This window comes from Rhinolophus ferrumequinum, chromosome 5 (genome assembly GCF_004115265.2).
Source record: "Rhinolophus ferrumequinum isolate MPI-CBG mRhiFer1 chromosome 5, mRhiFer1_v1.p, whole genome shotgun sequence".
NCBI classification, from domain to species: domain Eukaryota; kingdom Metazoa; phylum Chordata; class Mammalia; order Chiroptera; family Rhinolophidae; genus Rhinolophus; species Rhinolophus ferrumequinum.
In genome coordinates this window covers 54,897,911-54,969,999 of record NC_046288.1, presented here as the reverse complement: position 1 = coordinate 54,969,999, position 72,089 = coordinate 54,897,911, and positions in this window count along the sequence as shown.

Genomic DNA, 72,089 nt, shown 5'->3' with positions numbered 1-72,089 from the left:
CCATTTAAGAGGATGTCTCTGTTTCCCACATCCTTCCATCCTACCTGAATGGATAGAATCCCCACTGTTTTTCTCAGAAGAAGGGACTCCTCTTCCCAGCACCGGTACTCCAGGCTGTGAAGCCTGGTGTGGGCAATCTGGGGTCCTTCACTTCTCCACAGGGCATCCTCTGTGGCTAATAGTTCTCCTGATTCTCGATTGCCATAGAGAGGTTTGGTGCTCTTTCCATGTCTCTGTCCCTCTAGTTTCTACACATCTTCTTCCTTATATTTTCAGTTGTAAGACTTTTGTTTGGCTAGACTTCAGATGGTTTTTCAGGTTGATTGTTCTATAACTTAGTTGTAATTTTAATGTGTTCATGGATGGACGTAGGCACAGTGTTTGTCTGCTTCACCATCGTGGATGTCTCCTAGATTATTTTGTTTGCTAATATTGTTACTGTTACTTTCAATCTGAATTCTCTGCAGAAATCGTTTTAAGGTGGTGGTCCCTTTTATGAGGCTTGTTTCATTGGAACTGGTTTAATACGATCCACAAAGCTACTTAATTGACTCATCCTGACCATGACATACATCAATACTTTAAACAACAAATGCCCTCATGGAGACATGCCCATCAGCTCCTGAGTTGGGCAGATCTTTCTCTTTCCTTAGGACTTCAGGTACTGTAGATGGCTCCTGACCTTAGAATCCATGCAATGACTGATAGCACAGCTGTCAAACTATATATCGCATGTTGGTAAAGCTTAATTGTGTTTATATGTAAAATAATAGAAATAGGATGCCACTTCCAGAATTATAGCAGTCTGGATTATCCTAAAAGCCTTTCAATGCAAATGAATTTAGAATTTAAATGGACATACTTTTAAATGCATTGACGAATGCACAGGAAATTTAAAAAATCTTCAAGAATTCACCCTCTCAAGAATTTTAAATCTAGGAAAAATATTTATAGTATATGGACAGTAGAACTATATTTTCCAGTAATAAGAAAGAGACTTTATTATAAACTTACCCTCATTAAAATAATTAAAAGGAAAAATGATCGTAGATCTGAAGAGCAAGGTATTGCTCTTCATTGCAAAGATATTGTTAAGCATGTCAATAAATATAGACATACATATAGACATACATTGTATAAAAAATAATGATCATGTCTAATGTGTGAGGTTAAGATTAAATAGATTAAATAGAAAGTGAGAGAGAACTAAAATACTAGACAATAATATAAAGTAATTTTGGATAGAGATAGTCTGAGTTAAAGTATTAACGTTGAAATATTCTAAGATCTTTATATTGTTTAGCAGAAGGGATAACAAATAGACTTTTAAATATTAAGGATGTAAGGTGAATTTTCAGAGATAACCTCCAAAAACATATTACTACTATATGGAACCAAACGGTATAATGGAATGATAATAATAATAAAAAAAATCAATGCAAAAGAAAGAAGAAATGAGAAAAAGGTGGCGTAAAAAAGTCAGACAAATAAAAAACAGAGTAAGAACGTAGAGAAAAACAAATGTGTCAACAATTGCAACTAATGTAAGTGAACAAACTATTAAACTCACCAATTAAAATATTGATATTTCTAGGTGAAGAAAACGCCAACATTCAGTATAGCTTTGTGCTAAGGACATACCTAAAACATAAACAATATTTTAAAATAAAATGTGGGAAAAAGGCAAATGCTATCCTAAAAATGTAGATAAGAATAATAATTTTAGACTTTGGGGTCAAAAGCAATGTCAAAAAGGAAGGAAATCACTAGACAATGATAAAATCCCAATTCATTGGGAATGTATAACAATTCTAAACCTGGATATACCTGATGAAATAACCTCAAACACATAAGGTAAATCTTGAGAGAACTATAAGGAGAAATGAACAAATCCACTTGTAGAATGGGAGATTTAAACATTTCTCGTATTATGTGATATCATTTAATCCGAATAACACAATCAACAAATGGTTTTAGTGAACTTATAAAGAACTCTGCACTCAATAATTAATAGAATATTCATTCTTCTTCAAGTACCATGAAAAAAAATATAGATTCCAAAGCTAGAGTCTATGGACACAAGACAATGAAATTAAGTTAAAAGGTAAAAGGCCTCTCAAACATTTGGGGAAAAGAAACTCTACTTATATAAATAGTATAGGAGGAAAAAAAGGGGGAGGATCTTAATAGAAATTTGGAAACACTTAAATCTGGATAATACCAAAAAAAAAAAATACTGTGTCAGTTTGTCAGTTTGAGTCCTCTAAGAAGTAGACAATATAGAATTAGATATACAAGAGATACTTTGGGGAAATGCCTTTGAAGGATAGAGGGAGGGAGCAAGAGTAAGCCTTGGGAGCCTCAGACTGTTAGGCAAGGCTGACATCTATAAAAAGAGGCAAAAAAAAGGAAGGAGGATTGGGGAGGAAGAACTTCAGACAGTTGCACAGTTCTGAGAAAGCTTAGCCAATCCAATGGGAGCCCCCTTGTCAAGGCTGTCCATTGATGGACTCCCACATCCAGCAAACATGGCCCTGCTTTGGCACTCTTGCTGTGCTCAGTCACTGGCTATATGAGCATCTGGGAAAGTGTGTCCTTGCTGAATGCCACAGTGGATCAGAAGGTGCAGTAGCTGGAGCTGTCAGTCAACTGTGTCCCCAAAATTTATCCTTTTGAAGGAGATCTGAGGATCGCACCTCCTTGGCCAGCACAATACAAAACAGAGACTCCAACTCTTCTGGAATAGAGTAACAATATTTTGAGGGAAATATATGACAGTAAGTACTTACATTAAAATAGAAGCTTAAAGTGAATGAGCTCTGTGTTCAACATAAGTTAGAAAAAGTCTATAGAATAAACCTGAGGAAAACAGAAACCAGGAAATAATAAAGACAACAGCATAAATGAATGAGATATAAACCAAAAAACACAAAACACACCTATTAAAAATAACTTGTTAAAAAATTTAGCAGTATATAAGAACCATTGGCAAAATGGATTGAGATAAAAGAAGACATTATATTAAGCATAAAAAGGAACATAATTGTAGTTACAGTGAACAGTTAAAATGATAAAGGAATAGGATGAGCAATGAATCATAAGAAATATGAAAACTTAGATAAAATGGATAAAATAACTGCAAAAATGTAACATACTAAAAGTGACTCAAGAAGTGCAGTAATACCAAATAACCCTAAGTAGTCTAGAAATTTAAATCAGTACTTTAAAATCTTACCACTAAGAAAACACCAAGTCCAATAGTTTTAGAATAACATAGAGTAGCCACAGCCTTACACTTCTGGCATATTTTGGAAGTGTTGACTCATTTGGCCTTGGCAGTTAGAACTGACAGTTATGACAGATGCCTGATTCTGATACTGTTTTAAAAAGTTGGTCTCATTTTGGATCCTGTCATTTGCAACAATGTGGATGGAACTGGAGGACATCATGCCAAATGAAGTTAGCCAGACAGAAAGAAAAAGCTTCATGATCTCACTTATATGTGATATCTAAAAAAATAATAAAAATAATAAAAAAATCAAACACATAGAAACAGAGAGTAGAACAGTGGTTATCCAGGATGGGGAAGAGGAGAAAGAAGGAAGATAGTGGTCAAAGGGTACAAAGTTGCAGTATGTAAGATGAAGAAGTTCAGAGATCTCATTTATAGCATGATGGCTATAGTTAATGATACTGTATTAAAAACTGAAGTTTGCTAAGGGAGTAGATTTCAGGTTCTCTTACACACACAAAAATGGTAACTATGTGAAGAGAAGATATGCTCATTGGCTTGAATGTAGTGATCGTTTCACTATGTATAAATATGCCAAATCATCATGAGGCCTTAAATATATACATATATATTTAAAATATATAAAAATATACATATTTATTTAAATATATATTTAAATAAATATATATAATTACTTATAAAAATTAAAACAAAACAACAACAACAAAGAGGTTGGCCTCCTTTATATAAACTCTTACAGAAATCTGCAAGGCTTAAGATCTTTCTGGGTAGGTCTCTGTGTGGCCTTACATAAGACATATGGCTTACTGTGTACCCTGAAACTGACCTTCCTTTTGGGGTGCCTCACCTTGATGAGCTTCCTCCACCATGCCTGGCTCTTGGAGATACTTTGCTGTCTTATTTACATTTTAGCTCAACTGGTGATACTATTTTTTTCCAAAGGGTTAACAAAACAGAACCTTTAAATAATAAAGAAAGGGGGAAAAAATAAACTGTAGAAAATTTTTTTAAAAAGTAAGAAATATTGATGTTTCCAAAGTCTAAGTTTCTGGTTCTACAATACTTTAATTCTAAAACTCTGAAAGATTCCCTCCCTGCGTCTTCCAGGGCTTACATTATATTTAACTTTATTTCCTGCCACATGGAGAAGTTTCTAGAGAATTTGTACCATTTTGAAGCGAGTCTTAAGCGTTTGATGTAATTCTGCCATTCAGGACTTCCCTGTTCTGTCTGGGTTTCACTCTTACAGAGTCAATGTCAGGACTAGAGTGAAAGGAACTCAATTTTGGATCCTTCTATTGTTGTTACAAGTACCTTTATCCCTTTTAGACAAACTGAGTATATGTATTATATAACTTTATATATATTAACAATAGCAGCTAATATTTACTGAGCATGATTAAGTATCAGACACAACTCCAGGTACTAGCATGTAATCTTTATAACAACTCTTTATTTTACAGATGAGGACATTGAGGTAAATAAGTTTCTCAACATCATATAGATAGTACATGGTTGAATTTTATTTTTGATTTGAAAATTAAAGTATCTTCCTAACAAGATAACTGTAGATAACTAACCCTCTTCAAACCCAATATAACAGATACCAGAGTTGTATGAGATGATTGAGATTGCTGAACAGAGAAACTGTCAAGAAACCTTGAGGAGACATGATATGGTTTATCCAAGTATGGGATTAAACTCAGTCTAGAATGCAGGGTCAGGCATCATAGATTGTGACAGGCTGGGGGAGTACTTCCTAGATAGGTCTTTTATCATCTTCCCCATATTTTTGTGAAGAATTTTTTTCTTCCTGTCATTACTGCAAATCAAAATGTCTTGGCTAAGGTTATGATATCAGCAAGAGGGTGTGATCTTTTGGGTTTAATGTCATTTCTTGTTTTAAATTTATGCATTTATGAATTTTAAGTTAAGGAACTCTGCTTCCTATTCTTACCTCTCTGGTCTAGTTTAGCTTTCCCAGCAGGAAAAGGATCTGCAACAAGGGCTTGGCTGGGGGTAGTTTGTTTGGGGAAATGATTTCCTGGGGCGGTGACATTCTTGCACTTCCAAGCTGTGCTTGCATTAATACCTAGTAGGTCTCCTTAAACACTACATTATAAGCCTTCTGACCCACACAGCATGACTTGAGTTGATAATTGGCTAACCTGAGGTTGTCTTTTCTTTTCCAAGGTTCTTAAAAGAAAGGGTTGCTAATGGGACTTTATTTTCTCCCTTTCACTTCCAGGCTGCTCACTTGTGAGTTCCTGGCTGTTCCCAAGTCCTGTGCTGCTATGGAGTCACTGAAGCTTCAGAGCATGAAGCACCTATTATTTGGAGTAGGTGAGACAAGGAGCAATCAGGATTCATCCTGCGTTTCTGATTACTGCAGCAAAATACAAGATGGGCCGTGGGAGGGGAACAAGAGAAGTCCAGTATACCCTCCTTTCAAATCCTTCTTAAATAGAACCCTCCATTGGGGATGCTGCTGTAAGTGCTCCAATATCCATGTTCTGTCATAGAACATTAGAGCAGAAAAGAACTTTGGGGTTTCTCTTTTACCAATGTCTCAGGATCACCTGGAGTGTGGCGGTAATGCATCAGTGGTCTGTTTCTGACGGATACCAACATAATCCATTGGTGAATTGTGTCTACATTATTTTCTCCTCTGCCACTTGGGTTACTCCAGCATTGGTACAACAAAGGTAGGAGAAATGTGATCCCGGGCTACATGTTCATAGACTTTCCTTGTTCTTTCTAGAGCTGCTTGAGCACCATCCATCATGCAATGATCACTGCCTCATTTACCCTAACTTATGGTTCAATGTTTGGGATAATATTCAGCTCAAGATGGACAGTTTTTGGTGACATTTACTATGCTCCATGGTCAAGGGCGTCTTCCTCTACTAAGGACTAGTAGTAGTTTTCAAATAGAAAACAGTTCTCCGCACTAAGATTCCCCTGTGGGAACTTGCCAGATACAAATTCAGTATCAGAACCCACTAGAGACACCTGTAGAATTTTTGGATTTGCTGTGTCTTATGGCCCATAAGTCAGGGTAGCTTGCATTGGAGTTATGAACTGCTGCAATGCAATCTCTTGCTCTGAAATCCACTCGAAACTGGCAACTTTCTGTGTCATCAGATACGTTGATTTGAGAAGCATTCCCAAGTGCAGCGTACACTGTCTCCAAAATCCAAATGGCTTTACTACATGCTGTACCTCCACCTTAGTAGTGAGGGTGTAAGGTCCAGTAAGTTGTCTTTTATCTTACAGGATTAAGGTAAGGTTAGGGGATATGTTGCCTTGCTCCAGGCCTTTGGGTCGTAGAACTTTGTTGATGTGGCAGACTCATAGATATAAATTCTGTCGTCTCACACTGGAAAAAAAAAAAAATCATCCGATTAATCATCCTGTTATTTCTTTTTTTCTGAGGCTTATGACAGTGTTTACGGACTCTACCATCTTGACTGGATCATTTTGTTAGTTTATTTTGACCTCTATACCCTCCCAACTACCCTCTGGTGCTAACCACAATAATTGTGGTGGTATTGCAAGCCAGGGGTGACCTGGTACTACGATGACAAGGTCTTCATCTCAGTGTGTTTCGTGGATGATCCAGTTCCAAAATCTCATTCTGAGGGTCCGCTTTCCAAGGCCGCTTGTTTCTTATTCTGATCCAGCAACAAAACGTAGTTTGAGACAAATGCTTGTGTTGAGGTAGTTTATTTTGGGAAGTGATCTCAAGTAACAGGACTGGTGCATTAGAAAGTGTGAAACAGGGAAGAGGGAAAGCCAATAAAGGATGTTATCCTGAGCTGGGAAACACTGCGGGGAACTGGGGCTTTATCCTGCCAACCCCTCTGAGAAGTCCTGTAGAATTGCCTCAGGATTGTCTGTCTGAGGGAAAGGAGTGAGGGATTTTATCCATTGGATATTGTCCTGCACTGATGAAAGTTTTCCTCACTGGGTTTTAACTTCCTTGCAGTCGTAGGCTGCAGGTGTGTGAATGAATGCCTGATGGGTTTCCTGAGGAGTCCGCATTGTAGAGTGGCATTACAACCGAGGGAAACTGGTTGCTGAAGTAACGACTGTCATGATAGCTGGGCAGGGAGGGTATAAGTTGGACAATAGATGTAACCAATTATGCTCCCTTTTTTCCCCTATAAATTTCCTCAAATCCAGTTTTGCACTTTGGGTTCTGCTCCAGGTGTGTCATTAATCTTTTTCTGTCATTCAATCATGAAATATTAGAGCAGAAAGGAATTGCAGGGAACCTTATGAGGGCCCTATTTTACAGGTGGTGTTACTGAGGCGCAAAGAGGCTAAGAATTATAACAAGTTTCACAGCAAATCAGTGCTACAATTAGACTTGGAACCCAGGACTCTTGGTTACCTGCGTTTGGTACCTTAAAACTTTCAACCTCTTGGAGTCCAGGAGGTAATAATTGCTACTATGTGAATAATCTTTACATTCACTCATGTCCTTTGTTCTCTGAGCATAACTGAAGTAACGCTACTTATATTTATCTAGTACTTTATATTCTGCCAGGCAATTTCATATACATTAGTCCATTTAATCTTCATAGGAACACGATGAGAGCTGTTTTCTTGTGACTTCATAGATTAAGAAATAGAAGTTTAGAGATTCAGTCTGCCTATGGTCTCAGTTAGAAAATAGAATTCTATTTTCTGAAATAGTTGTAATTCTGTCTTCTGAATTCACAAGCCTTGGGAAAATGCTTTATAAATTCTAAAGGAGTACACACATATTAAATCTTGTCATTATTGAGCCATTTTTCACCTTTGTGAAGATGTTCAACATCCCAATATTCTCTCTCACTCTTTCTCTCTCTCTCTCTCTCTTACACACACACACACACACACACACACACCACACACACACAGAGAAAGAGAGAGAGAGAGAGAGAGAGAGAGAGAGAGAGAGAGAGAGAATACGTATTCATTTAAAATATATAAACTCTGATTCAGGTAGATAGGAATGGCGGCAGCAGGGCGCACTTTCTGAGTTCTCCTCCAGATCTTGTTGCAAACGGGAACTATAACCCATCGAGGAAATTTTCGCTCACCACACAATATTGTGGAGAGATTCGTGGATTGCTTGAAGCTAAGAAATTCTTGGGGGTAAGCTAACTGGACGGAGCAAGGAGAGGAGGAGGAGAAGCGGCGTGGGAGCGCCCGGCCGGCAGCGGCGGGAGAGCCCAGCCCCCAGCGGAGCCTCAGCTGGCGGGGGCGAAAACCGAAAACCACGGAGCCGGGCAGGCGCGGGATCCCAGGCGGAGTGGAGAGCGCAGAGACCGGGAGGCGGGCGCTTTCCCTGCGTCCCGCGGCTGATTTCTCCCGCCGGGAAGGCGGCGCGCCCTGCGGCGGACGGAGGGCGCAGTCTCCATACCTGGGCCCCTCCCCCCCGCCCTGCCCTCCCAATCTTACCCCGCCCTTCCAGAGACTTAAACCGGCCCCTGAACTGAGAAGTGGTATCTAACGCTCACGCTTTGGGAAGCCTGACGGGCAGCCCTGACCCAGGCAGACTGGGCAGTGTGCGTGATTTTGGCTGCGCTAGGAGAGAAGAGACGCCTCCACCCCCAGCCACCACCTTTTCTGGCCTGCGGGAAGAGGGCGACGCACGGCTGGGCTGGGAGAGTGAAGACCCCTCCATCTCCAGCCCCCACCCTTCCTGGCTTGCCTAGGGTGGGGTGGGTGCAGCGGCCGAGACACACCCGGAGATCAGCAGTGAGGCAGGCGCAGCTCTGGGCTTTCAGCAGATCAGAAATCTTCTGCCCGCACTCACACACACACACTGAAGAGGTGCCTTAAGACTCAAGAGTTTTGGTCACATATCTGGTGGTGCCACTCTCAGTGTGCATTTGTGCAGGCAAGGGCAGAAACTGCACTGATATTGTAAAAACTATCATCCAGACCCCTCAGGCCCACGCTTTTAAGTCTGCAGTCCCAAAGTCTCTCTGGGCACCAGGTGACCGGCTCTGCCTGCGCAATAAGCAGGGGGCTCCTTGGTACAGCAGAGAACAACCTGGACATTGCTTGGTGGGCTTAGGCCGAGACTGTCGCTGCTTTTTGTATTGCTTTGTTTTGTCTTGTTTTGCTTTGTCTTTATATCTTTGATATCTTTGCCTCTGTCGAGTGGGGTTATCAGGTGGTTTTTGCATGTGAACGTATTTGATATTTTTCTTTGTTGTTGTTGTTGTTGTTGTGCTTGGTGATTTGCTTTGTTCTGAAACTGCCCTGCCAGGGCCCAGCTTGTGAGGCACGGTCAGCAGATCAGAAATCTCCCGCCCACACCCATACACACACACTGAAGGAGTGCCCTAGGACTCACGAGCTCTGGACAAAGGACTGGTGGTGCTCCTCTCGGTGTGCATACGTGCGGACAAGGGCAGAAGCTGCACTGACTTTGTGGAGACTATCATCCAGACCCCTCAGGCCCACGCTTTTAAGTCTGCAGTCCCAAAGTCTCTCTGAGCACCAGGTGACCGGCTCTGCCTGCGCAATAAGCAGGGGGCTCTTTGGTACAGCAGAGGACAACCTGGTCATTGCTTGATGGGCTCAGGCCGAGACGGTCGCTGCTGTTTGTTTTGCTTTGTTTTGCTTTGCTTGGTTTTGTTTGCTTTATCTTGTATCTTTGATATCTTTGCCTGTGTTGAGCGGGGGTTATCGGCTGTTTTTTTTTTTTTTTTTTTTTTTTTCTTTTCTTTTCTTCTTCTTTGCTGTTGTCGTTGCTGCTGTGCTTGGTGATTTGCCTTGTTCTGGGACTTCCCTGCCGGGGCCCAGCTTGGGTGGCACGGGACTCGGCATATCTGGGGGCCAACTCCAGACCAAATCGGAGTGCAGCCGGGGTTGACCTACAGGTCACATACCTAGAGGGGGTTCTCGGCAGGCTCTGGAGCCCATAGAGGCCAAATCACATTGGGGTGGTCAACCCTCACGCAGCAGAGTGCCCTGCGGGGGGCAGAGCCAAGTCTCACGGCAGGTCAGCCCAGGAGTTGACCCCACCTGCTCATTAGCGGGAAGCAATTAAAGATCTTCTTGAACGGGACAGTGTACACAACACAAGACTCACCTTTGGAGCACACGCAGAGGAGGACGACGTGGTGCGAGTCAAATATAAAGGACACATACTACACAAGATAACCTAGCAAGAACTAAGAACTCTAGGGGATCTACCTAATATATCAAAATAAACACAGTCAGCCAGAATGGGGAAACAAAGATACACGTCCCAAATAAAAGAACAGAAGAAGCTTCCACAACTGGAACCAAATGAAGCAGACGTAACCAACCTCTCAGAGACTGAGTTCAGAACACTGGTGATAAGAATGTTTAAGGAGCTTAGAGAAGACATAAAGAAGGATGTAGAAATCATAACAAACGAGCTTAGAGAAAACATAAAGAAGGATGTAGAAATCATAACGAAAAACCAGTTGGAACTAAAGAACACAATTACCGAAATTAAGAACTCACTTGAAGGAATTACCAGCAGGCTAGATGAAGCAGAGGATCGAATCAGCGACTTAGAAGACAAGGTAGCAGAGATCACCCAAACGGAACAACAAAAAGAAAAAAGAATAAAAAACAATGAAGATGGCCTAAGAGACCTCTGGGATAACATCAAGCGCAACAACATGCGCATCATAGGAATACCAGAAGGTGAAGAGAGCAAGCAAGGGATTGAGAACATATTTGAAGTAATAATGTCTGAAAACTTCCCCAACCTGATGAAGGAAACCAACATACAAGTCCAGGAAGTGCAGAGAGTTCCAACCAGGATTAACCCAAACAGGTCCACACCAAGACACATTATAGTTAAAATGGCAAAGCTTAAAGACAAAGAGAGAATCCTAAAAGCAGCAAGAGAAAGACGGAGGGTAACATACAAGGGAACTCCCATAAGACTATCAAATGATTTTTCTACAGAAACATTGAAGGCCAGGAGGGAGTGGCAGGAGATACTTAAAGTGATGGAAAACAAAGGCCTACAACCTAGATTGCTTTATCCAGCAAGGCTATCATTTAAAGTTGATGGAGAGATAAAGAGCTTTCCAGAAAAAAATAAGCTAAAGGAATTTATTACCACCAAGCCAGCATTGCAAGAAATACTAAAAGGTCTTCTGTAAATAGGAGAAAGATCAAAACAACCTAACTACAAATTTAAAAATGGCAATATCTATGTACCTATCAATAATCACTTTAAATGTAAATGGATTAAATGCTCCAATCAAAAGACATAGGGTGGCTGACTGGATAAGACAGCAAGACCCTTGTATATGCTGTATACAAGAGACTCACCTCAGAACAAAAGACACACACAGGCTGAAAGTGAAGGGTTGGAGTAAGATATTTCATGCAAATGGAAACGAGAAAAAAGCTGGAGTTGCAATACTTATTTCTGACAAAATAGACTTTAAAATGAAGAACATACTAAAAGACAAAGATGGGCACTATATAATAATAAAGGGATCGATCCGACAAGAGGACATAACCCTAGTAAACATCTATGCACCCAACATAGGAGCACCTAAATATATAAAACAGGTACTGACTGACATAAAGGCAGAGATCAACAGTAACACTATTATAGTCGGGGACTTCAATACACCTCTGACCACAAGGGACAGGTCTTCCAGACAGAAAATCAATATGGAAACAACAGCCTTAAATGATACATTGGACCACTTGGATTTAATCGATATTTTCAGAACATTTCACCCCAATGCTGCAAAATACACCTTCTTCTCAAGCGCACATGGAACATTTTCCAAGATAGATCATATGTTAGGCCACAAAACAAGTCTTGATAAATTTAAGAAAATTGAAATCATACCAATTGTCTTCTCTGATCACAATGCTATGAAATTAGAAATGAACTACAGGAAAAAAACGGGAAGACACACCAATTCATGGAGGCTGAATAACTTATTACTAAATAATGAATGGGTCAAGCAGGAGATCAAGGAAGAAATCAAAAGATATTTCGAGATAAATGAAAATGAAAACACGACGACCCAAAATCTTTGGGATGCCGCGAAAGCAGTCCTAAGAGGGAAATTCATAGCTTTGCAGGCCTACCTAAAGAAACAAGAAACATCACTAATCAACAGTTTATCTTCACATTTAAGGGATCTGGAAAAAGAACAGCAAAATAAGCCCAAAGGGAACACAAGGAAGGAGATAATAAAGATCAGAGCAGAATTAAATGAAATAGAAACCAGAAAAACAATACAAAAGATCAATGAATCCAAGAGTTGGTTCTTAGAGAAGATAAACAAAATCGACAAACCATTAGCCAGACTCATTAAAAAAAAGAGAGAGAGGACCCAAATTAATAAAATCAGAAACGAAAGAGGAGAAGTGACAACGGACACTGCAGAAATACAAAGAGTTTTAAGAAGTTACTATGAGCAACTATATGCCAACAAATTTGACAATTTGGAAGAAATGGACAATTTTCTAGAGGCGTACAACCTTCCAAGGCTAACTCAAGAAGAAACAGAAAACCTGAATAGACTGATTACCACCACGGAAATTGAATCAGTAATCAACAGTCTCCCAACAAACAAAAGCCCTGGACCAGATGGCTTTACAGGTGAATTTTACAAAGCGTTCAAAAAAGAATTATCACCAATTCTCCTCAAGCTCTTCCAAAAAATCCAGAAGGAGGGAAGACTCCCAAACACTTTTTACGAAGCCACTATCACCCTGATCCCAAAATTAGACAAAGACACCACAAAAAAAGAAAACTACAGGCCGATATCTTTAATGAACATAGATGCAAAAATCCTCAACAAAATATTAGCAAACAGAATTCAGCAATACATTAAAAAGATCATTCACCACGATCAAGTGGGATTCATTCCTGGTATGCAGGGGTGGTTCAACATCCGCAAATCTATTAATGTGATACACCACATTAACAAATGAAAAATAAAAATCACATGATCATATCAATAGATGCAGAAAAAGCATTTGATAAAATTCAACAGCCATTTATGATAAAAACCCTTAAGAAAGTGGGAATAGAGGGATCTTATCTCAACATAATAAAGGCCATATATGACAAACCCACAGCTAACATCATACTCAATGGGGAAAAGCTAAAACCATTCCCCCTAAGATCAGGAACAAGGCAAGGATGCCCATTATCTCCGCTTCTATTCAACATAGTTCTGGAAGTTCTTGCCACAGCAATCAGACAAGAAAAAGAAATAAAAGGCATCCAGATTGGTAAGGAGGAAGTAAAGTTATCATTGTATGCAGATGATATGATACTATATATAGAGAACCCTAAAGACTCCACCAAGAAGCTATTAGAGCTGATAGATGAATTTAGTAAAGTGGCAAGATACAAAATTAATATTCAGAAATCAGTTGCATTTGTATATACCAATAATAAAACATCAGAAGGAGAAATTAAAAAAACAATCCCATTTACAATCGCTCCAAAGACTATAAAATACCTGGGAATAAATTTAACCAAAGAAGTAAAAGATCTATACTCAGAAAATTATAAGACACTGATGAAAGGAATGAAGGAAGATATAAATAGATGGAAACACATATCATGTTCATGGATAGGAAGAATTAATATAATTAAAATGTCCATACTGCCTAAGGCAATATACATATTCAATGCAATTCCTATCAAACTGCCAACGTCGTTTTTCACAGAAATAGAACATATAATCCTGAAATTTATATGGGACCATAAAAGACCCCGAATAGCAAAGGCAATCTTGAGAAATAAGAACAAAGTGGGAGGTATAACAATACCTGACTTCAAATTATACTACAAGGCTACAGTGATCAAAACAGCATGGTACTGGCATAAAAACAGACACATAGATCAATGGAACAGAATAGAGAGTCCAGAAATAAATCCACGCCTATATGGCCATTTAATCTACGACAATGGAAGCAAGAATGTACGATGGAGTAATGACAGTCTATTCAATAAATGGTGCTGGGAAACCTGGACAGACACATGCAAAAAAATGAAGTTGGACCACCTCCTTACACCATATACAAAAATAAATTCAAAATGGCTTAAAGACTTAAATGTAAGGTCTGAAACCATAAAATACCTAGAAGAAAATATAGGAAGAAACTTCTCAGACATTACCCGGAGTAAGATTTTTACTGATATACACCCTCGCGCGAGGGAACTAAGAGAAAGAATAAACATGTGGGATTATATCAAACTAAAAAGTTTTTTCACAGCAAAGGAAACCATCAATAAAACAAGAAGGGATCCTACTGAATGGGAAAAGATATTTGCCAGTGATATATCTGATAAGGGATTAATATCACAAATCTATGGAAAACTTACTCAACCCAACTCCAAAAAAACAAACGATCCAATTAAAAAATGGGCAGAGGACTTGAAGAGACATTTTTCTGAAAAGGACATTCAGATGGCAAACAGACATATGAAGAAATGCTCAACCTCACTAACCATCAGAGAAATGCAAATAAAAACCACAATGAGATACCACCTCACCCCAGTCAGAATGGCTATCATCAATAAATCAACAAACAACAAGTGCTGGCGCGGATGTGGAGAAAAGGGAACGCTTGTGCACTGTTGGTGGGATTGCAGACTGGTGCAGCCGCTATGGAAAACAGTATGGAGGTATCTCAAAATTCTGAAAATGGAACTACCTTATGATCCAGTAATTCCACTCCTAGGTATCTATCCGGAGAAATCCAGAACTTCAATTCAAAAATCTCTATGCACTCCTATGTTTATTGCAGCACTATACACAATAGCTAAGACATGGAAACAACCAAAATGCCCATCGGTAGATGACTGGATTAAGAAACTGTGGTACATTTATACAATGGAGTATTATGCAGCCATAAGGAAGAAAGAAATCTTACCATTTGCAACAACATGGATGGATCTAGAGAACATTATGTTAAGTGAAATAAGTCAGACAGAGAAAGATAAGTTCCATATGATCTCACTTATTTGCGGATTCTAAAGAAAAGAATAAGTGAATGAACTAATCAGAAACTGGGAGACAATGAGGAAAAACTGAGGGTTGCTAGATGGGCGGGGGGAGTGGGGGGTGGGGGGGAGGGTGAGGGGATTGGAGGGCAGTCGGTGACCACAGGATGGCCACGGGGTTTGAAAATTAATCTGGGGAACGTAATTTGGTGGTTACCAGAGCGTAAGGGGGTTGGGGGGTGGGGGATGAGGGTGGGGGGGATCAAATGTACGGTGATGGAAGGGGAGCTGTCTCTGGGTGGTGAACACACAGTGTGATTTATGGATGATGTGATTCAGAATTGCACAACTGAAATCTATGTAATTCTACTAACAATTGTCACCCCAATAAATTAAAAAAATAAAAAAATATTAAAAAAAAAAAAAAATATATAAACTCTTAGTGTCATGCACAAAATAATTATTTATAATATTCATTCATTTATTCATTGTTTAAAAATTGTTGAGCACTTACGGTATGCCAGGCATTGTTACAGCACTGCAGTTTGTAGTCAGAACAGATAAAGCCTAAGTTTCATGCAGTATATTATTTATATTAAAATCCACATAATTTATTATTTGTGCCCATGGCTAGAACTCAAACTGACCTCCTGTGTACTGTGATATTTTTATTGAAACAAATTATGAAAGAAGAAGTCATTTAGTACCTAGAACATTTAGATGAGCTAGAATACATATTCTTTACATTGTAGATTATTTTCAAAATTGCTCCTCTGTGAGCAGGGAGACCAACAAGAGGAAAAAAGGTGAAATAGAGAACTGCTTCCAACTAACAGTTTCCGTTCTCACTGATGCCATTTTCACTTAAATAACATTGTCATATACTCATCTTCATTCCTCTTAGACCAAGTTCCCACTTCTGCTCAGCCACCAATAAAAGCATTGTCCTCATTTCTAACTTTCAACACTTGCCTACTACTTTTGCCAGCTTGTGGTTACCTATGGAAGGCATTTTATGGACTGAAAATGCCTGGCTTAAGAAACGTTACCCCCCACCCCCAAATATGCATAGCAAAACTGATGGTAACATATGGCCCTATATTTTTTCCCTTCTTGCCAGTTCACTAAAATAAATTTACTTTAAATTTACATATTCTTGTCTACATTTCAGAGCGTTAAAATATATTTGTGAGATCTGTCCTGTCTATCTTTTTCTGAGATTATGCAACAGCTTTGCATGCTGTTTAGGAAATAACAGGAACTTTTATGATTTTTAGAATCTTTCATTTCCTAAGAAATTGAGAAAAATTTATGAGATCAGAAAAAGAAACAACAGAATATCCTTAGAAATGTAAAATTTTACGAAAGGTATACTAGTTATTTCTATAGGTAGATAGTAATATGCCTTTCAAATTTAATAACCCTTTCATAAAGTTCTATTGGGTAGGTTTTTCTAACCTTACACAGTTCTGTTTGGACCCTTCAAACAAAGGCCATGTATTAAGAATAGTAGAAATATGAAGAAGCTCGTGGTGTAAATTTTTAAATGAAGGGGAAACTTATCATGGACCTTTGAATTTGCTAAAATGGAAATAATGTTATTTTCATCCAGAGACGAGACTACTTGGTTGTTCTGTGAGAAAAACTGGCAGGCTCTCAGAGAATGTCTCAAAACACAGGTTTCCCCCTTCGGGGTTCCAACCTCACCCATTCTTGAGTTTTTGTCAACGAAGTGTTAATTTAAAAGGAATGATCTTGGAGACGAAGAGTACCACGAGAGCATGTACTCAGACTATGTTCCAAACGTCTGATGTGGAGACACTTGGCCTGCTTTGCTTGCTTACCGTCTACATTCTTTTGTGGAGAACAGAGCTGTGACTGGGTCTTTATTAACGTAAAACAGGGCTGGGTCCTCAACACCCTTTTCTGGTCATGTGGCTATCTACACACCACTTAACCATTACTAATGGGTCATGGGTCATGCTTGGGATGTGTTTAAACTAAGGACCCTGGAAAATACATAGGAAATGATATTAGAGGTGCTTGTGAAGTCAAAAGTAAAGTAAGACATTTTCAGATTTTTAGGACAGTGGTTCTCAAATGGCAGGGGACATTTGGCTGTGTCTGGAGACTTTTTTGCTTGTCAACACTGAGTGAAAGGCTACTGGCATCTCGTGGATAGAGGCTGTGGGTGTCACTAACCATCTTACTCTGTACGGGACAACCATCCACAAACAAAGAAACTTGGTTAGGGATTTGATTTGCTTTGATGCAGTCATTTTAATGTCCCATACAGCCATATTGAAATATAAATACAGCTTATTGTTAGCAAATAATATAGGGATAGTGCAAAGACACTCCTTACTGTATACCACCCTAGAATTTTCCCTATTCCTCTTTTCATTGCTGAGGCTCACATCATTCCTCAGAAGATCCCCAATCTCTCTCCATTCTAGACACCCATCATATTTCATTTCTAACCCTACGCCCAAGCATCATCTCATACCTGAATTTCAACTGATGGACTGAATTCAAATATGTTGTAGTTTCAAAAACAAAGGACAAATGCTTTAGTTCTTTAGGCTATAAACCAACCTGTGCCTAGGCAGGAGGATGCCTCTGCACGTTTTACCCACAATACCCACGTGTCTTCTGATTCCTTTTCATTCATGGCATCCTCTGACAGAAGAAATGCATATTGCTGCCCCCAAATTTGCTGCAAGCATACATATCTATGTAGTCCATGGAAAGGAGATCCAAAAATAATTAGTAATGAAAATTATGAGTGATCATTTTATTTAGAAAGCTAAAGAATATCGTAAAGCGTCACACAAACATTTTTTGTTTTTCATAATAGACTAGGTAACTTATAATGTTGTCAAAGAGGAGCAGGATTCAGCCTCCAAATTATCCAAAAGGCAGATATTTTTGAAATTGGTAAGAACTATTAGGGAGGCAGGGTCAAGAAAGGTAGAATTAGTACAAAGTGGAAGAAAAATTTTATGGCTGAATGGTGATTTAAAATTTTTTAAAGTTTCAATTATAGAGACTTAGAAAGACAAGATGAAAGACACAGTGAGGGAGCAGGATTGCTGCATGTGTGCTCAATCACGAAGGCGTAAAAACAGTATAATTAAGCCTGAGATCTCACAGACTGTAGTATGTCTGATTGTGGGGAAGAGTCTTGTTGTGAAAGATGGAACAAGTAAATGTTCATGCTTGTGAGATGCTGCGACAGAGATGTCTGATTTTAAGAGATCAATACATCCTGATTGTGGAGCTTGACATTCCTAATCTGATAAAGAAAAAAATCTCATATAGTACAACCTTCTCTTCTCCTCTTAGAAAATAAACTGCACTTAGAATGTTATTTCTCTTTTAGGTAAGGAGACAATAAATAACGATCATATGAAACCATTCCTTTCTAGGCATTTTCACGAGAAGATTATCATAAAAATTCAGCAAGAAAGACAAGAATAATGAGGGCTAAAGGTCCATGGTGCTCTGCAAATTCTTTTGGAAGGATGGTCCCAACATCTGATCTAAACGGCAAATCACACTTTATTTTTCCATTCCAAATTAGAATTTATCACCTGTGTTAGCCTCTTTTCATTACTCCTATCTTCACCCCACTTTCCCTCAAAAGGGTCAGACAATACATACGTAGTAGCCAGTGGAGTCTTTCTATTTTTAATTATACTTTAAAATTTCTCTAAGCCATTTTTTTGTAATAGCTTACTTCAAACAAATGAGCCCAGCCAATTTGCTTTGGGGGACAAGAAATGCTTCGTGTCCTGCGGACTTTCTGTCTTCCTTAGCAAATGGAAATTTGGCGTTACACGGCCCCATCCTAGCCAAGAAATTAAAGGATTTTCTATTCCAATAGTTAGCTGCCTTCAGAGATGTTAGCCTAATAGGCATGTGTGTGTACAGTCAATAGCACGTAAGACCGATAGGAAATGAGACATGTCAGAGAATGCTCTCAAACACTGCTGCAGCTGCTGGGTTTCTGCTGGAAAGTAAATAACAAATATATTGACATGCATTTTCCTTAGAAGAGCAGCTGCACTGATCAATGCTGTTAGAGGGGCTGCCTGGCCAAGTCCGGAGTTGTGTAAGAAAGTCTGAGTTGATGCCATGTACATGGAGACGTCCTTGTTAGTCTAATTTGCCAAAGGAGAGCCCCATTCTCCCAAGTCAATTTCTCTAGATACTCTTCTAATTTGACACTAAAATTATATGCCATTTGGGGAGTGATAATGAATGCCTCCTCTCTATTTTCTTATCACTGACATTCCTGAGTTGAACCATGAGAAAGGCACATGACTCCTGTGCCCTCTCTCTCTCTCTCTGTTTCTCCAAACAGGCAATGAAAACATTTTGCATAAACAAATTCCCAATCATACCTAATCATATGAAAGCTGACAAAAGTATGTTATCTTACACTATGAAAATACTAATCAAAGCAGCTTGTCAATTGTTAAAGTTAATGATTTAGATTTGCAACACTCTGACTAAATTTTAGTAGGTAATTACATAATTACACACAGGTTAACACAATCAAAACTAGCAATTGCCTCCTCAGTCTTTAGACTATGTCTGGGTACCACGATCCCATTCTGGAAATGACTGCTTACCTCCCAGTGTTTCAGAACGTGGTGATAGCACAACTATTTCTCTTAAGGATGATTTCCATGCATCTGGATTCAACTCCATAGATGTTCAAGATCAGGAGATTTGTCTGTTCGTGCTCAGACAACTTTGTTGTTAAAAACACTACATTTACAAGTTTCTGTTCTGTAAATTGAGCAGGCATATTATTAGTTACGCAATGATGCATTCTAATTCCTAGTGCCGTTTTTCCCATTTCAAACTTTAGGATTTAAATACAAATAACTGTTGGTTTATAGATCTAAAGTGTTCCAGGAAAATGTCCCTAAAAACAAATGTCTGAAAAGCAAACCTTTTCTTTATTGCTTTTATTGTATTTTTGAAATCATGTTTCAATCAGAAAAAACGTCCCAAAAGATTGACTTAAAATATTTTGTGGTATAGAGCATTAAAGTACTAGGATGCTTTTTAGGACTTTCAAAAATTTGTAGCCTCATTTTTTAACTTTGGACTTTTTTCTTCAAACCCAAAATCTGAGGAGAAAGGAAGAATGGAAGGAGACCCCTATCTTTTTTTTTCCTTCTCTTCTTTGTCCCTGTTCACCTCTTTTCTCTTTCCTTTTGTTCCTTTTTACTGAGTCCTTATCATGTCTGGGGAGTCATAAGACATATTGGGGATATAAAAATAAAAGCAACACAATCTGAAAAGTTAGGGAATTCTCAATATATTTAAAAAAGAAAAGTAGACAGATAGGTGCTTTCTATGAGCTAGGTGTTGGAGTAGAAGTATAATTAGGAGATTACGAAAGTGAAGACAAGAACATTTTATTTTACCTTGAGAAAGAGGGACAATTAGGGAAGCTCACAAAAAAAGAAAGTCCTTTATCTGAATCGTGAATATTCAAAGTGAAAAGTGTGTGTGTGTGTGTGTGTGTGTGTGTGTGTGTGTGAGAGAGAGAGAGAGAGAGAGAGAGAGAGAGAGAGAGAGAGAGAGAGAGAGAGAGAGGGCATTCAGGAAACATGCCTTTGCAAAGACATAGAAGTCTGAGAGCTTTATAGTGTTGTTTGGAGAACTTTGATATAGCCAGAATTTATGTGTAGGAGTATTAAAGGAGATCTCTGGGAAAATCTCTTCTGGGGCCTAATACTTCTGGGACCACAATATAATGACTTTCTCCCCTCTCCCATCTCACATGAACATATGGGATTAATAGGCAATGACTATCTTCTTAAATCAAGATATATCAAAGTCTTCTTGTCCTTTCCTAAAGAAAAACTCAGTATAGCATCTCTACCATCTGTAAATCTCCCACTGAAAACCTTATGTCTGTGCTTCTTTCTTTTTTATGTTTCTATAAAAGAGCAGGGATGTACTTGCTATGTAGTGTCCTAAATGGATTAAAGACTTTTGATTGGATATTATCATGGGGCAAAAATTTCTGTTCACGATAGTGTTCAATCAAAATAGTGAAGTTTATCAGGCTTCCTCTCTTAGCCTTAGAAAACAGAATGAATCTGAGGCAAAATTTATATGCCAATGTTTTATTGTAGAGTACAATTTAGGGGCAGCAAGAATGAAGGAAAAAGAGAAATGAGGAAGGGACAAAGGGAAAGCAAATGTAACGTAGTGTGTTATTGAAGAGGCCACAGCTTCCAAAGGAAACAGAATTTACTTAGTCTTTTGGGGTGTCTCTGGAGAAATATATAGAACCATGGCTTCTTGTAAAGTCTGCAAAAGGGAAGGAGGAAGATAAATTTCTTTTCTGGATCCTTCTGTTTACTGTTCAGATTGTGTCCATAGAACATTAACTCCTGCACCCTTCTAGGTTTTGTTGCCAACACATGCATTATACGACCATGCTATAGCCTGTGGTACCAGAAGGAGAGGAATATGGAACATAGTAAAGTCCAATGCATATGGGAAGAGAGTTTTCTGAGAGAGAAGGGGTAGCCTGTGGAGTTGTAGAAATGATCTTTTTAGCCAGAAGTAGTATGTTGAATGCTATCATGGACAGGAAGGACGGCTCAGCTTGAATGATGTGCTTAACTTACTAACCATATGTGTTGCAAAAGTTTCTGTGTCAAATTTAGTCCTTGGGGAGCAGTTGTAGATTAAGACAGGCTGGAGGGAATGCAATCCCTTTGAACAGAGCTAGTCATCATAGGATACTGGGAAGATCTGAAGTATGTTTCGCTGCCTCTGACTGCATGTTGTATGGCTGGAGGTCACGTCCAATTTGATAAGTAACGTTAAAAACATTTATCAGAATGACTTTTCCCCATTTTAACAGAGGCTTTCCCCACCACCTCATCCTAAAACGGCCTCTTTTTAAATCCCTATGTACAAACGTTAAAACTTACCAAATCTACTTCTAAGTTAAAAAAAATATGACAGTTGTTTTATAAATACCATTACAAAATTAGGGTGTTTTCAAGGCAGGCTGACCAATTTCTTCTAGACACAATTTCTGCAATGTAGGTAGCTGATTCTAAGTAGACAGGATTGGGTATCGATTGTGGAACTCAGATTCAATGAGTTATTCTTTTCCTAGTATGATTACTTGAAATAAATTTTAAAAAAATCACACTTCCGTACTAGAATATTTCTTAAAAATATATATATATTTATATATATAAGTATATATATATACACACACACACATAGACACACAGATGTATATAAAACATATATGTGAAATATGTTTTAATATAATTTTTCAGTAATATTTTAATTTTGATTTAGATGACAAGAATATAATTTCTACTTTGAAAATTGCATATAAAGTGTATGCATTCATTGTTTTGTTCTTGTAGATTTGGGAAGCAAGACTGAAATACCAATACCTATACAGAAGTGTGTTTTTAATCTATTTTTAATTTCTGTTTCAGTCAAACCTAAAATGTTGATCTATTGTCCTTTACGTTGCATTGAACCTATTTGCTGCTCTGCTCACAAATGCTAATATTTCTGTGACTGGAGAGCCTGGCTCCTGCAGCTTTTGCTTCAGACATCACCTCATTATTCTTGTCAGCTCCTTATTAAAGAAAGCCACTGACCTCTTACCTGAGTCTCCCTATCCAGTTAGTACTTGTGAAAGGGCAACTCATCTCAAGGCTTCTGTATGCCTGCTGTGTTCCTGAATCACCTTATACTCTTATCTTTCCCATTTCTATCTCAGAATACAATTATATAGACAAAGTACCATCTTTCTGCTTTTTCTTCCCTACTTATCAAAGATAACTTACCTCCATTTAAAAGATGGCTACCTTCACAATGTTTTTGCTGATCAAGAGAAAATTTCCTAGTATTTTTTAATCACTTCTTTTCTCCCTCTTGTTAATAACTACTCATTAGTATTACTTAGAAAATATAACTCTGATATTGTATTTCCTATCTGCTTTTAGGGAAGCCTGGTTTTATTCATCCCACTCCCAGTTTTAAATCTGAGGTCTTTGCACGGCCAAACTTTTTTCTTCTTACAGTTAGACATATTTTGAACATAACATATTAGAACTGTTTTTAAATGAAGTGTTTGGTCACAGCAACAAATACTGAAGTCTTTCTATTAATGGAAATCTTTCCCAGGGTTCATACCTTTAGGCACTTGAAGGCTGATGGAAGCAAAACATCATTCTAGAACCTGAACTTAAGGTATTTCCATACAAATTCAAACCAAACAGACAATTTTCACGGATTGACACCAAATTTCACAGTTTTTCTCTCTCTCTCTCTCTTTCTTTCTCTCTCTTTCTCTCTCTCTTTTTATTTCTGTAAGACTGATTTATATAAGACTTTTACTTTGATCAATAACCCCGAATAAAGATCCTTCTACGACTTGACATCCATGCTTTTCACCAGATTTAAAGATAGGTCAAAGGGCTGTGTACCATGTGAAATGAAAACATCCGTGTACACAAGGGATAGTTCCACAGTGTGTGCTCTATCCGAAGACAAACTGCACATTATAGAGGAATAACACTAAGAGATGAGATAGAACCAGTTTCAGGAAAACAGCAACAATGAAAGTCTTTGAAAAATAACAGGGTAAAATAATATTATAAGTGACTACAAGCAAATTATTTTGGGATACTATAATATTTATCAAATCAACATAATCTGCACATTTGTCACTGAATAACAGTGTAAAGGCAAGCATTACAAGTGGACCTGGTAGAACCTACTGTTTACATGGGAGCAATGGTATTGCGTGCATCACGGACTTCTCATGGGTCATTTTTTTGGAATACACATCCTTTTGTCCATAGGTTTCTTCCTGATTCTTCAGCATGCTGATATTGATGGAGAGGAAGCAAAGTTCACAAAGTCTCTGCATAAGTGAAAATTTAAAAGATATATATTTAAATTAAAAAGCCTTTAAATTTTATTAAATTAATATCCATTTTTATATAAAAGGGTCAGAATAATGAAAAAAACATTGATTAAACATTTGGAGAGAAAACTCGTTTTATTAATGGCACTGATATAACCCTTGTGTTTGTGTTTATAGCAGTGTTAGTCACACAGTGATGTCTTCAGCAAATGATGTTATAGAAAAGGACTGAAAAGAGTCATGTCTTTGATAAGCATGAATAAAACCAGAAATGGAAAAATCCAAAATATGCATAGAAGAAATAAACTTGAATTGCTAATCTAGACTCCAAAGGCTGGCATACAAATATTTAACGGAGGTTTCCAGGCATTATCTAATGAAAACCTGAGGGACACTTACTTTCCAAGTGTAGGAGGTACCATAATTACATCTTACCCACTAAGTCATGACCAGTTCGGGAAAAGGCAGAAAAGTGGAGAAACCATCTCAGATCTCTTCTCCTTTATCACCTAAAAAATCCAAACCACTCATCACCCATCCCGTATAATGCAATAAAATTGGCCTCTGTCATGTTACTGGCCTTATAAAAACCCTTCAATGGACACCATTATCTATCAGATAAAGTATAATTTCTTGACTAGTTTATAATTTCTTTTATTATTCAACTCTTGAAGAAATAAATGTTTGGTTCTGTCAAGCTACTTTCCCAGTTACACAATGCTCTGCAACTGTCTGTGTGTGTTATGTATAACTCCCTGACATGACTTTGCATACATTATTTCCTTAGCTTGGGTGCCTTAACCATTCTACTTTTTGTATCTCAGGTTCCTTCCTAGTTTTGGGAAATCAGCTCAATATCTGTCAACTTCAGAAAAAGCTCTGTGTATGTAACACTGTGTACGTAGTTTTTATTCTCAGTATATGCATTCATTGTTTGGCTCTTGTCGTTTTACTTGTCTGTCTCTAACACTACAAGCACTTTGAAGGTGAACTCTAGCCTTATTCGTCTTGTACACCAGTGTATAGCTTGATGTTTGGTACCAAGAGTGACACGATGGAAATTTTGTAGGAGAGTGAATGGATGAAGCTAGGAAATATCATTAAGTCGAATAATCTCTGGACACTATTTAAGTTCATTAGATTTAATTTGGAAAACAAATCCTACTCCAGATGCCTGTTTTGAATTTAGGGATATCTCTAAAGCAGAATTGGAAGTCAGTTCTCACAGTAAACAGTAGCTTTTACACAAACCTAGAACTGCCTTAGTTGTCACTGATGGAGACAATAAAGTTGGTATTGCTGAGTGAAGTAAAAGTCTTTTGTCCCAAACCATTGGTGTAGCCTGTTGTGTTTCTTGGAAGAAACCACTGAGTAAATATTTTAATAGATTACTGAATTTTGAATTGGTTAAGTGTTTTGAAGATTCATTCAGTACAAAAGATTGACACTTCAAGGTAGCACTTCTGCAAAGCCCTGAATCAACTTGCAAATCAATGACCTAAATAGGATAGTAAGTATAAATAAGGAAGGTGGGATAAGAATGGCTATAAAATGAAGACAAAGTTTATATTGAGAAGAAAAGAGGAGTGTTAGGAGATGATTTATTCATCTTGAATTTTCAGCCCCTAGAACAGGGCTTGATACTTGGTAAATGCTCAGTATAGTTTTGTTGAATAATTGAATGACTGAGTGAATGAATAAGCCAGGCAGACAGAAGGAGGGGGATATGAAGAGCTGCTATATTTGGGTGAGTTTCAGTAGGAGATCACAGAATGAAAAATGTTCTACTCTGATCATGAATAAAAAGCAGAGAAACATATATGAAGTATTAGCAGAGGGAGGGTAGAAAAAGCCTAGATTTTTAAAAGCTCTATGTATATGTAATTTACCATAAAATCTACTGATTTCATGTGTACATTTTGACAGAGTTTTATTAAATTTAGAATTGTCCCATCAGCAACACAATCTAGTTTTACAATATTTTCATGACCCCTCAAAGTTCCCTAATGCCCATTTCAACCAATTCTCGCTCCTGTCACCAGCCCCATGCAAACATCCATCTGCTCTCTGTCTCTATAGTTATGCTGTTTCTAGAGATCCCACATAAATGTAATCATACCATACATGGTCCTCTGTATAGTGTCTTTCACTTAGTGTAATGATTCTGAGGTTTCCTGCTGCTGCTGGTACCTGTCATTCATTCCATTTCCATTGTTGAGTAATAGTCCATCACGTGGATATACCACAGTTTGGTTTGCCATTCATCGTCATGATAGACATTTGAATGGTCTCTGTTTTTGAATTTTGGGTAATGCTGCTATGAACATTTACATTAAGTCTTTGTGTGACCATGAACTTTTATTTCTGCGGACGGGGTGGGGGGAGAAGGGGATACCTTGGAGTAGATTTCCTGCCTCGTGTAGTTAACATACGTTTAACTTAAGGAAACTGCAATTCTACTTTCCAAAGGACAAAACTACATCTAACATAACATTATTATTAAAGTTGTTTCTTGTTAATATGTATTGGTTAAGTAATGAAATTTAACAGCTAGAGTTAATTGAGTTACTTTTTCCAAACTTGTAGCTAGAAATGTGAGAGTCACTGTTTCTTTTTCCAAACAAAACAAAGCAAAACAAAACCCAAGAGCAAGAATATAAAAAAGCTTATATAGCTATAACTATGTAAATTTTAAAACCAGAGTCTATTTTAACTTAATAAATCTGATAACTGTTATATGAAAATATTCCTTATTTGTATCTTCCATATTCTTTCTTTAAATTGCATTTCAAATATTTTTTGTATTATGCACATTGTGCATTATTCTATTGATTTGTAATAATTATAGAGGAAGGGGATACATGATTAAATAATCTAATTTACATTAAATTTTAATTATCTGGGATGGTAAAATAAAATCATTACTACTAGTCCATATAACTAAGTGCTAAATGATAGCAGTTTCCTAAATTACAGGTATATTTACAGGAGATGCTCAAAAATCTAACAGCACTTTATAGGTAGAATAGTTTCAATTTGTAAAATCAGACAATTTTATCATTGCCACTTAAAAAATCTTTCTTTTCAGTTTAAATAATTATAGAATAAAGTCACTTTTGAACATTCAAGGTACAAATTTGACCAAGCTTTGCAAGAAGTAAAGAAGAAAATGATTAATTCTAAACTGCAAAGGAATACTTTTTGGTTAGTTGCACAAAATAACACATGACTAATTATGAACACTGTCTATATGGGTGTACATGAGCATACATATGAGCAAGAACCATTAATGTTTTCTTGCCTCTTTGAAACCTCTTAATTATATGAAAGTAAAAGCACTGTCAGAGAAAAGTATTTTAAAAGCTTCCTGAATAAAATGGCTGCTTTTGGTTGGAGAATCTATTCTTTTAAGTCATTCTAGTTCTAGAGGGTTTGCATTTCATGTCTTACGGTCATAGTACACATGGTACGAAACAGAAGGGACTGAAGATAAAAACCTGGCACGAGAAACTAAGAAAGAAAGGAAGGAAGTGACTTCTTTGATTTAGTTCCTGGACCTCTCTCTTTTAAACGCACTCTGCAATGGGAAAAGGAGAGGTGGGTGAGAGTGGAGTGTGAGCCTCTCAATCATACCTGGGGGTGAACAATGAGGCCGAGGTTAGCACCCCCCACCTCAGGGCCAGCTTCCAACCTAATGTGTACGAAACAGCAGCATCTCTGTAGGAAGTCAGCTGAAGTCCTGGCTCTGGTGTCCCTCAGATTGTCTGTATTTGTCTTTTGTTCTGCTTGCCTTCCTTGTTTCCTTTCTGAGTAGGAGTACTACAGATGATCCAAATGACATGGTTTTTGAAATCTGTGCTTCCATTAGGCACTCATGTTTCTCTTTACAACCCAAGAACAAACTTCTCCATTCAAAATGCTTTAAGGTGAGTCAGCCAGTTAAAGGAATGAAGTCACCACTGTCTAAAGTGGAACTCACTTACTTAAAAAATATATTAATGGACTAGACTATGCATTATGTAAAGCAAGGCCTTAGCTATTTTTAAATTTAGTGGTCTCGAGTTAAGACCAAAACAAACATGATTCAGTGACTTTGGCAAGTAACTTTACAAAAGAAAAAAGAGAGGCTTAGAGAGGTTAACAGAGGTGACAGTCTGCTGATAACTATAAACAGGTCTGAGACTTCTTTGGCATCCCGATATTAGTTGTCCTTTCTAAGTGTTGTCACTATACCATTGTTTACACCTATATCTTATTTACAACATGGCTATCGTTTTGAATAATCCTAACTGCACTGGAGTTATACAAAGAAGATATAGTTTCATTATTTCTCAAGTGACCACCTTCAGGTGGTTTACCCACCCAGGAACATCTCAGGAGACTCCTATGGCTGTCTGATCACTTTCAGGTATTATGAAAAGGATCATTCTAGTCAAATTTTAAATTACAACCTTTTATCTAATGTAACACATCCTTCTCTCCAGCTCTGGTTTGACTAATCATTTAACTCTGTGGTAGAGACTACTACTTAACTCCTCTTCTCACCGTTGGGTTTTGTGTTGAAACAGGCAGGAGGGATGTGACACAGGGTGTTAGTTCTGTTTCTTTATTGGATCCTGCCACAGACCACTGTCAGTCATTGCTCTCCTTCTGGCAGTCTTCATCTGGTCATAGACACCATCGTGTGGCAAAACCATCGAATAATTGCACTTCTTTGGGGTTGACATGTAGACTCTTCAGGAGCCTCCTCATCACAGGTTTCTGGGGATCCACTCTAGCTTGACTTCTTCTGACACCTCTTCAACTCCTTCTTGAGGAACCCTCCACCCACAGTCTCTAGGTGCCTGAGTATCTCTTCCCAGTTGCTAGCCTTCTTAGGTGTGGTACCAGCATGCTGATTTCAGCCCAGTTACTTCTTAGACCATAGGAAAGGCACCAATCCCTGGTAATCCACTCCTGAGGCAACTTGTAGAGCACCATGCATGATTTTAATCACATGTGGTATCTCAGGTACCTGGTGACTGACTTCTATCTCACTACTCTGAAATGATCTTGAGGATGGGGTGTCGGGGAGGGAAGGAGTGATCATATCTGAGTTTTCAGAACCTAACTTATTGTCTGGCACAAAGTAGGGGTTTGCTAAATAGCTGTCAAATTAGTGAGTAGAAGAATTACCAAATGTGTTTCTATAATGAAGAAAAATCCCAAGATATTGATGATGTTATAAAGAAGAAATATAAATTACAATATTTAATTAAAGTATATTAACCAGCACTTTTCTTACTCTTTAATATATATTTTTAAATTCCATATATGAAATCCTATGACACTTCAGATGAATTAAGCACTACTTGTGCCATATTTACACTCCATTTCCAATACTTATCAAATTTTGGGAAAAGTTGTGAGTTGCAGAGTCTGTGTAACAGACAGACTTAGGGACACCTCAGCCAAGCAATCGCTTTATTTAAATGTCTCAAGTCAGATATAAGTAGTCCTGTAGCTTTTGGGAAACACAAATTGTCTCTGTCAATGGGATAAGTTGCATTTCTATAGCTACTCCACTGTCCACACTCCATTCCACCACCTTAATCTTGAGCGTAGAGTTTCTACATGTGGGCATCTGGGCCTTCAGAATAACCTGTGGGTTTTTTCATATTGTTGTTTGTTGTTTGTTTGTGTGTTTATTTACTTGTTTTGCCTAGCAAGGACATGTAGAAAACATACAGTAGTAGCAATTTCACTTTTGATTAGTCACAAACATTCCTTGTTATGATAATTCCTAGCCCTATTGGTTTATTCTGATTTGTTTAAATAAAAGTAAAAAACAAATAGTAACACTTCATTTGGTAAATTAGTATTTTTGCTGTACCTTTATGTAAGCTTTCCTTAACCATCCCTAAATTCCACTGTCCACCCCAAAATTATCTTTGTTAATAATAATTAAAAAATTACAGACAGCTATCTTTGTTAACAAAGATTTTTAGAAGCCACTCTTAGATATTAATGGAAAAGACAAGGGCCTCATGGGACCGTAAAACATGGTGACTGAGACCACTTGGATTCAAGTCCCTGCTTCATCACTTTCTAACTAGAGTTCTTTGAACAGTAACTAAATCTCTTCACAGCTCAGTTTCCGTATCAATAAAATGATGAGAAAAATAATATAACTCACCACCACATGGGTTCATTACACAGAGCGAAGGACCAAACTAATTTATTAACAGTTGAGATTTTCTGGATTATTGATATTTTACCAAAGGTATATATCTGTTTTAGGCACTCAGTGTTCAAAACTTATAACATGAGACATGTCAGTTTCAATTTCATTACCCAGGTTATTTCTAGATTAGAAATCGGAGGCATAAGGAGTGGTTTGCCGACAGATATATATATATGTCCCCCTCTGCTCAGTGCAAACATCATGAATGTGGAAAGTACTTGAGGGACTCACTCCCCTTGGCTATGGCTCCTGGACATCCTCTGCTCACTGAATTTCTTTCTGAGAACAGTTTTTACAGTGCACGACCCTTTTCAGTTGAAAACATGCTATGAGCTTGACTGAAACTCCAAAAACTTGTCAGACCAGGGATTCTGTCCCCATTTTCCAGATAAGGAAAATGAAGCTCAAAGAAGTTAACGGAGGTGCACAAAGTCACGTGATATTTAATAGCAAAGTTAGGATTAGAATCCTGTTCCTCTGATTTTCAGTACCACGTTCTAGTTCTATCTGCTGTGTTAGCAGAGAGCCTGAAAGGTTATCATCACAACAGAAAGAAAGTTAATTCAGCTGCAGATTGATTAACCTAAAGGGGAAACCAATCAATGCTGGTAGAGGGCCAGGAGAAGCATTTTTCTGTCTACACGGATGTTTTAACCAGGACAGCGCAATCTCTCCCATTTGGATCAGAATCAGAACTCCAAATATTAGAGCAAGCTAAATTACTCTTTCCCCTCTTTAGTTGCATCTGTCTATTTTGGGGGTAGATATATATGTTGCAAGAATTTCTAGCTGGTAGCTTGGAGTAACTTTTTATTATACTGATTTTTGTGGCCATCCCCAGTATCTTTCTGGATCTGTAATTGTGGATCATGAATCTAATAAAAGGGTAAATAGTCACATTATTTAAAATGAAAGTGTGCAGGCAGCTTAGAATTTCTGCTTGGTCAATTACCATTCAGGAGGATACGTCTGCAACAAACTTCCTCCTTTGAGTGGAATACAGGCTCAACATTCAGGAAATGGCATTTTAAGTGTGGCCTCTACTGACTTGAACTCGGAGAGCTTGTTTTGCTTAACATCCCCAGGGAATCAAGATCTAGGCAAAACCAGGAGGGTGAGATTTTATGATTACTATAGAAATATGAAATATGTGTGTTCCCTTATTTTCATCATGAATAGTCATCATTGAAAGCCGTCTATCGGTTGCATTTTTGCTTTGTGTTGCCACGATACCCTTTTGTTATTTCTTTCATGTTCAATTTTCCTTTGTGAAAAGGCTGAGTATTCATTTTGCATTAATTGGGATACATGTGGTACTTTTAGCAGAAATATCTATATTTTTCATTTATTATAATAATCAATTTTTTCTCATTATATCTGAAGACCATCCCACTTAACTATTCTATATTTCTAAAGCACTTTACAGTCTGCACTTGCACACTCATGATCTCATTGAGTTCTCACAACATCCTATGAAGTAGAACTTTATAAAAGACATTGTTTGTCATCAAAAACCCGTATATGAGAACGTGATTTTTTGTTTTGGGGGAAATCTTATTTTGACTTGAGTATTGCATAGTTTGTGAATGTGAAAAAAACTGGGATAGTCCTTTGATTCATAACTTCCTAAGTTCAGTTGGTTTTCCAAAAATGTTTACGCTTTCAAAGTTTAGATAAATTCTATTTTTAAAGAGCAATTAGAAAATGAGTAATGATGATAATTTCATGTAAGGAAAAAAAATGGGTAACCTTATATTTTTGTCAGTTTCCTAGACTATTACTCATGTTTAATTTGAAGAGAGTATCCCTAATATTTTCTGGTTATGAAAAGTAGGTTCAAGTTCTAGTTTCATTTGAAAATGATCTATTTAACAACTGTTGCCTTCTTTTTCATAGTGATTTTACGTAAATATCAACAGAAAAAATGAAATAATTCTGCACTCTTACCTGTCTCTTTAAGATGTGCAACAAGGGCTAGGAGCAAAGAATCTGCAATATTCTTTATAATTTCATGGGGTCTTCTGAGGAAATGTGCCAATTTTATGGGGACTCGTAGGGAAAAATTTTGATTTCATGTGGATTCGAGTGAAAAGGTAAATTTCATGGGATTTCTAAAAATGGCTGGATTTCTCAGGATCCATGAAATCTATGACAGCCATGGAGAAAATGCACCGCTTTTGTCATGGAGTAAATTTTAGTGCAGTTTGGCAAAACTTTATTTCTTATACACCTGCCATGGTGTACATTACACATTTTGAGCCTTTTTTTTGTCATTTACCTTTTTAGAGATATGCGTGAATACTGAAGGTGGTACTTTGTGTATGTTACAACAATGTGGTTACTTTCTCAGTTGCTTAGAGCATGTATTGTGTGGTCACTCACACACATGACTCAGGTGGTCACTTATGTTGGAGTCAAGGTCAGGATGGTGGTGTATAGAGTTTTGGTAGTCCTTGTCAAGGAACGGAGAGATGGCTCTCACTCCCACTGCCATAGTTCACATAGGGTCATAGAATGTTAGATTGAGAGGAGACTTTAGATACCTTCCAGTGTAATGGTTTTTCAAGGGTATTCCAAGGTCTAAGCATCAGAGCAGAGTCCCCTGGGGGAACTTGTTAAATATTTGAACTCCTTGGACTTAACCCACACTAGCTGACCCAGATTCTCAGAGAGTATGACTTGAGAATCTGCCTCTAAAATTCAACTCCTTGGGCAATTCTCATCCTGATGCACTCATCAGTTTGAGAGCCACTCTTTCAATGCAATTCTTTTCCCAGCACAGAACTGACTACTACATTGTCTCTTGTGACTTATAGATCTTCTCTGAAACGCCTCTTTACAACAGACTAGGGCCTAGGGAGATGCCATTAGCTGAACTTGTGGTTGGAACTGGAGCTGGGCCATAGGAAAGACTGCTGGGGAGGAAAAGATGTCAAGGCCCAAGTCTGGGAACTTGCACTTGTGGAAGCACAGTGAATACAACAGTTATAATAGCTCAGTGATTCAGGTGTGCTCTATGGGTCATAAGAAGTGTGTCTTTGATGCAAGTTTTTGGTTTTGTTTTTCTTTCTCAAATGGGGAACAACTCTTAACAAAATCCCAAAGAAAGCAAAATAAAATTTTACCTCAATTTATATGGTACCTGCACTCATGCAAAATTCAGTATATAGGAAAACAATGAAAAGCACTTCGTTGTAGTATGCAAAATAGTGTTAGATTCTATTTCAGATAATTAGGAAAAGTTTTTTCACATATTGGAATGTCCAGAGGGACATTAGCAAGTAGTGTTGGGTACAGGAACAATCTTTCTTATTCAGAACTGCAGGCATTGCAAGATATCCAACATCCCTACACCTTTGTCTTCTAAATATTTATAATGCCTCCTAATTGTTGTGACAACAAAAACTTCCCAAAGCTTGCACATGCTTTCTGAGTGGTAATATGCTTTTGAGAGCTATTTTCACTGGTTTTCTTCATTTTCAGCCATACCATATACAAATCTTTCTAAAATGGAAATCTACTCACGCAATTCTCTTGCTGAAGGTCTTTCAGCATTTTCCTTCTTTTAGGAGTAAAAATTCAGCAACTTAGTTTAGCATGAAGCAACCAAAATGGGCTGGTCACTGGTATTCCTCTAGTTTCATCGCCAATGACTCAGGCACACTGGACTGTTTAAACAACATTCTACTTTACGCTTCTACATCTTCACTGTGCGTTTTGCTTTTCCTAGAATATAATTTCTTTTCACTTTGCTTATTCAAAGCCCAAGGATAACATTTTTGGTAAAGGCTCTTGGAAAGTCAACTTTGATTATATTGCCTCTTTGAGTTCTCGTATGCATATATTATAATGTAATTATGACATTACATTATAAAGTAATAAACTTTGATGTAAATAACTTAAAGTAAGAATTTCGATGTTTCTCTATAAAATATTTATATTTCTTAGCCTGACCTACAGTCTTCAAGCTGTGCTCCTACTTATCCATCTAGCCTCATCGTTCATGATCTTACACCATGTAGGATTTCACCCATATCTAAAACTTGCCTCACATAATTCCTAGAACTTACCTTACTCCACAGCCTCTATTCTTGGACATGCTTGAAATGCTATTTCTGTCATCATCACCTGTGTAACTCTTGCTTATCCAGTAAAACTCACTGAGATTTTCATCAATAGATTAGTTGAGAATCTATTAGGGATCATGTATAGCGCTTGGTACTGAAGTTGTAGAAGTGTCTTTGTTTACATGGAGCTAGTAGTCCAGTTATAAATCTTCTCTCTCCTGAAGCAGGATTAATTGCCTTTCCTCTGTCCAGTCTCTAGCACAGCACTTATCCCATAACATTACATTTGGGGCTATAAGCTACTTGAGAAAAGACAATGAGTCATCTTTATTTTTATGTAGTTAGCTTCTGGCAGAGTGCTTGACTCATAGTAGTCACTCAAAGAGTGGATGAAAACCTGGGATGTCCACTCATCATCAAGACAGTCAATGCAATATTTATTAAAAGTCCTTGGGTGGCAGTATTGAGGATTCCCTCCTCCATATTTTGAGTCCTAATCATTATCAAGTACAGTATTTTGAAATAGACCCTTGCATGGTTTTTAGCAATTTTTCCTTTTCTTCCTTGTTTCTCAATAGTTTTCCTTCTTCATAACAGCTCTGGAGCTCTGACTTGCTACCTCGACCTCCCTAATCTCCTATAAAGGTGAGGTCAGAGAGGGAAGGTTAACATTTATACAAATCATCTTGTGTGGATCCTGGGTGCAAGTGATGAAGGTCAGCTGTATGTTCCCCCAAAATAAAAAAAAGTAAAGAACCAAAAGGGAATGTTATTGTTAAGACCCCTCGGCTTCCTAGTAACCAAATTTAAAAGGAAAACAGAATGACAGGCCTGGATCCTGCAGACTGCATATTTTCTTAATCCTTCATGGAATGCTTGGTTTTCCAGCTAAATAACATCTGATTTTGTTTTTCTGTATATGAGCAGGCTCTGCTGAATATGAAATAAATTAATAAATTCTGAAAAAATTGTCTGCATGATTATAATTTTGATTTCCAAAGCACAAGACTACAAGGCATGATGATGGCCTCTTCCCAAATAATAAAAACTGAAACATGGAATTTCTTGTATTTTTTATTATACTGTTTATTTGGAATGAAATAAAAAAATTAAGGTTCTTTCTAGCATAATAAATGACATTGGGAAAAGTTATAGAAATTTTCATCCTAGACTCAGAGATAACTTTCAAAACACAAAAACTTACCACCTTCTGTGCAGAAATATACTGAATGTAAGTTTAAAAAGTATTGCCTAAAATACTTGTTTTAAATATAAAAGTCTAATAAAAGTAAATATTACAATTTATAAAATGTTTACATAATGATTTTAAAACAATCATCAAATTTCCAGTAAGCATGTTTACTCTTCTCCTTGAAAAATCATAAATTTGAAAAGTATGTTACTTTTACAGTAGAAAGCAAGAAAGAAAAATGCTCAGATAAGAGATTCAGGGGCCTGGGACAAAATAGCTTCAAAAAAAACAAAAACAAAAAACGGACAATTTAGGTTGAGTACTAGGCCCATATTTTACTCACCTTGTTTCAGTCATCAATCCAAATGGAGACTGCAGGTAGGAAATCAAGAGAAGGCTGAGACTTAGAAGGACAGCAATGAAAGAATTAGGAAAGATCACCAAAAGCAAAGATACGTCAGTAGAGACCAAGGGTGAGATCATCCACACCGTCGTATTCCCAATTACTCTGTATGGATGTGGAAGTTGGACAATGAACAAGGCTGATAGGAAAAAAAAATGATTCATTGCAAATATGGTGTTGAAAGAGAGCTTTACAGACACCCTGGACCACCAAGAAGATGGACAGGTGGGTCCTAGAGCAAATTAAGCTTGAAACATCTCTGGAGTCAAAAATGGCAAACCTGAAGCTGTCCTACTTTGGGTACATCATGAAAAGGCAGGGTTCTTTGGAAAAGGCAGGATTCTGGGGAGAAAAAATAGAAGGCAGCAAGAAAAGAGGAAGACCAAATATAATAGGGATTGACTCCATAAAAGAAGCCACAGGCCTGAGTCTCTAGGAGCTGAGCAGGCTGTTGAGGACAGGACATTGTGAGCATCACTCATTCATAAAGTGGCCAGGAGTCAGAGCTGACTCGCAGCATAACCACATCCTAATTGCCCACTGGTCTAGCCCACTACCCTCAGAGTTAAGAGGATTTCTGGTCCTGGCTTTACTTCCTTCCAGCCATTCTTTGCTTGGCAAAGAGAACCTTCAATTCTCTGAGTCCCAATTCTCTCATCTGTATAAAAGAGAATTTTATTTCACAGGGTTGTTGTTATATGTAAACAACAAAATGTACTGTGTGTTCACACAAAATATTGAAAAAAATTTCCAAATGACCTATGAGATATTACATAATAGTAAAATATAATTATTGCAAATATGTCATTCTTTGCTAACGTAACCTCTAATTCTAATTTTGTGCTTTATAAAGATAGAAATTGCCCAGAGAAACCCGATATGCAGAAACACACTAAGCTTGAAAGAAAAAAATCTTTCAGGACACATTAGCATTCATTCTGCTGGATATATTCTTAAGATACCTCCATAAGATCATCAGTGCTTTGGGTGCTTGTAAAGTGATTTTCACAAAGTGAGTTCTTAAATTGAAAGAGGTAAGCAATGCAAATAAATAAATATTTAAAAAAGAAGATTTTAAATTCATTTTGTGAAAATCGGAGCCCAATATTATTTTGGTGGCTTCAAAGATATTTTAAATAAAATAAATATAACAAAAAGCTAAATATGTTACCAATACATAGCTCTATTTCCTTTCCAAAAGGGCCAGGGCATGATTTTGAAGAAAATATTTATTTCATACAACTTCATATTTTGTTGTTGTTCTTATTCCTGGTATAATTACATTCATTTTATTTTTTCCTCTTAGAATCAGAGTTTCTATGGTTGCTAGTTCCTAGTATAGATTTTACTACTGAATTCTGGGAATATCAATCTGGGCAATCAAAGGAGCTCATTCAAGGGCTCCTACCCCCTTGAGACATGAGCTGGACACAGGGCTAAATTGGGGGTTCCAATTCCTACCCCCAAATGACAGTGGACTGAAGGTACACTTAGCCTGCATACAAGATTCATGACAATCCAGGGACTGGCTGGACTCTGACACTGTATTAGATATGTGAAGATCCAAGCGTCTCTCTACATAACTCAGGGCAGAATAGGGACTGCTTTGTAGGTACCCTGGCTGTTTTAAAGTTTTCTTTTAACACAGTGACTTTGAAATTTCTCAGTATTTGTGTGTGTGTGTGTGTGAGGGAAAAGAGAGTCAGACAGAAGAGAGCTGATATTCCCGAGAGACAAATCGTGTTTTCGGCTCCTCTTTATACCAAAGTTCCTCTTGTATTTTATCTTGTATCTCCTCCTACAAGCTAAAGATTTGAACAGTTCTTTTTCTCTTACCAAATTTAAGGGATGGATGCTGCAAGGACATGCACTGTCCATTTGAATCTTAAATACTTTACTTGACGTATAGAAGGTAAATGCAGGAGTTTTCATTAACCCTTAATTTTATTATTTGACATTAGGCCTTTTTGTTAGACTCTCTGGATCCCTAAATCCCTAAACATTTCTGGAGAAACATTTGAAATCTTCATTTCAAAAAGTAAATGATAAAATTATATTTTCATCATTGAAATCTTTATCAAGAATTAGCTGTATTATTTTTATCTATTAAGACAAAGAAAGGAAGGTAATGGACTTTTATGACCCAAAGTCACATGGGTGCATTACTACATAATTTAACTGAACTTTCACAAAAGTCCTAGTGAGTAATATTACAAATACAATTTCAGATAAGTAGGAACAGGCTCAGGAAGGTTAGGTGACATTGAAATCGCCCAGCTAATGTGTAATAGATCCAAAGTTTAAAACCAGTTTTGTCGTATTCTGAAGCCCATGCTTTTCCCACTGATTCTAATGGCTCATAGAAAGGAAAGAAATTGAGATACCTGACTCAGTGAGGGAAGGGTGCCGATTTATGCTCTAGTACACTGGTTTCTGAGCAATTCTTCCATGAAACGCTGATAATACCAACATTTTTGCTTCAGGGTGTCAAGGATAATGGACACTAGTAAATTTTTAACTAGAACCAGTACAAAACTTTGCAACTTTACCTCTTACCTATTCACAGTCCTTTTGAAGCTTCTATAAACAATTTCTCTCAAGAGATTTCCCCTCCCCTCCACACAAACTGAGCTCTGTGTTAACATTTCCTTATTGAGACACCTACTTTCTTACCTCACCTGTGGCACTATGAAACAGCGAGGTAGATAAATGGTTTTAGAGGAAAAGACAGGGAATAAGTATAGGTCAGTTAGAGCCTACTTCCTCCTGGATTAAAAATGATGAATGAGATAATTTGGTAATATGACTGTATTGTAACTTCTAATTAAACAAAAACTTGTCATAAAATGGATCAGAGATGAGACGAATCATTTTGCACATGCCTCAACTCTATGTCCTGGTCCACAATTGGCCTGAGTCAGGTGAGCTTTAATCCTTTATTTGCCACTGACAATAAAGTAAGTCATTACCTGGCTGGAAGCAAAAGATACCATGTTTCCCCAAAAATAAGACCTAGCCAGACCATCAGCTCTAACGCGTCTTTTGGAGCAAAAATTAGTGTAAGTATATTATACTTATACTATATACTTATACTATATTAGTATAGTATAATATAATGTAAATTATAATATAATATAATACCGGGTCTTATATTAATTTTTGCTCCAAAACATGCATTGGAGCTGATGGTCTGGCTAGGTCTTATTTTTGGGGAAAAATGGTAGGCACTTCTGTAGGAGAGAACTATATTTATATATTTATTTGGTCTTATTTACTCAACCTTATTTTATAATAGAGGACTATGTTTGGGACTCCAGAAAGCTTCTAAAGAAATGAAGTAAAAAATATGCCATCCAAGATTTCCCTGTCACTATCAGTTATTTCTAAGGAATATGTAATAAGGTTCCTTTACATTTTTTACCAGATTTTAAACTCTGTGAGGGCACAGAATCATTTATTCACACAAGTTGTCAGTTTTGAGGCTTTTGCTACATGTCAGGTGTTGGTCTAGGTACTGCAGGGTAACAACAGAAAAAAAACCAAGAACTTTTGGTAAGTAACTAGTATTCGTGTGTGCACGCATGTGAGTGTGTGTTGAGACAGAGAGAGAGAGTGTTTATGTGTACTTACATATACACAGAAGGAGGGAAACAGGTAATAAAAAATGTATAAAAATATGCCATAAATTGACGCCAATGGTGAGGGGTGCTTAATGCAAAATTAAACTAGGGTAAGGAGTTAGAGAGTGGCTGAGGGAGATGAGGTAGTTCCTATCTTATACTGAATAGTTAAAGGTACCTTTAATAGGTTGTTTTTTTGAGCAGATACCTGAATGAAGTGAAGGAATGAACCCTATGGTTATCTGAGTAGGGACATACCAAGCAGAGGGAACAGTAGAGACAGTGGCTCCGAAGCAGAAGAAAGTTTGACTTGTTCAGCAACAGCAAGGAGGCTAGTGTGGCTGGAAGAGAGGAATGAGGGGAATGATAGGACATACAGCAAGGGGATAGACTATAGAGGGCCTTCGAGGGCGTGGCAAAGATTTTGGATCCGACTTGGAATGAAATGGGAAGCATTAGTGAGTTTTGAGCTCTGGCTGCTGTATTCAGAGTAGACTGGAGGAGAAAGCGTGAAACTTCATTATCTTTATCTGCAGTCTCTGGATAAATTTACAGGTTATTGAGGGAATTGAGTAAGATAATACACATGAAGAGCAATTCAGTGAGTTAATATACCTCAAGATTCTAGAACATGAAAGTACTCAGTGTGTTAGCTTAGGAGCCGGCATAACTAGTTTAGAGATGAGCTTGGGCATTTCACTATCTGGGTTCAATCCTAGCTCTATTTCTTGTTTGTATAATTTTAGAAAAGTTACTTAACTCCTGCATGCCTTGAATTTCTCATCTGTAAAGTGTGAATAATAATAGTATCTACTTCATAACATTATGGTGAGGATTAAAATGAGCCAATCCGTAAAATATTTAGAGAACCATCTTCTGAACATTAATCACTTAATAAAGGTTTTCAGTGTCACTCTATAGCATTTATACTTTACAAAGTGGTTTCAAGTGCTCCATCTCATATGAATCATGTGTCAATCATTATTCCCATTTTGTAGATAAGGGGATTGAGATTCAGAGAAGTGCAATGACTTGCCTAAGATCACCTAGCCAGAAAGCAGTGGGACTGCGGTTGAGCTCAGATCTTCCAATTCCAAGTTCTCTTTTCATTATGCTCTGCTGCATTTGAATACATACATATATCTAAGAGGAGCTCAAGGTCAGGCTTCCTAACTCTAAATAGATTAATCTTTCTATTCTATCATAGCTCTGAATGAAATCTTTGTATAATGAATGAATATATTGTTAATAGAAGAATGACATGAGAAAGAAGGACAGTTCAGAAAGAAGAAAACAAATTTAGGTTGCTAGAACATGGAGCGTGGATTTAGGAGGCTAGATACCCATCAGCTGGTGACACATTGTATAGTTCTGAGAAAATTGCCTAACATCTTGAGTCCTTGGTTTCTTCATATGCTAAATGAAATCTCAGTATATTCTCATATCTGTTGGCTAGATTTGTGAAAATATATGCCAAGATAAAGATGGAAACATTTAGGAAAAAATGCTACATATACCACATGTGTTGCTACTATTAAACTTTTCTAAGAAAATTCAGATCTAGACACCTCTGAAATATCTTCTGGAATTGGTTAGTAAGCATTTGCTCAAAAACTTGAATTTTTTGCACTTTTATGGGGGGAGGGTGAGTATAGATTAAAACTTTTTTCTAGTGGCTTAAATTCTTGGGAACTTTTCAAGCTAACATAGAGAAAGGTGTTCAGCCCCACCTTCTTCTTGACTTTTCATAGTAGAGGAAATCACCTGGTATTCTTTCTCAACTATCAGTGTCATGTGAACTGGAACATCCCACCTCATGGGAAACATTTAACAAAACTTTTTATTGATTTCAATAAACATTTATTATCTATTATATGCCAGTCACTCCACAAAGGGAGGCCAAAAAAGATAAGACATCATCCTTTGCCTCCTGGAGCTCAGAATCTAATGGGCAATAGTGCTGTAAACCATGTGGAGACCACAGGTGATATAAACTGTAATAAAGACTTTTACTAAATGCTTTGGGAGTGTAGTTCAAAGTATGCCTAATTCTGACTGGTGTTGGGGGAGGGGGTGGGAAGAAAGATGGGTCGCAAATGTTGCTTACAAGAAAGTTTGAAGCATAAGAAAAGGTTTTCTAGGTAAACGATTGGAGTGAGAGAAAACGTATTCTAGGCAAGCAGGACCTTTGTAGTGTCATCAAGGCACAAGAAAGTATTGTCCTCAAGAAAACTAAAAGGCTTGGGAAAGGTTGGATGGAGCACAGTGATGGCTGGGGATGAGGTTGAATATAGAAGTAGAGATTAGGAAATTGTTTCTGGTGGTTGATGTAGTAAATGCCCTGGTAGAAGCAGGAGAGTAATGTGATCAAATTTGATTTATACAAACTCTTGCTAATGGAGGGATTGGAAGAGAGCAGGACTAGAGTCAATACCAGTGAGGATGCTGTTTCAATAGATCGAGTGAAATATAATTGGAGTAGGACCTGGCTCTAAGGTTATGAAAGAGATAGAAACTGAAACTAAAAAAAATCTTGAAGGAGAATGTGTAGAACTGTTGAACAATTGGATGTGGATGTTAAAGAAAAACAGGAAAAATCTAAGTTTATCTCTCCATTTGTGAGTTTCACTAACAGAGCTAAAATAGAAAGAGGGAGAAGAGGAGGCTGGAGGATGGGCAAAGGAATTGAAGGTCAAGAAGTTACAGTTCGGCATGTAATAATCTTGGGGTATGTGAGGGACAGTCAGAAAATGTATTATAGCCAGTTTCATTTAAGGTTTAGGACTCCAGCAAAGGGTTGGAATGGGAATACACCTCCTTAGGGATGGTTGGAAAATGGGAGATTAATCATATTTAGAGATCATACAAGGAAGCTGAGGGGAAATAGCAGAGCGAAAAGAAACAAAAAGTAAAGAGATAGTCTCAGAAACACCAACTTGAAGGAGTACATGGGGCTAGAGGATTCCATGGAAAAAAACAAGAAGGGACAAACAGCGAGGTAGAAGGACAATTAGGAGGCAGTCATATCTGTGAAGCCAAAGAAGCAGGAATTTGAAGTACCATTTAAGTTGCAAGAATGCCCCACAATGAAAATGTTCGTTGGGTTTGGCTACTAGGAGGTCATTCGCGACCCTTGCCAAAGCAGTGTTAGTGTATGGGTGAGGCCAGAAGCTGAGCTGCAGAGACTGGGAAGTGAATCGATGCTGGGGACAGTGAAGAAGCAGAGCCCATGAGTTTGTGCTTTTGTTCTTTCTTTCAGAGAGAATTTTCCTATAAAGGGATGAGCTATAGTTATAATGGGGGCAGGGGCACTTTTGCAGGAGATATTTGAACATATGTATAGGTGTGCTTAGATAAGCACTCAGTATTATCAGACGTTTATCAAGACTGAACCTGAATTCCAGACCTGGAGGTTTGCCCTGCCACACATCCTATCTGGCTTTTGCTTTTCCCGATAGGCAAATAAGTCAGACTGTGGCAGATACCAAGCCATATGCATATTTATAATATTGCAAACTTGCCATCAAGCTGACTAAGCCAAATTAAGCATATAAGAAACGAAAAGTTTAAATGGAAGCTGATGTTTTCAGGATTCCAGGATGTGGCTATGCCAGATCAGTGTGTTAACTTAATGAGGGAGAGCAGCTCTCATTTCAGGAAGGAAAGCAGCCATGCTGTCCCGACAAATGCATCTGTCTGTCCTCTTTCAGGTTCTGAGCCTTGCAGAGCACCCTCCCCCACGCCACCCACCAGAAACACACATCTGACTCCTTGTGAAAATACACTCAGGGTATAGATACTGCCCTTCTGATATCGGTAGCCTTTTCTGCAGACCATAGTAATTCCTCTGTAAATACGCTGCTTCTGAACTGCCTTTAAGGCACAGTTCTTTGTTCTTTTCTGCTCCTGGCCTCTTTTGCTTTTGAGCCATTTTATGGCTCTCCTCTCTCAATACTCAGCAGAGTTTTAGACACCTCAATAATTATCTCTTCTAATCTTGTCCTTTCTAATGAACATGAAGCTAACTTTTCTCCCCTCTCTTCACAGTTATAAACATTGATACCATTTATCATTTTTTTTGCCATTTCTGTGCCTTTTCAAGCCTTTGATATTTTTCTTGAATAATACTACACTTGAAACCTTGCACAGTATTTTAGTGACCGATCATACTGTGATTAGTGTCCTTTGCTAATTTTTGTCAGATCTCTAGTTTTATTTCACCGTTTTGAATGTTTTAGATGACATTGAAGCAGTGATTTCAAATTTTGCTTCCTTTTTGTCTCTAGATCTCTCTCTTGGTCCATATATGCTATCTTAGTCTGTTCAGGATGCTAAAACAAAAAATACCATGGACTGAGTAGCTTAAACAACAAACATTTATTTCTCACAGTTCTGGAGGATGAGAAGTCCAAGGTCAAGGTGCTGGTAGATGCTGTATCTGGTGAGAGATCACTTCCTGGTTCATAGTCTTTTTCTCTGCGTCCTCACATGGCAGAAGCATGAGAGAGCACTCTGGGGTCCCTTTTACAAGGACACTAAACCCATTCATGAGGGTTCCACCCTCATGACCTAGTCACGTCCCTTAGCCCCTACCTACGAATACCATCACACCGGGAGTTAGAATTTCAACATATGAATTTTGGGGCCACACAGACATTCATTCCATAACATCTATTTAACAGCTTGTGAGCATTTTAGGCTTTACTTTCTGTAGCTTTTACATGCATTTACTTCTCTATCTGTATGAACACGTTCCTAGGATGGACACAGACCTAAATCATTCATATTCTCCTTTTTAGAATGCTTGAGCAGTCAATTGTCCCAGACTCAGTGAACAGCCTATACCATATGTATTCCATTTATTGTTTTCTTACACAGCCACCTTTCTATCTTAGGTCCCAGTCTGAAAATAGAAGAGAACCGCACTTATTAAAGAGTGTAGTATAAGGAAAAAGGTCAAAGCTGTTCCAAATGGAATTTATGGTTGGAGACCATCATATCCATCATGTTTTTCAAAGTAAAATGCTCTCTCTTTTAATCTGTTTCCCTTTACTCACTAAGCCCAAAAGTCCCAGCTATTCTTACTTCTTCTACCCTCAACTTATTTTCCCCTAAGCCACCTAACTGCAGAACTAGATGGGGGAACATCTCAGATGGCAGCCTGACATAGTTAGGGGTCTCTGAGTTCTTCTGTCTTCCTGTCTCACCAAGCTTACAATACACTGAGAGACTTGGACTTGGCCAGAAACTAAAGAATTGCCCGAGATGAAGCACAACCCCCATATTTTCTTTGCCTCTACACAGCAGTTAACCCCCAAACAGACTTACTTCCTGTTAAAAGTCATATGTATTGCACTCACCTTTCTGTCTGGAAAAGAATATTGTATGTAGGGCTTTCCACTCTTACATTTGGTAAAACCAAGCTCCCTGGGAGACAGTAACATTGTGCCATTGTTTCATTTGGGTGAGACAGGGAAGGAAAGAGGTTCAACAAAGGAATATTCTAGGAAGAAAGTTTATTCTTTAATAGTTCTAGTTTATATATAGAACCTCAAGAACCTCATGAATTTTAAAAAGGATTTAATTTAGAAGTATGTACATATTTTATCTTCCAGAGATGTGGTGGTGTCGTTATACAAAAACTCAAATGAGAGGATACTTTTAGGGTGGACACTGTAACGATTTACTGAACTTACATTCTTCACACTGCAGAGCAAATCTCCACACACATAAAGGGTTTTTGGTGGCAGCTGCAATCTGTTCATTTAGCAGGGGGACAGTAAGAGTAGGGAGTGTTAACTCTCAAGGTCAAGAAATGTTGGCATAGTTGAGGGAAGTTTTCCACTGCTGCCCCTCCCCCCCAAAAAAAGAATCCTGAGAAGCCCATTGTGGTGAGAGGAAACAAGGAGACTTTTCCTATATATGTCAGGCCTTTAGAACCAGTGGAAAGGGACAGAAGAGGAAGTGACTCATACTGCACTTTGTCTAGGACACCAAGATATAGCATGTGGAGAAGGATTCCCAGGGGACCCAAAGTCGAGGCTGTGGTGCTGTCCACGCGTGGTGGCAGGACGGTGGGGCGGTGGCTAATGTAGCAGAGGCAGCCTAACCTATGAAAGCGGACAGTAAAGGAGGTGACTCCTTGTCCTTACCCATTACTTTTTGTCACACTGGTGGCTGGGGAAATGTTATTACTTGCAGTGTTATGAAGAGACACTTAACCTTAGGACAATTTACCAAACACTTATTTGGCCCCCTCTACATATAAAACACTTTGTTCCATGCTGGAAACCCAGAGGAGCCGCACACAGGTCTGCCTTCAAGTTGTGTTTAGGGATGTTTGCTGTGTGAGGAGATCAGTGTTTTTCACGAGGTGATGTGTAAGCCCTCATACAAATGGTCTCTGACTAATTAAAACGACAAGTTTATACAAGTTGCTGGTGAGGTGCCATGTGTTCTACTTTGTGTCCAAATATCACAGATGGTGATTGCGTATAAAAGAATATATTCAACCTGGTCAAACCCTTAGGAAAACTTGAGACCACAAGGCATGCCTACTCTGGTTACTGAACTAGGTGTCTCTTTAAAGAATGTATAACTGCATACCATCGTAGCAAGGAGAATGAAGACAAGGCTCTTTGACTCAGGGCTTTCATAGGACTTACTTATGCCTGGGAAGCTGTCAAGCTAAAGGGGTCCAGAGACAAAACAAGTAGAATTATAGCCACAAACACAGACACAGTGCCAAGTTTGTGACAAAAACTGATAGAAATAAAACAGTCATAGCTGAGGTGAAAATCTTGCTTAGGTTATACTGAAATATCTGTCATGTTTCCAACCATCCTCTCCTATTTCTACAATGAGGTTTTTTCTGCGGTTTTATTTATTTATTTATTTAGTATTTCTTTTTCTTTTTTGTTCTTTTAATTAAAGTTTATTGGGGTAACAATAGTTAATAAGGTTACATAGGTTTCAGGTGTACAATTCTGTAATACATCATCTATATATCACACTATGTGTTCACCACCCAAAGTCAGTTCTCCTTCTATCACCATATATTTGATCCTGTTTATTGTCATTTTTCAGTTTTTAATGTTGTTTCTCTCTCTCTCTTTTTTTTTCCCCACAAAGAGAAAGGAACATACCCAAGGACAAGGACCTTGTAGTGGAGCCAAGGTTGGAACTCAGATATTTTTGGCTCCTAATTCTCTGCTCAGTCCATTAGGTTATGCCTCCTCCTGGCTCTATTATTTGATTATCTGTTCTCTGTGTGTTTACATACTCAAAGTGATAAAATGTATTTTTGTTCTTATGTTACTAATGCAGTAGAGGTATTTTCCAATTTTGCTGAACTACAACCCTCTAAACATGGCAAATACCTGTTTTCATCAAAATGTTTTCAAGGCATGCTTTACATGGGCATTAAAAACTAGGAATGCAAATGCTAATAACAGTATTGATAAAAGAAACTCTGGCTTCAACAGTGAGAAATTCAATTAGAAAAAAGACAACGAAAGTATTTGACGACGATATAGGGTATAAAAGAACTAGTGGAAAATTTAGTTCCATAGCATTATTGCAAATGAGATAAAATTTTCCACAACATTGTTACGTGCAGGTCAGCTAAGATAATAGGGGAGTGGTTCTGGGACTTCCAATTCTCATAGACTCTGGAATTTACATCCTGAAACTTAGATCACTTTGATATTTGTAAACAATGAAAAACAGGACTAGTAAATCCAGGGTTCACCCACTGGACCGAGCCCAAGTAGCTTCTTAATGTTCAGACACACACACATGCTGATCATAAACTTTGTCTGCATCTCCAAGAGGTTAATGCCTCACTGACTATGTATTTTAAGATCATCAGCTATACAAGTGCTTAGGTACTTAGACAAAGGCTATTGTATGAAAGTACTTTATTTTTTATATGGTCCACCCCAAAGGAGCTCAAAACACTTACCAGACTGCTTGTCATTAATATTCACAACATCTCTGAGGGAGAAAGCAAAAATACTCTGTTCGTTGTTATCTCTTAAGAGCTTCTGTAAAACTTAAGAAAGTTGCTGTGTCCATCTGCATGGTGCTTACAACCTGAGAAACCCTGAAAAGGTCAACTTCACAGGTATCAGAACAATTTATAGCAAGGAAGAGTGAAATGTCCTCCAGAACCAAAGATTCTGTGTTCTCTCTCCTTAACACAGTCCAGTTAATAACTGGAATCTCAATATTTTATATTTTGATATAAAGTGGTTTACTCTGGATCTTTTCTCAGTGGACATGGAGTTCACTCTATCATCAAACTTTGTGAAAAAGACCTGAACTTTTGTCCCTGAAGTCCTTGAGTGAGCAGGAAATTTGTGTATCAGATAAGAGTTTTCACATAGCCTAAACAATTGCCCTAGCTGGGGTTGGACATGATCAAGATAAAGACAAACCTTTTGAGTGATATAGATATTTAGGGTAGTTTTATATATTGCATATAAATAATATATATTTGGAAAGAGAGTAGGGTGAGGACTAGCTCTTAATCCAGCCTTTTCAAAAGCACATATTCTGGAACACTAGTTGCACAGTATGCTCTTGAAATAAAAGGTCAATACATTTGGTAAACTTCACTATTATTCCCTTTTAGATACGAACCATATACATTAGTATAATAAAGACTCTGAGCTGCCTTGAAGTAAAAAAAAAAAAAAAACCAAAAACCTATTATAACCTGTGAACTGTCCAGACTTATTTAACACCAAATCCTTTTTTCATGTAGCATCTAGAACACATAAACACTGGGAAAACAACCTAAATTCATTTTTTCTGCATATGTAACATGTTTGGTGCATTCTCCCCACACTAGGGAAATATGTAAGCTGTACTACTTGAACTCAACAAGATCATAATCTAGAAGAGATATTTTATGGTGTTAATGATATAAAAATGTTTAACAATGGTATGGAACTGTAAATGACTAGTTCCAAATGACTGAGGCAGGCAGGAGTATGCCTTAGAAGTTAAGACAGAGGTGTAATACAGGGCGTAAGATTTTATAGAAGGTTGGTGCCATTGACTGAATGTGTGTGCCTCCTCCAAGTATATATGTTGAAATGTAATCCCCAATGTGATGGTACTTGGAAGTGGGACCTGTGGGAGGTGATTAGGTTATAAGGGCAGAACCCTCACAAATGAGATTAGTACCCTTGTAAAATGACCCCAGCGATCTACTTGGCCTCTTCTACCATATGAGAACATAGAGAAAAGACCGCTGTCAATGAACCAGGAAGCGGGCCCTCACCAGGCATTGAATCTGCCAGTCCCTTGATCTTAGACTTTCCAGCCTCCAGAACCATGAGAAATAAAGTTTTGTTGTTTATAAGCCACCCGTTATAGCAGCCCAAATGGACTAAAACAGTTAGGTAGTCTCAGGTTGTGCAGAAAGGAGCAAAGCAGTCGGTGTGTGGGCCGCGGTGTGGAGTGGAGAGTGGGAGAGGGGAAGAAGGCCAAGTATGGTATGCCATCCTCTAAGGATGAGAAAAGAACGCTTTATGGAATGTATGCATGCTTAGTAGTGACGGGTTCAGGAAAACAGGCTTTATTCCTCAGTCATGAGGCTCAGCTGTATCAGTAGACCCTTGGACTTTACCTCAGAGACTCCAGTGTGGCTGTTCCAACCGCAGTTGCACACCTTCAAGAAGCAACCTATGGCTTTGTTCATTTCTTATCAGATTCCTTGCCTCTCTGTCCAGGCCCATATGCCAAATTTGCCGTGTTGGAACAGGAATACAATTGGAGACCTACATACCACATATCTAAAGACTTAAAATAATAAAGTCAGAAAACTGTTAAATGTAGCCCCTATTATGAGTTGAATTATGTCTCTCCATAATTCATAGGTTGATGTCCTAACCCCTACTACTTCAGAATGTGACTGTATTCAGAGATAGTATCTTTAAAGAGGTAATTAAGTTAAACTGAGATCATTAGGGTGGGCTTTAATCCAACAAGTGTCCTTATTAGAAGAGGAAATTAGGACGCAGTCATGTACAAAGGGAAGGCAATAATGAAGACACAGGGAGAGAACAAGTCAGAGAGGCTTCTGAAGAAACCAACCCTACTGACACCTTAACCTCAGACTTTCAGCCTCCAGAAGTAGATTTCTGTTGTCTAAGCCACCCAGTCTGTGGTATTTTGCCCTAGCAAACTAATAAAGCACCCAAACATGTCCTGCCCTAACCTCCAGAACCTGTAAGTATGATGAGACACCACTCATCAGCTAATTTTTTTATGGCACAGCTGACCTGAAAAGAGGGTTATTATCCTGGATTTTCTTTAGGGGCTAATGTAATCACATGAACCATTAAAGACAAAGAGATTTCTCCATGTGCTGGCTGAAAAGAAAGTCAGAAAGATAAAGACTCCATGAACTGGTGCCAGTGTGAAGACAGAGGGGCCAAGTGAGAAGGAATGCAGGTGGTCTTAAGGAGCTGAGCGAAAGGCCCCTGAATGACAGAAGGTAATGGAGACCTCAGTCCTACAACCATGAGGAATTGATTTCTGCCCAAATCTGAATGAGCTTGGAAGCAGATTCTTCCCCAAATCCTCCCTGAGACCAGACTCTAGTTCAGCCAAAATCATAACTCTGGCCTTATGAGACCCTAGCAGAAACCCCATTTGGACCCATTTGGATTTCTGACCTGCAGAACAACTTGGTGTTGTTTTAAATTGGTGAGTTTCTGGTAATTTGTTCACGCAGCAATAGAAAATAGTACAACACCTTTAGAGTTTTAATTCAATTCAGGATAGTAATGAGCCTGCAGCCCCCATCTCTTCTCTTCCTACCCCTAGCTCTATCCCTCGCTGTGAAGTCTGGGACACTTAGCACCTTCTGCAAACAGCTATTCCTCGGCCACTCTTTGAACTTAGACATGCACAGATTTGCCTCATGACTCACTATCAGGAGATAGACTCAGGGAAAAAGCCCACGCAGGCCCCAGAAGTAGGCCTTGGGCTATTTGGGAAGCAGATCTCAGGGTCACAGGTGTCTGGAGCATAGTTTAGATTAGAAAATGAAAAGCTCTCAATTGGTACCTGCTCTGGCCTATAGATTTCTTGCTGGGGATAGAGGGTAGGGGATTGGCAAGAAGCCATGGTCAGAGGAGGGCCAAATAAAGCCCTTGGGTACAGGGCCCAGGGCATGGGCTTCTGCTAACAGAATCTAGTGATGATAAAGGCTCTAATTAGTGTTTTTGAAATCTCAAAAAGGCAAGCATTCTTATATAAAAAGGTTACGAAACTTCATTGTAATGGAAAGCTAATTAAACCTTTTTTCTTTTGAGTCAGAAGAATAATATGATGAAACTGGAATTTGAGTTCTCTTTGATTTGAAGTTAGGTATAAGTTGGATTTGAAGTGAAGGACATTGAAGGAAGAATTACCAGATGAGAATGTATCTCATTAATCTGAACACAAGGTGAAGAGCACTCAGATGCAGGTAGTCACAAAGGAAATGTGAAAAAAAAAAAAAAGACAAAACTCAAAAAATTTTTAATGCTGTCAAATTTGAAATCCAATCATATTTCTATATTTCTAATGGGAGATGTTGTGTATGCAGTTACTGCTATGAAATAAGATTTCAACAAAAGATAGGCATGGAGAGAAAGAGGTAATTTGCTATATGTAATTAGCATTATGGGCATACCTGAAACTATTGAGAATATACAGTTTTTCAGGGGGGGAGTACAGAGAGATGAGAATAAATCTTAGAGGATGATAAAGAACAGGCGTAGATAAAGAAAATCTGGAGACAGAGAAAAAAAAAGGGCATGCACAGAATGAACAGCTTTACTCAAAGGTCCCTGCTGAGATGGACCTAAATGAAAGAAAGGGTGAAGCTTTGAGTCAGTTGAATATGAACTTGAAACATCTTCTTTCCTTCAATAATCTGCTTCTCTCTTGCATTTCTTGCCTCTAAACCAATGTCTGATTTTCTCTATCATGGTTTGACTTTGGGCTAATAACTTTGTCTGGACTTCCTATCTCTGACTGTAGTCTTGTTTACAGACTCTGTTCCTTCACAGGTGAATCCCAGGCTCAGTGTTTCTGATCTTAGTGTTTCCAATGGTCCTACCACATTAGAGCTGACTGAGTCGCAAGGTACGAGACCTTTGTCTGGCAATACTGGGTGCTCCTCAAGGCTAAATGTAGCGATATGAAGAATAAAGATTAGGGAAAGATTAGGGAAAGACTAGAGATTTGGTAGTCATTACTGTCCTTGGGAGAAAAAAAAATCTCTTGCCAGAAAAATTAAAAGAAAATCAATTGATGAACCAATCATTTAACCTTAGTCTTAGTATTTGTATTATTGATTTTCTAGGAAATTTTAAGAGTGTGCAATCTGAAAATTAATTTGGTGGTCATTATTTGGAGGAAGAAGGTAGAGCCAGTGTTCAGGGAGTTTTGTTATTGCATTTCTCATTTCTGTCCTCTTGGAATATCAGAAATGACCCAGTTTCACTGATCAGACAAGGCAGGAAACAAAATATCTCATGAGCAGTTGGCTGAAGATGCTATGGAAACCAGGAGGATTCCTGTAATCAGGATCTCGAGCATATACAATGGACAGTCATCTACCTTCTTACTCTATACTGGGGACTATTCTTTGTGCTGAGCTTAGAGTGGTAGCAAGACTGTAAAACCCCTGCCCTCAAAGAGTTTACATTTTAGGGATGTGGAGTACAGAAAATTAAAATGAAAATAAATAAAAGGCTTTCAAATACAGAAATTACCTATCTTGTAATTTTAAATGAAGATTTCTTTTTCATGTGGTCTCCAAGTTTATTCTAATGGTACCACTTTCTAATCTTCACTACACTAAAAATGTCCCATGAATTTTGAACCTAGCCTGATAACTGTATTTTCCTTAGATGTTTATCTGATTCCCAGTGACTATAGAGTTAAGCTCTAGTATGTCTGTGATTTATGCAGTAACCAAATCAGGCAATAACCTAGCAATCATTATAGAGCCCTTTCTTAGCAAGTGGATCTATTGGTCCCTATATATTGTCATTTTTCACCTCTTTGATATATCTAGAACCTTTCTTGTCTACTCCAGTACCATAGTTACTTAACTATATAACATTATTTATTGCTTTGGGTTATTTAAATGATCTACTAATTGGTGTCTCTGCCTCTTAATTTGAGTGAATGTCTCTAATTTACTTCTTACCCAGCATGACCTTAAAGCTCCAGTATAACCATGTCATTTCCTTATTTAAAACTTTCAAAGGCTTCTCATCAACCAAGAAAAAGGTATAAACACCTTTACTTAGCTTCTACAGCTTTTTGTGACCTGGCCTCTGTTCAAGGCACCAGGCTCAGTTCCACCACTTTCCCTCCCACCTAGTCTGATCCAGCTGCACTAGTATTCCTTAGGCTGTGGAAAGAACATAAACTTTCAGGGAGCCTTTGGATTTGGTGTCAAGCCAGGCTCTGATATAGTAGGCTTCTGGTAGGTTACTGAAAACTTTCTTTGGCTCCATTTTGTCTTCTCTAAGATGTATGTAGTACCTACTTCATTAGATTGTTGTGAGAACCAAATAAGGTAATGTGTGTTAACTTGACAGTTATGTACCTTGTACATTAAATATCTAACACATAGTAAATGCTTTAAATTGTAGCTGTTATTGTTATTATTATTATTACTCTCTGTCTAAAATACTCTTTCTCCAATGTTTATTCATAAAACAGGCTTTAATTCTTTCTTCAGAATTCAACACACATAACTTTCTCTGAAATACTTTTTCTTAAACATACAAGAATTAACTTTGGAGTTTGTTAGAACTAGGTTTAATCTTAATTCCATTATATTTTTTGTGTATATAAGATCTGACAATTAGGTTCGTGAACACGTCCTAGAAAAAGTCCTACATACCTCATTGCTGAATATCACTATGGTCACCTTCGTAGTACTCCCCTTGGGAAGCTATGCACCGACACCAAAACCTAGTCCGCCTTCAAAGCTTTTTTGGAACTCTTTTTCTGGAATGGCCATCAGAGCTGTTGTCATATTACCCTTGATGTCCTGAATGCTATCAAAATGTCTTCCTTTCGATATTTCCTTTATGTTTGGGTAAAGAAAGAAGTCACTGGAGGCCAGGTCAGATGAGTAGGGAAGGTGTTCCAATACAGTTATTTGTTTGCTGGCTAAAAACTCCCTCACAGAGGGTGCCATGTGAGCTGGTGCATTGTTGCAATGCAAGAGCCATGAATTGTTGGCAAAAAGTTCAGGTTGTCTAACTTTTTCACGCAGCCTTTTCAGCACTTCCAAATTGTAAACTTGGTTAATTGTTTGTCCCATTGGTACAAATCATAATGAATAATCCCTCTGATATCAAAAAACGTTAGCAACATTGCTGCAACAAGTTCATGAACTTAATTGGCAGAACTCATAGCTGTCAGCAAGTAACAATTTCTCAGATTGTCAGTTTTCTCATTTATGCAACGAGGATGAAAATCTCTATCTTGTGAGTTTCTGTGAGTATTATTTATGGAAAGGATAAATAAATCTACCCTTTCTTTCCCAACATACAAAGGTTCTCTCATTTCTACCCTTTCTCTCCATCTCTTTGGTATATACATTTTCAATATTAATGGAAAACTGAACCGATTTTTCTAAATTATACATTTATTATTCGTCATTTTAAACATTTTTTTTAAAGCCAAAGTCAATGAGCCTGAATCATTTTAATTATTTCTTTCTATGTTCTTTTCAGAAATAAGAAAGCCCGTATTTATATTTGGTAGAATCAGGGCATTGGTTCATTGTTTATATTTGTCAAATATAAATGCATGATGCTGCATAAAACCTGCCCTATCTGAACCTACCACCCATGGAAATGTCTATGTACAGCTGACAGAATCAATTAATGCAGATGATCTGGTTTTGTGTTGGGTATTGACAAATGAAGTACAAGTCCTGTTTGGGGTAAGAAACACCTCATTTTCTCTAAAAAAGAGACGAGTTATTTAGTGTAGAAGAGATTCTCTCATGGAAAACTGGCCAGCAGTGAAAAAAACACATGGTCATGAGCAGAAGAAATTTTAAATAGGCAACTTTAAAAAAATTACTACATGGCTATTTCTGTAAACATACATAAAATATGCATTGATCATTACCTTTTAAATAATAACCCACATAATGGAATGGTATGGTATTTGCAATCTGTGGTGTTTGCACACTTATTTTTGTTTTTACCATCCTTCTTTAATATTGCAAATACATCCCTTTAAAAAAGTTTCCTGACAAATTTTCAAAATCTCTGCACAACCAAGTTATTTGAAATCATACTGTTCGAGTGATCATATCAGAAAATGAACCGAATTGGTAGCAATGTCTTCCTAGATTTTTAATACAGATCTGAGTGCTTATAACGTCTGATGCCAGCATTTCTTACAATACTTAACACTTGGTCATTAAATGAAATCTGCATTAGGCAATCCACAGTCTCATTTCTTTTCTCTTTTTCTTTTTCTTTTCTTTTCTTTTTTTTAAATTTATTGGGGTGACAATTGTTAGTAAAATTACATAGATTTCAGGTGTACAATTCTGTATTACATCATCTATAAATCCCATCGTGTATTCACCACTCAGAGTCAGTTCTCCTTCCATCACCATATATTTGATCCCCCTTACCCTCATCTCCCACCCCCCACCCCCCTAACCCTCTGGTAACCACTAAACTATTGTCTGTGTCTATGAGTTCTTGTTTCTCATTTGTTTGTCTTGTTCTTTTGTTGTTTTTGGTTTATATCACAGTCTCATTTCTATCTGCCTCTCTCTTTCTAAACATGATTACCTTCAATCAGCTCTTGTTCTATGAGTTTTTTAAATTGTGTAGAAGTGTTCCCTTTATTGATACAATATGGGATATTTTACCTTTATCCCCATAGGTTGAGGTGCGTCTATAATCATCTTGCAAGCGAGTAAGTGTTATACTAGCAACTAACTGCTGATAAGTTGCTATGTACTGTATAACCTTATAAAAGGTTTAGCTTTTTTTTTTTTTTTTTTCCAAAATCTTTGCAAACAATTTGGACCAAGCTGAAAAATTTCTTGAATGAGTTGACTTGTCTTTGGCTGTTTCACATAAGCATACTCCTAGAAGAGATGGGTCACTAAAAAGAGTGAGTCTTGAGGCTCTGCCAAGGTAAATATGAGGCCACGTAAAGCAGCACTTGCTTCAGTTGGGTTGCCTGTGGACTAATGAAGAATAGGCCACACATACACAGAAAGCCTCAACTTTCAATGAACAGAGTAGAGGGAAGCCCTAGGGATGGGCAGATCCTGACACAGCCAATCAAATTGTTCGGGATTGGAAAGGCTGAGAGAAGCTAGGAGATAGAAAAATGCCATAAAAATGCATCAAGTTAATTTCACGCTTTTCCACCTTCAACTTTTGCACAAATTAAATTTAATGCTCCTCAGCCTGAGTGGTCTGCATGCAAAATGGCATCAGAGTGGTTGGGGCTGATGGAGATAAAAACGGTTCAGTGTTATTTACAAAATTGTAAAAATTATTTGTTCTGTGATCATGAGTAGCTTCACAGTAATTAAAATGTCCTCTTCCCCCTCTTTAAATATATTGAAACTCTTGCAATTAGCACGGCATTAACATTAAACCATTTACTGTTTCTGATATGAGATACCAAGTTAAAGTAACCAACAATTTCAATGTTTCTTAATTTAAATTTCAACATAAAAGTGAGAGATTTTAGTCATCAGATGATTACCTTTGGCACTTTCCTATTCGAATATTTTACCACCTAGATAGGGCCCAACTTTGGTGACTAGCTCAACATAAACGTTAGGATAAAACTACACAGGACAGGGAGATGTGGTGTGTGCATGGCCTATATCATGGCTGGGAAACAGACACATTTCTAATATTCACTAGAATTGCTGACACCTAAGATGAAACAAATCCATGCTGATGAGGCCCATACAAAATACCTCAGAAGTAGCTAAGAATTAGGGTGTTTGACCTGTAAACATTTGGGAGAAAATTATACACAGATGCGTTTTGCCTTTCCTCTCTTATTTTCCTGGTCTGTAATACAACATCAACTTACCAAGGAGCTCTGAAGAGTTTTGGGCTTAGGGAAAAGTCTGCCTTCTTCCAGATCTGTTCCCTCGGGAATGAGAGAATGATAGAAACCTGCAGAAAATGTATAAGAGCTTGAGGCGGGAGGGAGACTCTCTGTACAAAGAAGGAACCAGAGTCATCAAAAATTAATTTGTTTTGTCAATTTTTTATCTCAGTTAAAATACTTCTCCTGCACTTCAACACTCCCAGAATACTTTTTCTCTATTGTATCCTAAAATATGATTATGTTCATAATAAGTTTTTTTTTATCTTTCTTTTCATTTATTTAAATAAATAAATAGTTTTTTCAGGCCCTTTAAGAGCAGTGTGTCTCTGTCTCCTGCAGCCTTTTGTCTTTTTCAATGGGACACAATGCCCACTGGTTTTCACAGTTAGCTGTTAAGATGACTTCTTTTCCTGGCACTGGTGCCTCAGGCTGGGGAGCTTGACGTGTTGCTGGAACCCCTCACTTCTCAAAGTTTACCTCCTCAGTCAAGATATCCCTTCCATTTCTTACTTAGCACACCATGGGTATGGGACCTCTCTGGTTGGCGTCTCCACCACTTCTACCAGTCTTGAGGTCACTTTTACTTTCTATCCTTAGTTCTAGAAATTCTGTTCAGTTACTCATCAGGTGGTTCTCAGTGATGGTTGTTCTATAATTTAGTTGCAACTTTTATGTGGTTGTGGAAGGAGGTGAGCACAGAGTTTACCTGGTCTGCCATCTTGACTGGAAGTCTTATATGTCCAATAACTTTGAGGGAAGCTTTTCCCAACAGTGACTCCTGTATAACACACTGATCATGTGATGGTGAGTTAAAGCCAAAGTCAGGAGGTTGCTTTTTTGCTTGTTGCCCTCACTGGGTTTGGCTGACTTTGCTATAGTATTACTTTTTGTTGAGGCAAAAGAGGTGGTAAGAGATTTTTAAAATCATTTTTATTTTTTTCCCCAGTCTTGGACTGGGTATAAGGACATTGGAGGTGCAAATTGAGACACTGACTTTCCACAGTCTTTGTCCTTTTATCCATTACAAGGACAGTCTTGTAAGGAGAGAAGAGTGCAGTGATGCCAACTGAACTGCACCACAAGGAGAAGACACAAAAAGAGTAACAGGCAGTATGATTACTTCCAACTAAACTAAACCTTCTTCCCTAGATAAAGCTGAAAGTTGTCTTGATAATTTTTTTTTATCACAGTATCTCTATAAAGTATGACATGAATCTCAAAGATTTCATGTTTTGGTAGGAATTAAAGTGAACACATATGCTCTTGCCTTGAGCCATCTTAAGCATCTGTGAAAAATTTTTCTTTAATCCAAAGTATCTTAGAGAAATTTTATTTCATTTTTCCCCAACTCACATTCTCTCTTCTCCTCTCCTCTCTTCCCCTCTCCTTCCCTCCCATCCCTTCCCCTTCTTTACCCATCCCTTTCCTGTCCTCTCTTTTCTCCTCTCCTCTCCCCTTAAAATCTTGCCACTAAACCAATATCTAGGCTTTTCTCTACTGGAATCCCTTTCCCTCTTCCCACCATCTTGTCCTGTAGTAACTCCCCTTTTTCCTCTCTTTCTTCCTTCCCCATTCTCACTTCCATCTCATGGACTAGTGGCCCCTTAATCACCTTTTTAAAGTCACCTCTGTGAAAACTCTCTGCCCCAGAAGAATTATTTTTCTCCTCATTTGTGCTCCCAAAGTACCATAGAAACCCCGCCATTACCACTTCTCTAATCACATTGTGGTTATCAGCTCATCTCTCTTTCTCCCACTGGACTGTGACATCCTCCAGGGCATGACTGTGCCTTTGTCAACTTTGTCTCCCTAGTGTCTAACCTAGTACCTAGGCACTCAATAAGTGTTTGATATGTGAATGAATCAAGAGCAGGATAAAAGAGACGAAAGCAGAGAGCAGCATAAAAGAAGTAGAGCAAGCACACAAAGGGCAGCATAAAAGGCTCTCTGCTGTCCTACTGTCTGTCCTTCCCCATGTCCCTTGGGAGATGGTCGGCAGTGTCATTGAAGACAACATGAGGCAACTTTGAAGGGGAAGTTGGAGCTGGCCAACAGGATGCAGTAAAGCAAGTAAAATCACTGATCGGGTAGACTGCCTAGGAGGCAGAGGCTGTCATGTACCTGTGTGACACAGGACTGGTGATTTTAGAAGTGCTTATGTGTGCTTGTAAGCTGTAGCTCCAGTGGTGATCTGCAATAAGTGATATCAATAATGATGAGTTTTAATGTACGAACTACCTACAATGTAGATGGTGTCTAATGCATTAGGGACTTTTCTACATGATCAGCGATCATCTCAGGAACCTTTATCATTTCCACATTAGTATATACGAAGAAAAAAAAGCTAAGATAGTATAAGTACTTCAGGCCAGGCAGGAAACGCAACTGTTGACTGGCCAGAGATTCACTCCAGGAAAGCTTCTCAGAAACCAGTTAAACCATCAGCTATGCAGCAGGACTGCATTTCCTCTCATGTGTGACCACATCAGGCTCCAGTTGATTCTAAAAGTTGTTGGACTCTTACAATTTGCTGTTTTTGGCCAGCAGAACTAGGAGTGTTTTATTAGAACTTTGGCAAAAGGCTACCTTGTGCCATAATCACCAAGCTTATAACATTTCTGGAACTTTAGCCCGTGGGAGCATTAATTCCTCTAGCGTTCTCTTTAGAACCTTAAGGAAAAAAAAATGCCTCATGCCTCACACTCTCTTTTCCTTGGCCAAAGTCCATATGAAAGTTCCTCTCACGTACACTCATTCTAGGATTGTCCTGTGGTTCTTCTCAAATTCATTCTCCCACTTCTTTATTCTCTTCCAACCACTTTCCCTTCTTTCCTTCCTCTGGTATCTCTGTATTATGGTAAACAAATCTTCCCACACCCTCATTCTCTTCATAGAAAGCTTGTTCTACCTTCTTATTTATGTAAAGCCAAAATCTCCCTTAAGCACACATACCTTCTCGTGTCCCTACTTATGTAGACAAGCAGTTGATTGTTTTCTCAGTCTGAAGAGGTACAGGTTGCTCTTGACTCCTAAGGGCTGCCATGTCTCCTAAGTTCCCCAACTGAGCTCTGGCCTTCAGGCTTTGTTTACAAATTCTGCTCCTACTGGTTAATCTTTATTTTTTTTCTGTGTGGTTCGTATACTCTTCCTTGAAGGCAGAGGCACTTTTTCCTATCTTTGACTTTCTTCAGCAATTGGCAATTTGATAGACACTCAATATTGTATTATCACAAATAATGAAAGTAATAACCAAATTCTTTTTTATTGAGTCTCCCGTTTTTTCCCCCCTGCTATCTACTTCTGCTCAGTTGATCTGGTTCCATTCTGTTCTTAATAACTTTTTCATACAGTTGGTTTTTTTTTTGCTAATTATCTTTAGTCTCATTTATTTAGAGCATTTAAGACTAAAACGTACCTCAGATTTCTACTTGCACTGTATCTCAAACTTTTGATATGGAGTACTTTTGTTTTTGTTCAGTTCAAAATTATTATTTCAGTTATGATTTCTTCTTTGATGTTTTTAAAAGTGCTTTTTAAAATTTATAATGTGAGTTTTGAAATATATCTTTGTTTTAGTTTTGTAACAACATATTAGTCAGAGTACATATTCTGTATGATATATATTTTTTGAAATTAGTAGAAGGTTATCTAGTTTTTGCCCCTCCCCATTTTAAAATATGGTGCCAGTGTGTCTGAGAAGAACGAGAATTCTCTAGTTGTCAAGTCCAGGGTTCTATATTTGTCCTCTAAATCAAGCTTGTTAGTAAATCTTTACCAAGTTTTTGGTCTGTTTTACTTAAGAATAATACAGAGAGGAGAATTGAAACCTCCCACTATGTAGGCGGGGTATCCACTTCTTTCTGCAATTCTGCTGTTTGTGTTTTATAATTTTTAAATTCTATGTTTTGAATACTAAGTCTTCTATGTTGAACTTTTTGTCGTTAACTTGTGACCACCCACACACACACACTTTTAATCTCTACTAATTCTTTCTTCAACATAAAATTAATATAGATACCATAACTTTATTTTGGTTGATATGTGCTTAATATATCTCTTTGCATCCTTTTACTTTCAGTCTTTTAACAGCTTATATTCTAGGTGTGTGTCTCTTTGGAAATATAAAGCTGGATTTATTCTCCACTCTGAAAATCCTTCTCTTTTTTGAAAAGAAATCAGTTCATTCAGTTATATGTTTGTTGATATTTGGACCTGTTTCCACCATCTTATTTTGTGGCGTTTACTTGTCTCACATTTCTATGCACCTTGTTTTGGTGATTAATTAAAGTTTGTTTGTTTGTTTGTTTTTTTCTCCTCTACTTCTTTAGAAAAATGAAATCTATTTTATTATTTTAGTAATTATTCTTGATAATTTTTGGTTCATACCTAACAAAGATTAATCAATCTTAAGCTAATCCTGAAGAACATTAGGAATTCAGGACATTATGAGATCATCATCTTTCATCATTTATATGCTATTGCGGTCCAGTATTTTATCTTTCCCCTTAAAAAAAAAAAAAAGCCTTGTAAATAAAATATATTTTATTTTTTATAATGTGAAATTGTCTCCTAACTGATCACACTGCTTCCATTCTGGCATCCCTAAGGTCTATCAACAACAGAGCATCCAATGAATCTTTTTGTCTTAAAAAACAAAACAAAACAAAAACAAAGAAAAAACACTTCACTCTTATTAAATAAATAAATATATATATATATAATATAAATGTAGAAAAGTATATACCTTATGTGTATAGCTAGATGGATTTGACAAAGTGAATACATCTATGTTGTATGTTTTGTTTATTCCTTTTTATTACTGAGCAGACCAAAGGAACAGAATTGAAAACCCAGAAGTAAACCAAGTAGTATTGCATTGTGTATATATATCACATCTTCTTTTCCAATCGTCTATTGAAGGACACTGGTTGTTTCCATGTCTTGGCCATCATAAATAATGCTGCCATGAACATTAGGATGCATATATCTCTACGAATAAATGTTTTCAGATGTTTTGGGTAGATACCCAGGAGAGGGATTGCTGGGTCATATGGCAATTCTATTCTTAATTTTTTGAGGAACCTCCATACTGCCTTCCATAGCGGCTGCATCAATCTGCATTCCCACCAACAGTGTATGTTAATTGCAGATTTGGATAAAGGAGATGTGGTATATATACACAATGGAATACTATTCTGCCATAAGAAAAGATGAAATAGTGCCATTTGTGATAATATGGATGGATCTTGAGATTATTATGCTAAGTGAAGTAAGTCAGACAGAAAAAGTCGAGAACCATATGATTTCACTGATATGTGGTATATAAAACTGAAAACAACAAAGGAACAAGACAAACAAATGAAGAAACAAAAACTCACAGACACAGACTAATAGTTTACTGGTTACCCGAAGGTAAGGGGAGAGGGGTGTTGGTAGATGAGGGTAAAAGGGATCAAATATATGGTGATGGAAAGAGAACTGACTCCAGTTGGTGAACACACAATATGATATATAGATGGTGTATTACAGAATTAAACACCTGAAACCTACATAACTTTACTAACAATTGTCACCCCAATAAACTTTAACTTAAAAAAAAAATTAACTACAAATTAAATTTAATAGGTATAGGTTATCTATTTTTTCTCAAGTGAATTTTGTATCCTTCAAAAAACTGTCCCATTTCATATATGTTTTTGAATGCATGCATATAGATTGTTTTCTCGTGTTCTCTTACACTTTTAAGGTCTGTAGAGTCTGTAATGATATCATCTCTTTTATTTCTGATATTTGTAATTTTAATTTTCTCTCTTTTATTCTTTGTTAGTCTGCTTAAATCTTTATCAATTTTATTGATTTTTCAAGGTAGCAGCATTTGTTTTCATTTTCTATTTTTGTTTTTAATTTCATTGATTTCTGCCATTATCTTTATTTCTTACTTCCTTCTGTTTAATTTGTTCATCGTGCTCTTCTTTTTCTAGTCTCTTAAAATGGAAACTTAGATTATTACTAAGAACATTCTACTTTTCTAATAAACCATTTAATAGTATAAAATTCCTTGCAAATATCACTTTAGCTACATCCTACAAAATTTGCAATGTTGTATTTTCATTTTTAGTCAGTTTAAAATATTTTCTAATTTCCCTTGAGATTTCCTCTTTGGCTCATGGGGTACTTAGACGTATACTATTTAATTCCCAAATACTAGAGAATTTTTTATATATCTTTCTTATTGACTGCTTCTTTAATTCCATTATGGTTTAAAAACGTACTTTGTAAAAATTTCAATGTGGAATTGAAAAAAAAAATGTTTGCATACATACATTTGTATCTGTAATATAGTGTTATCATTGGTAGAGTGTTGAGGACTCTAAAATTACTATCACTAGACATCTTCTAGTATCATTCTTATTCAAACTCCTCGGTTCAACCACCATACAAATTTTGAAGACTCTAAAATCTGTGTCTGCAACATGGGTATCTATTTTTATATTTTAGGCTTTTGTATATGCTCAAATATTTATTGCACTTTTCATTTTTTTTTTTTTTGAAATCACAAGGCTCTTCAAGATCAATGGGGCCCTGAATAACTTAAAACAAAGCTACTCTTCCTATTTTGGTATCATTTTTATCATCTACCCAGTCACCCAACCCAGAAGCTTGTGGTTCATACTTGAATCCTTGTTTACTTATCTCCCATTCCAATAAGTCATCAAATCCCACTAATTTTCTCTTGACCTCCGTAAAATGTCTTTCTTATTTCTTACCCATTTTTTAGCAGTATTCTAATTTTTCTTTTGTTTCCAGATGTGAATGTTATCCAATTTAGTCTTCGTAACAGTATTGATCTATTTGAAGCAAATTTAACAACTGTCACTTGCCCATTCCTTCTTAAATTTTTTGGCCTTTAATTGACTTAAAACAAACAAGCAAATAAACACTTTAGACTCACACAATAGTTTGCTCATAATCTAAACTCTCACTACTTTATCTCAGTTTTATCACCAGTCTTCCATTCTTCTTGCACCTTACAGTTTGACCACAGTGAACTACTAGCAAAACTTCTCCTACCCTCATCTGAAATGGTTTAATCTCTTATGCATTACTTTTGCTCCATAAATTTATGTTTAATCACTTAATATATCATATTGTAATTGTTTGTTATTTTATATCTCCCCATTAGATTATAAGATCTTTCAGGATAGGAAATGTAATTTCATCATCTACACATCCCTTCACATGCATCAGTGTGTCTAATTCATAATAAAACTTAATAAATCTTGCTTTGAATGAGTGACTGATTTAATGATTTATGAATGAAAGAATAAGCAAGGACTGGAAACCACATAGTCTTCTCCCAAATCATACATTGATTTTATTTTTAGTCAAACAGTAGTAAGTTACTACCTTATATACCATTTCAGTAAAGGAAAGGTCTTTCTTTTAATTGGGTAAAATAATGTTTGCTCTTTGATTTAACTTTTTTAACCTTTTTGGCCATGGAAGCAATTGTTCCAATGCCTGGAATAAATGTTCTGCAACGATATCCAAGTCTAGTCTTTTTAAAGGATGTAACTGATAGCTAAATGTGAGGCTTTGCACTTGCTCGCTCAGGAGCTTGGCTCACGGCGTTTATGCCATCTCAGTCTCATGTTATATTGCTGCAACATACTCCCATCAGTTTCTCTCTTCACTAACTAGAAGAACTTAGTGTTATCTGTAACTCTTGAGCTTCCTCCAGTTAATTTATAAAAGGTTAAATTTTTAAAAAATTGTCCCAGTTCAGGTTAAATAACAAAAGTCTCTAATTAATTGATTCCTACCCTTTATTTTGTAAATGTCAACACGTTTCCAATCTATACAACAGTACTCTCCTAACCTTTGGGAAAGAACTTTGCCAAAAACATTTTTAATATTTAACAGTAAATTCAATGTTTCTTCCTTATATAATAACATACTTTCACCATCAAATATCTTTAAGGCATTAGCCAGAAATAAAATCTTACAGACATTGAATTCATATGGCATGGTGAAGCTGTAGAATTTAATATATAGATGCCATAGTTTACTCAGGAAGTACAATGAAGTGTGGTACTTGGATATCCTATTAAAGAATTTAGATGATGATTTTGTTATAAAAGTTTTGAAACACTGTCTCTTTACATCTGTTGGCAAGGATGAATTGTGGTGGTTTGTGAAGCATCAGCGCAATCCATAAGCATAGAGGTTAGCACATAGTGAGCTCTTATTAGATGATAGACTTTATAATTATTCTTTTTTATTTAAACTTACTCTTCAGGAAGCTGTAAACATGAATGCATTATTTTCTATAAAATTCTCACTAATTCTAGAAAACATTGAAAAATGTGATTTTGCTGTTGTTTTGGTTCTTGTTAATGCCATATTTCTTTTGGTTACTGGATTGTATTTTATAATCTCAATTGTAGAATACCAAAGAATTATTTGGTCTCAAAAAAGGCTGTTGTGGAAGCCCTGTTTGGGGCCTCCTATTTATTTCTACTACTAACTCAGTATTTTCACCACAAATTGTAAGAAAGACAAGAGTTAAATATTAGCTATTATGATTTTTCCCTTTCTTTTTGTTTCTTATTGACAAGAGAACTGTATGTATATGCTTCTTTTCCTGAATGAGGAGGATGAATGGACTGACATATTTTTACCCATTGAAATGGAACATTTCCTCTTAGGGATTAAGTTAATTTCCTCTTCAAAATGTCCCTCTCCACAATCTCATGGTCTTCCCCTAATTTCAGAGGTTCATTCTCAGAATAGGGCATTATTCTACATGGAGTAATAAAAATGAAATGTAACAAAGATGGAAAATCAGATCTGGCATTTAAGAGACAGTTTTAATATGCCACAAATTCTCACATCCTAAGACTGCTGTAGAGTTAATAGATTTATTGTATGTCTTATAGAACCGTGGTGCGGAAATAACTGATAAGGAAACAAATGAACTAAAACATAGTTAAGACATTGCCTTTGTAGTAATTGATTAAAATTTGGTTTATGAAGTATTGTTTATGATTGATGCAAAAGAAGGAGTCAAACAACTTAAGGTTGTTAAGGTACCTAGAGAACCTTACTCCAAACATCGCGTTTACTATTGCTTTCAATTCAAAATAATTGTTTCTGTTCACCTGAATTTTCCACTTCACTCACCTTTTTCCTCGAACAGAAAACCTCAGAATCTTTTCTCATTATTAACCTTGCTTTTCTCTGTCTTCCTCTCATCCTGCTTCCCTATCTGCTTTTCTCACTGCACCCCCATACCCAGCAGATCTTTTGAACAGCAGCTTTATTTAATTATCAATTTAAAACCTTCTCTGAAGATGGTCTTCTATCGAGAAAGCTGACATCTCCTCAGCAGTTCTTCTTCCCTTTACCTAAAGGAATTACTTTCACAGATAATCTGCAACTATAAAAATGACAAGTGACAATCCTGGTTCTGACCCTTCAAACTATATCGCCCACCTCTTTTCTTCACTAAACATCTGACTCATGTGCATTAGGCTCTGATAAAAGAAATTCAGTATCGAGGAGGAAATCGTCTTTCTGTCCTCTACGTGGTCAGGGAATGCCCGAAGTGCTTTTAGTCAGTGCTGGCACCAACTTTTTAAAACAGACATTGCCAAACAAGAAGGTAAGCAGTAGAAGGTTATTTAGGATATTCAGTATTAGAAAGATATCAGAAGATAGTTGGAGGGAAGTAGGGCTCTGCAATATGGAAATGAGATTTCAGAGAGGTCACACATGTGCTGTGTTTCAATATGTAAAGGGATTTAAATCTATTATGCATCTCCTCAGAGGTTCAGACCACATCAGTGGGTGAAGATTACATGGGGGCCATTGTCACTCAGTATGAGGAAGCAACTCCTATTGACTCTGCTTCTACAACATATCCTGATCTTTCTGTTTCCCTTCTCCAGTTCAAGTTATCATCAGCACTCACGTCAACTGCTTATAGCCTTCCATCTTGTTGGTCTCTCTCCTTCCAGTTTTTGCCTCTCTAATCCATCTTCTAAAAAGCAGCCAGAGAGATATTTTTAAAATCTAAATCAGGTGGGCCCTTCACTTCCTAAAGCCATTCTAGAGTCCTCTTAATATAAAAGTATAAGATCCAATTTCCTTTCCATTGCCTACATGGCCCTAAATTATCCAGTCCCTGCCGACCTTTTGCCCTCCTCTTCCCTGTTGCTCCCTGTGTTCCCGCCATACCGCCTCTTTCTTCTCTAGGAACATGCCAAACTCCTTGCCAGTTTCGGACTTAGCATTGGCTGTTGTCCCTGATGAAGCACTCAACCCCCATGTGCTCCCACTGCTGAATCCTTGCCATTCAGTATCAACTCAAATGCTACCTTCTAAGAGAGGCCTTACCTTGCTACTCATGCTACAGGAACTCACCTTTGAGTTTATTAATCTTTATTTTATTTTCTCCCATAACCCTTATCACTCTAAAATCATCCATTCTACTTCTTCCTTCCTTCTTTCCTTCCTTCCTTCCTTCCTTCCTTCCTTCCTTCCTTCCTTCCTTCCTTCCTTTCTTCCTTCCTTCCTTCCTTCCTTCCTTCCTTCCTTCCTTCCTTCCTTCGTCTCTCCCTCCTTCCCTCCCTCCCTTCTCTCTCTCTCTCTCTCTCTCTCTCTGGCACTTTCTCTCTCTCTTTCCTAACTGCAGTGTTAGAGTCATGAGAGTAGAACTTTGTTTCAATCACTACCCACCATGCCCAGGACAACCAATGTCTGACTCATGATAGAAAATCAGTAAAACTTTGTTATACTTGGTTACCTCTCTAACCCCTATATTCTACAATTCCATGATTCTAATTTCATCATGTCCAAAAACAACTCCAGTGTGGCTTATTTCTTAAATGAATGCTTATGTACATTAAATATTATACCTGCAGCATATTTTATCTACAATAGCATAGTAGTTAAAAGTATGATCCCGGAGACACTCAACTGTGTGAATTTCCAACTAGCTTCTGTAGAGTAACATTGTACCAGTTATTTCAACGCTTTATTTTAAATATTTTATATACAAATTAGGGATAATAACAGTGCTCCCTCATCGTGTGTCTGGCTGAGTAAATGAGAAGATGTATATGTAGTGCTCAACATAGTGCCTGACATATGCAAAATTCTCAAATATTAGCTATTAGTAATAGTAGCAGTTTTAATGTTTTTACACAGTTGCAGCTGTCAAGCAGGTCCTTTTGTATGAGAATAAGTCAATACCATGGTGAACTGAACAGTGGCCAAGAATTTAAACATGACTTTAAAGTTGTTTAGTCCAGAAAAAGCAATATATGCATTTTTCAATGCTATCCTGTCTAATCTTACATTTTGACAAGTGATAAGTTCTCATTATTTCAGAGAGAGAGAGAGAGAGAAGAAATATTATAAAAAAGTATTTATATATTTTAACTTCTATATAACTCAGGAATTTTCTAATTCTAAGAGACCTTGGTGCAAAAATGAGAATTTACAGTGATGGTAAACAACTGTACTCATGTTGTATATGTATTCTAAGTTGTTTCACTTGCAAGGTAAATAGAAAAAGGAAAAAAAATCACGTTGATGTCTAGTTTGAAAGTGAAATAGATAATTAAAAACTACCTGTAACTATGTAATCGACATCATTTAGTAAAAGAAACAAACTCTAAATATTCTTATCTGTATTCATATGGAAGCCAACACGGTAGAGACATAATTATGCACATCTACTGTTACAATTCACCTGAAGTACCAATTCTTCTTCATTCATATGGATAATTAGAATTAACTTATTTTAAGATTTTTAGAAGTATTTTTGAGAACTACACATTTATAAGGACTACATACCCTTGATTTATTATTTTTTGATCATGATTCAATGAGATTGTTTTCCTAATTTTCTTTGTACAGCATATAAAATAGCCAGCCCTCAATTTGCCTTTCATAACTACCCCTACCTCTTGTCAAGGAATAGCAAAATTACAGTCTTGTCAAAAAGTGTTAGCAACTGGGGACAATCTTTGGCTGTCTATAGTTTTCATGCATATTTATGTGCTTAATGTTATTGATGTAATTCTTGGTTGAAGGATACATTGTTCTGATCCTATTTAGAAAAGATCCCTCCTATTAAAAATAGGTGATTATTCAGTTTACCCTGTACATTGTATTTCTTTAGCATGGTAACTATGATTTCCTTAGCAAGGTTAATTTTCTCTGACTTATGAGAAAACTAAATTGGATAATGAACCAAATTATTTTCAATAGGAATTTAAGGAAACATGCAGGAATTTTAAGTGCCCTGTTAGTTAAAAGAAAATGATGTGTAGACTGAGTGTCTAACTCAGCTCCTAATTTTATCTGTGCATATTTATCATTAATTAATCTATAAACCTAGCTACTCATTTTCACATCTGGGTATACATAGTGATTACTGTTACAGAATCAGGTATTTCACCAAACATTCCTTTAGCAAATACAGTGTGTCTGCCTATTTCATTCAATTCTCAGCCCCTAAAGCTTAACTCAAGTATGTATTATATTTTCCAAAATTTAATGACACTACCATCAAAATAGAATGTTAAGGTGCCAACTGTCTCCTGTTTGGATTTCTGAATCTTTCATTAATGATTAAGTGGCTAGCATCTCTACAAGGCCACCACTCATTTTTCTAAGGCCTTGACCACAGACTATTTAATTGCTTGGCTGTTAAATTTTCAGCAGGCAGGAGCTATTTGAATATAATTTTCTAAAGGTCCAATCTTCTGATATAAGCCACAATAAATCAGTGGACAGATTCTTAACCATCCTAGAACTCAACTTAGGGGAAGCAATTCCTGTGCTTGAGGAGTCATAAAAACACCTGAAAAATGATTCCAGAAAAGCAGAATATGCCTACATATGGATATTTTAAGTTTTAACTAAGTAGGAGTTTTATGTTGGAGATACCCATGAGCCATGCTCTGCATACAAAATAAAACACACAACCTACCCACTGGTATTCTGCTAGGGAACAATTTTCCTAGTCAAATATATTTCATATATAATGATACTACCATATCTGGAAGTTTTCTGTATATGTGAGGGAGTCTGGCGGTGACACCTACCACTCTTTTTTTTAATTATTATTATTAGTTTCAGGTGTACAAAGCAACGTAATAGTTAGACATTTACACCCCTGACAAAGTGATAACACCCCCCAATCTACTACCCCTCTGACATCATATATAGCTGTTACAATTCCATTGACTCTATTCCCTATGTGATACTTCACATCCCGTGGAGATATGTGTGTGTATACACACACACACACACACACACACACACATATACATATTTGACATACACTATTATTCTACTTCAGCTTCAGGTGTACAGCACAGTGGTCAGGCATCCACACAGTCTATGAAGTGATCCCCTTGGTAAGTCCAGTGCCCATCTGGCACCCTACATGATCTTCACAACATTGTTGATTATATACCCCATACTGTATTTCACATCCCCGTGACTATATCATGACTACCAGTTTGTTCCTTCTATTTCCTTTACCTTCTCTCCTATCCTTCCTCCCATTTAGCAACCATCAGTTTTTTTCTCTGTACCACTGAGTCTATTTCTGTTTTATTTGCTCATTTATTCTGCTCTTTAGAATCCACATATGAGATCATATGGCATTTGTCTTTCTCAGTCTGACTTATTTCATTTAGCATTGTATTCTCTAGGTCCATCCATGTTGTTCCAAATGATAAGATTTTATTCATTTTTATGGCCAGGTAATACTCCATTGTATAAATGTACCAGAGTTTCTTTATCCAGTCATCTATCGATAAGCATTTCAGTTGTTTCTATATCTTGGCTATCGTGAATAGCACTGAAATAAACATAGGGGTGTATATATTTTCTTCGAATTAGTGTTTTCGATTTCTTTGGATAGATACAGGAGTGGAATTGCTGGGTCATAAGGTAGTTCCATTGTCAGTTTTTTGAGGTACCTCCATACTGTTTTCCACAGTGGCTACACCAAGCTGCAATCCCACCAACAGTGCAGGTTCCTTTTTCTCCACATCCTCTCCAGCACTTGTTTATAGATTTATTGATGATAGCCATTCTGACTGGGGTGAGGTGGTATCTCATTGTGGTTTTCATTTGCATTTCTCTAATGATTAGTGACATTGAGCATTTTTTCATGTCTTTTGGCCATCTGAATGTCCTCTTTAGAGAATGTCTCTTCATGTCCTCTGTCCATTTTTGAATTGGATTATTTGGTTTTTTTGGTGTTGAGTTGTATGAGATTTTTATAAAGTTTGGATATTAACCCCTTATCTGGTGTATCATTACTTGGCCATAAAGAAGAATGAAATATTCCCCCTTTTGCAATGACATAGATGGACCTAGAGAATATTTTGCTAAGTGAAATAAGTCAGACAGAGAAAGATAAACACCATCTGATTTCACTTTTATGTGGAATCTAAGGAACAGAATAAATGAACAAACAAAATAGAAATAGACTCAGAGATATAGGGGGGAAAAACTGAGGGTTGCTAGATGGGAGGAGAGTAGGGATGGGAGAGAAGGTAAAGGATTTAGAAAGTACGAATTAGTGGTCACAATATAGCCATGGGGATATGAAATACAGTTTGAGGAATATAATCAATAATGTTGTAAAGATTTTGTAGGGGGTCAGATGAGCACTTGTCTTATTAGGGAGACCGCTTCATGGACTGTGTAGATGTCTGATCACCGTGCTGTATACCTGAAGCTGAAGCTGAATAATATTGAATGTCAACTATAATTAAAATATGTATATATCCCCCCCCCCGCAAGATGTGGAATACAGCATAAGGAATAGAGTCAGTGGAGTTGTAATAGCTATATACAATACAATATCAGAGGGATAGTAGATTGGGGGGGTTATCACTTTGTGCGGGGTGCAAATGTCTAACTATTGCATTGTTTTATACACCTGAAACTAACTTAAAAAAAAAGAAAGAAAGAGAAAAATTTGCTAAGCAATGCAAAGGTATACAAGTGACAAAATGAACAGTCACATTTATAGGGTCAGGCCGATAAAATGGGGATAGAGGTAGCATGATGACAGTCATCCATGATGAATAATATTAAAGTGCTTGTTTGTTTTTTCCCATATTGATTAAAAAATTATCATTTTCTATCAAATTTCCATTAAGAGGTATAACCTAGAGTGAGGAAGCAAGGTAAGGAAGGCCAAGTCATAGTTTTATGCTCTAAATTGGGTGAC